Source organism: Adiantum capillus-veneris, chromosome 1, assembly GCF_014529385.1.
Source record: "Adiantum capillus-veneris isolate H3 chromosome 1, ASM1452938v2, whole genome shotgun sequence".
Taxonomy (NCBI): Eukaryota; Viridiplantae; Streptophyta; class Polypodiopsida; order Polypodiales; family Pteridaceae; genus Adiantum; species Adiantum capillus-veneris.
The window spans coordinates 175,838,097-175,910,185 of record NC_140931.1 but is presented as its reverse complement, the minus strand read 5'-3'; positions in this window follow the sequence as shown (position 1 = coordinate 175,910,185).

The following is a 72,089-nucleotide window of genomic DNA, read 5'->3' as shown; positions in this document are numbered from 1 at the left end:
AGGCTTACTCTCCAGTTGCATTGAGTGCATTCGAGTCTTTTCGAGCTATTTCTAGCCGTAGACCTAAAATTCTGCAACTTCCAATAACAACTCACACTTGATTTTTTTAGAGAGAGCGATGTTCTGAAATCCACCTCGGATTCTACTTACCCTACTCCTAGATTCTCATGCAATGGGGTTGTGGAAAGTATCCACAAACACTCGTTTTCTTGTGTTTTTTATGTTTTTCAGAGCCTTGATCTTAAGACTTGTCTTGTCTACCAATCATTCTCCAAATCCTAATCTAAATCTACAGTCCTACAATCCTAAAGGTGCTCAGTAAGTACGATTACTTCCAAGCTACCTCTACACAGCAAAAGACAACAATCTTAAGCTATGCGGTTTCTAAAAGAAAGTTTTGAACTCTATGTGAACCTAGAGGAAGTTAAAGGACAACTACACAAGTTTAGGTCTCTTCGATCCCCGGCAGCGGTGCCAAATGTCGGGCGGATGTCTTACCTCACCATCCTATCTTATTGCAGTATTAGCGAGAACCACGATTAATTTGTCAAACCATGGGATGAATCTGACTCGACTAATGCATAGAGGCTACAAGAGGTTGTCAATCTCTCGGAAAACAACTAACAACTCGCATCTAAATCAAGCTACACTCAAGTGACTGAAATCACCAGAAGCCAATCACTCACATCGGCAAAAAATTCACATCCGTTACAACATCAAATGACATCCAAACGTAACAAAACTTCTAGGAAAAGTTTATAAGACCTAAGCACACATGCCTATGGTCTCAAACCCCACTTTAGGTCAAGTTCCAAAATCCTGATTATTAACATCAATGGATTTTTGACTTAGTCGTTGTCGACTCAAAATGCATTTAAATGCTTAGCAATGATGCCTCAATACCCCGCCTATGTTTAGTTTTTGATTTAAAAGTGTAAATTCTTAGTTATGATAAAATTAGGCCACGGGTCAGCGACGCCAAAAGCTACAAAATACTGTGAATGGCTTACGTCAATGCGTTACCTGCGGTTGCAATGCAACAAACACAATCGAAATGTGACAACCGGAGAGGGATTAGGAAGCACGAGAAGGAGAGAAGTGAGCGCCCTTAGCTCATGCTATATATTTCTTATCCAAAAACTTATAAAAAACTTACAAAAATTGGCTTTTATACCTTAGCCAAGGTTTTTGGGTGGTCAAAACTAATAATCTGGAGTTCTACCAAAGCTGGGTGATGACTGGCTGATACAATCTGGAAGCTTGTAGCCCTAGTTCATTAATTACAAAGTTTATCCGAGAAAATAGGAGTTACAATATTCCCGATTTATCAAAATAATAAATGTTTTACAAAGAGAACTCCGAAAAATGGTGTTTGTGTTAGTTTGCTGCTAACACAATAGACTATGTGTTACTAACTCACTACATGAGAAAGTAATGTACGAATCTCATGCTCCTCCTTACGCGGGGCATAGAGGGATTCAGTCTACCCTAAAAGGGATTGAAACATATTTCTTTTAGCCTACCATGAAAGAAAACATACAAGAGTATGTTTCTAAATGTGTGGTATGCCAGAAGAAAAAGTTTGATAGAGGGAAGCAACCTGGTCTTCTTCAACCTTTACCAATCCCTAATTCACCAAGGGAGAGCATATCCATGGATTTTATCTTTGGATTGCCTAAGTCTATCCATGGTAATACGGGAATATGGACGATAGTAGACAGGTTCAACAAACAGGCTCATTTTATATCTCTCAAAAATACTATCAAAGCCCATCAAATGGCAACCCTCTTCATATCACAAATCTTCAAGTACCGTGGCTTGCCAATGTCCATAGTGTTGGATAGAGATCCTAGAATGACCAGTAATTTTTGGAAGGGTCTCTTTGAGAATTTAGGGACAAGGCTAAACTTCTCTGCATCCTATCATCCTCAAATTGATGGCCAAAGTGAAATAGCTAACCTAACAATTCTTGATCTACTAAAATCCTATGTAACAGAAGTAGATCAAAGGTCCCAATGGGAGAAGTACTTACCCTTAATGGAGTATGCCTACAATAATATTGTACATACCTTCATGGGAAAAGCATATTTTGAGGTAATTGAGGGAAGATCAAAAAGTCCCCTGCTACTTAAGGTACACGGGAAGATCCTCATTGCAGATGAGTATAGTCAAGACCTACGAGAATCTTTCCAAAAGATTAAGGATGCTCTCTCTATCTCACAACAAAGGCAAAAGGCTGTTGTTGATAAGCACATAAGATGCCAAGCCTTTAAAGAAAATGATTGGGTCTTGCTTAAATTTCCCAAGGCTCAATTAAGGAACACGATGGGCAAGAAATCTACGGGACACCAAAAGTGCTATGCTAAGTTAGCAAAAGGGTACTATGGTCCCTTCTAGATTCTTAGGCCAACCAATGAGATGGCCTTTCAACTCAAGTTGCCCAGTCAAAATGCTTTTCATGTGAGCCTACTAAATCCTTACAAAGGAGAGCCACCTCAAGAACCAACTATTGAAGACCCACCAGAGATCGAGGACCAAGAAGAGGTGTTGCAGCTCGAGTCCATTCTCCGACATGAAGACAAGTTATTAAAAGGCTGTAAGACTATCCAACGGTATCTTATTAAGTTTAAAAATTATCCTTTTGAAGATGCTAGATGGATGCAAGGTATACAATTAAAGGATAACCTAAACCTTGTCAATGCTTACAATGCTTCCCTAGAGAAAGAAAATGTACAAATTTTTAAAATGACCAAAGTTTTTGTCTTATAAGACTCTCGTTTTCTTTATTGTGCACAAATGTTAAGTAGTATGCATGCTTAGAATCAAGTTTGTGGAGATGACATCTTCCAAACACCAAGTAGATCTTGTCACTCTACTATGGAAGATTGATAGGACTAATGCCCATACATGCTTGCAGCAGCCTTAGTCTCTCAAGCACCAAATGGATTAGTCATCCATTCTCGAACGATGTCATAGGGTAAGATACGGATCCTCTACTGGCTAGAAAAAGGACTAATGAATAGGCTTTATCTTATCTACCCCATAGTTGAGGACGACTATGATTTCAAGAGAAAAGTAATGTCATAATAACTAATATCTAATTCTCCTAAATGATTTTCTCATGTTAAACTGATCATTTAATAAGGGGAAGTACCAGGGGAGAAAAAGCTATAATATAGCTGGCAGACCAGTCACAATAGGGATCCAAAGGAGGTAAAATAGGGATCCAAAAGGGGATCCATCTACAAAAGATCAATGTGCACCAATGAGCTTCAAAGACCCTAAGGTTCAGCCCATTAAGACTTCCAAAATGCTAAGGTACCAATTTTCAATGTAAAGTCCAATGGTCAAACCTTAGGGATATTGGATGCTTTGTAAGTGTACAAACAATCTTCCTAGATCCTACATAGGAGGGGGCGAGCCCTTTTAGTAGAGAATGAGAGAGAAACACACAAACACACACACACACACACACACACACACACTCTCACAGGCTCCATTCACACAAAGGGAATAGGGGACTAATGTCAGCTCCCTAGCCCAGTTGCCCCCAAGGTGCACTCAAATCGTATTGGATGGCCATAGAGGTGGACCAATGATAATTAGTCTAGAGTAAATCTAGTTTTATTCATTGAAAAACACTTAATAAAAGAACCAATAAGAATTAAGCTCTCTAGAAAACTATCCAAGGGGTCCAATGAGCAATTAGCAGCCCAATGGCTTGCCTGATTCCTATTGGCCAGAAGACAAAGGGTTCCAATGAGAGTTTAGTTGCATTCTTTAATTACCTAAAGCTCCTACAAAAGGGGAAAGGGGGACACATGTCACAAGGCTATCACTTATGCTTCTCAGTTATGATTGGCCAAGCTTTGCAGGGTCCAATGGGGTGCAAACAAGAGTAAATTGCAAGAGGGGTCGACCAATGAGAGAGAGGGGGCTGATTTTGGCAATGCATTATCACACACATACACACACAATCTCATGTGTGAAGCAAGAATACTCTCTCTTCTCCTTCTCAAGCTTTAATGGAAAGTTCATCATCTACTCCAAGCTTGTGAGAAGGGAGTCCTACACCAACAACTCTTGGCTTTGTGATGCAAATCCAACCAAGAGCCAAGCTTCGATGCATGCTCATCCCCTCTACTAAGCTAATTACTAAGCTATGCTAAGATTTTATGAGTGATTATCTGAGGAGATATACTTATTTCTTGTAAGACTACTCCTGCTTCCTCTCAATCTACTCTCATACCCTGCTAGCTCTCACCATCTTTGAAGGTGTGTGAGGTCTTGGGTCTAAGACCATGAGGGAATTGATGTTGTGTTTTATAAGTGTGTGCATGTTGCTTGAATCTTCCATCTTCATTGCACCATCAAGTTATTGAAGGAACACAAAGTACTGTATTGTAAAATGTCTCCCTTGATGGGGGAAACCTATAATACAAAGCCTTTTGGAGGGGGGACTGGCTCCATGTAAATCCGATCATCAACTGTTGTCAATAGCTTAATTTCTCACTCTTTTGAAGTATTATTCATGCTTATCTAACTAGGTGTTATGCTTTTTGTTTCTCTCTCCATCCAAGCACTCTTTCTATGCTCATTAGGAATCTATTCTAATGAAATGCTCACTATGTCTATGCTATTTTCCACTACACACAAGTTACTAGGCCATTAAATGTTACAACTTCTCAAAGAAAGGGTGGTAACAACAATGCAGCCACTTCTTATGGTTCTTTTGCAAATGGAAAATCACTTGTTTCTAATGCTTCTACTAGCAGCAGTCCGTCTAGAAATTTTGGTGATAAGGGAAAAAAGAAGATGCGTTTCCATTATTGTAAAGCTAATGATCACTTGATCAAGGAGTGTCCTAAGTTGAAGGCCAAAGAGGCTAAGAAGAAAGAGGGTGGTTCCACTACAAATGCAGCCATTGTTGAGTCTTCTGTGAAAGGAGATTGTGATGCAGAATGGGCTTTTAGTGCAGAGTGCACTTACACTCCTGTTGTCCATGGTGCATGCATGTCAGTTGCTAAAAATTCACGTGTGTGGTATTTTGATGGTGGTGCTACAAAGCACATTACCTCACATCGTGAATTGTTCACATCTCTCAAGTTTGTCCCTCATGGGAATCCAGTCACTTGTGCCAACAATGCCTCTTATCTGGTTCAAGGAGTTGAAAAGATTGTGCTTAATACTACAAATGGAAGTCCTTTCACACTTGTTGATGCACTTTATGTACCCGGGATCAAGAAGAATCTTTTGCTTGTATCTGCACTTGCTAGTTTTGGTCTTGTAGTCAAATTTGTGGATGACAGATGTATAGTATATGATCTCAGTTTTGGTGAGATGAAATTGTTACATCTAGCATTTTATGTTGGGGGTTGTATAAGCTCGCTTTTTATGATAGGTGTGGGTATAATTTTGCAAATTCAATTGCAGATTCAAGGGATATTTCAGATGCAAAAGTTTGGCATGCACGTTTTGGTCATCTGAATTTTGCCAGTTTGCTGCATTTGCAGAAATCTAATATGGTTGCTTCTTTTCCGCCTCTTGAATAACTTGTCAAACATGTTTGTGAAGGCTTTATTTTGGGTAAGATGCACTGTTCAAAGTTTCCAAAGGATGGTTCACTTAGGGCCACATGCAGGTTGCAGCTTGTGCATAGTGATGTTTGTGGGTCCATGCAGACGCCGTACTTGGGCAATTACCTCTACTTCAAGACTTTCATTGATGATTACTCCAGGCATGCATGGGTATTTCTACTTAAAGTGAAGTCCGAAGTTTTTATGTGCTTCAAACAATTTCTGGGGCTGAAAATGTCTCGAAATGTACTATGGACACCCTCCGTTCTGATCGAGGGGGGGAGTGTATGTCTCATGAATTCAATGCATTTCTGGCTAGTCGTGGGATAAAACACCAATGTATAGTGCCTTATACACCTCATCAAAATGGTGTTGCTGAGAGGAAAACAGGTCACTTACAAAAATGGCACAATGTATGATCAAAAGTCAATGTAGTCTATTACTCCATATGAGCATGGCATGATAGAATCCTTGTATTGAGCACATGTGTGTTTTGGTTGTTTGGCATATGCTTTGGTGCCATAAACACAACACAAAAAATTGGATGATAAGGCTGTCAAATGTATTTTTGTTAGTTATAGTGCTGAAAGAAAAGGTCATTAGGAAAGTTTTGAACTCATTTTTGGGCCTTTTAAGAGTGCCACATCATCAAAGTTGTACAAAAGAAAGCAACCCGGTAGACCCCTCTAAATATTTCTCAAAACCCCATGATATGACCTATCATTGGAAAGATTTTAAAAAATGGATTCTAAAGAGATAAGGTCCGAAAAGTTTGGATGAATTCTATGAAAGTTATGCCATTTTTTTTCAATCAACCAATTTTTGTTACCGTTACGGTAATCTAAAATCACCTTCTTCTAGATCTATATGAAGGCAATGTCCGATACATGCATGCTATATATCAATAGATAGCATTTGAAGAGTAGATTCTAAATATCCAACCTCCGACAAGTTTGGATCTTATTTACAAAAAAATTACCGATCCCCACTTTTTGAAAGCTATGCCACATCAACAATTCTTACAAGGCCCAAAAATGAGCTCAAAATTTTCCTAATGTTATAGGTTGTATCATACACAAATAAAGCGTATTTTGGTTCCACGGGATGTAGTGTTTGTGGAAGATTTTGTTCAGCCCTTGCTGTCATGTACTAGAGATAGTAATGTAAGCTGACTGGACATTTATGACACTTTGTTGCCTCTTTCAGTGGTGGAAGTTTGAATGTAAATTCCAAGGAAAATGTACAGCCTATGGGGGTTTCCAAAAATGTTACAAATCAGCCTATTACTGATGCAGATGTACATGATGTACTTGACGAGGAAAGGGCTAAAAATGAGCAGGCTAGAGGTATTCCAAAATGGTTGGTGCATACATTGCATGACAGTAAATTGGATGCACCTTTGTATAGTTGTACTCGTTCAGGCTCTTTTCATGCATCTTATGCATCAGATTGTTATGTTATTGCTGTGTCTATCTTAAATGATATTGAGGAACCTCTGTCTTTTGAGGAAGCCAAAAATTTAGAAAAATGGATGGCTGCCATGCAATTACAATATGATGCACTTATAGAAAATGACACATGGACTTTATGTGATTTTCCTCCTGGCAAAAAGGCCATTGGTACAAAATGGGTTTACAAGTTGAAACGCAAGACAGATGGTGAGATCGATCGCCATAAGGCTTGACTTGTTGTTGCAAAGGGTTATGCACAGCCAAAAGGCATAGATTATGAAGAAACTTTTTCTCCCACTTGTGGTATGACTACTGTGCGTTTTCTATGTGCATTGGAAGATCATTTTGTTTGAGATGTACATCAATCAGACATTGTTATTGCTTTCTTGAATGGTGACATATTTGAGGAAGTTTATGTAACGCAGCCTCGCGGTTTTGTCAAAAAAGGACAAGAGGACAAAGTGTGTTGATGTAAGAAGGTTTTGTATGGGTTGAATCAATCTCCTCGTGATTGCTATGAGAAAGCTGACACTCATTTGGTTAAACAAGGCACTTGTAGCAGTCCAACAAAAAGCACATTGTATGTAAAGCGTGAGGGTGATTTACTTCTCATTGTGGTTCTTTATGTAGATGATTTGCTGATCACTGGACAAATGAAAGACATATTGCTGAATTTAAGGTTGATTTGAATGTTGCTTTCAAGATGAAAGATTTGGGGTTGTTGCATCATTACTTGGGTATATAGTTTAAGCATTGTGATGGTGGTATTGCCTCGTGTCAGAAAAGTTACATAGAGACATTGCTATGTAAGTTTGGACTTGAGGATTGCAAACCTATTGCCACTCCCATGGAAACAAGTTTGAAATTGATTCTTCATGATGCTGGTGATCCTACAGATGTCAGTCTTTACCAAACTGTTGTTGGATGCCTCATTTATGTATGCAACACAAGGACGAATATTCAGTTTGCAGTCTCACATGTCAAAAAATTTATGCATAGCCAAGGGTCTAAGCATTGGTAGGCTATCAAGAGGATTTTGCGCTACCTTAGTGGCACTTTACATATTGGCTTGTTTTATCCCAAGGGGGGATCATTACCACCAGAGTTACATGCTTTTTTAGACTCAGAGTGGGCTGGTTGTTTTGACACGCGAGTGTCCACAAATGGCTTTTGTTTCATGCTTGGCAGTTCATGTATATCATGGTTGAGCAAGAAGCAACCTACTGTGGCCACTTCTAGTTGTGAGGCTGAGTACAGGGTAGCCTTTGCAGCTACGGTTGAGTGTGTTTGGCTCAGACACCTTATGGATGATTTGGGTGTTGGACAGGACATTGCCAACACTATCTACATTGACAGTTAGAGCACATTGGCAGTTGCGAGGAACCCAATTTTTCATGCTCACACAAAGCACATTGAGGTGCATTACCACTATGTCAGGGAGAGGCTCTCAACAGGAGATAGCAACTTGGCTTATGTGCCAACACATGACAACCTTACAGATCTTTTCACAAAGGCATTGTCTTTTGAGAAGATCGAAGCTTTCCATAAATCTTTGGGCTTACTCCACTTTGTGGACTGATCAATGTCCTTAGGGCATGGCACTTACCTTTATTCATGTGCCAGCTCTCATTCACCGCATCACTCTAGTGAGGGATTTGTTACCATATACATGTGGTAGTGATGTGTGCAAACACACTAGGACAACCGCCGGGGCATTTTTTCCATCTTTAGGAAGTTTTTTCCCGGTGCATTGTATATATGCCCATCACTCTAGGACTATCCATCTTCTCATTGCACACTAAGTAATAGATTCTCTATTGTGTGCCTTGAGCTTCCCTCATCTTCTCCAAGATGTGTGTGTTATGGAATTGACATTTTACTATTTATTGCAGCTGACAGGTGGAAAAGGCTTGACCGAGATAGGCTATTGCAAAAGGATATTATATGTACATGTTATTATTCAAGTGCTCTTTTATGAGCTTTGGCCATTTATGACCGGCCGGCCAGTTTGTACTCACATTTGACCATTCAAGAAATCTATAAAACAAATACGTGCAAGAGGGAAATGGTCACTCTTGCACGGGGGGAGATTGCACCCAGTGTGTGTGTACTTCTTCTCTCCTCTTCCCTCTTCTCTCTCGCCGTGCCGGCGTAGAACTCCGCTCTAGGAGGTGCGCCTGCACGTGCTCTCTTGTTCTATCACGCTCTCTTTCTCTCTCTGCTCGTGTACAACTTGGATTATGCGTTGTGTGATTTGAGGTATGCAGATTTTTTCGTTTCATGGATTGTAGTATATTGTTTTTGCTATTTTGTAGGGCCCGCGATGCTCTCGTTTGTAGAAGTGGTATCAGATCCTTGGATACACTCCAATCAACCTCACACCGAGAAGTTTACATACGCAAAGATAAGTGTATTCTATGCATCATTATCATTTACAATTAGCTTGACTAATTGTGATTAATTCGCAAGTAACCATATTAAAACACTCTCAATTATGATTATGATATTGGTAATCACGAACTTTGTGACTAACATGAAGACGAGAAGCCTTGTTGGGCATGGCAACAAGGAGACATGCGACATGACGAGTAGACACGCAATCCGTAGGATACTACGCATGCAAAACTAAGTAAAGATTTGAAGTTTAATTACATAGCAAGTTTATGAGATCTTTTAACCCCAATGGGATGTTATGGAATAGGGTCATCAAGTTTTATCCATCTTAATATATAAATTGAGAGTTATAATCATACTTCCAGCAAAGCAGGCTATGCACAGAGGAAAATCTTTCCATGCTCTTACTATATATGGAATTGATTATGGAAATTAAATGAAGATGCTCAATAAATTATGGGGGGATCCTAATTAACACAAAGCCTCAAATGAAAATGAGTATTGGGGGTGATGCCCATGTCGAAGGACAACAGTTGTGTCGCACAAGCGATTATCAGATTGGTGAAGATGCGAGTAGTTACACAGGTGGTAAGACGATAAGAGGGGGCATAGTGGAGCTGGTTCATAAAAAGAGAACAAAAATGTGTTAAAGTTGAGGATAGCAGCAGCAGCGGCAGTGGCAACGGCAGTAATAGCAACGTTAGGAGAACACGGGCCATCCGATGGTATTTTATTTTTTTGGGAACACCAATAACCAGCACAGTAAACAAAAAAACTACTCAAAATGCACCGGTGGTCGTAGTTCACTTTCCTTGAATCATCACCAACCAAGCTATTTTGGCCAAGCCGTTTGGCGGCCTCCTCAAGCTGGCTCACATGCTCCATCACTAAAGCTAAGAGCAACTGTCAAAGTTTTTCTTTCCCGATCTCGTCACTCCTCATAGCTACCTGCATGCTTCCATGCCGTGATCACCTCCCAGCCTTCTACTTAGTGCCACGTAGGGTGATGCATTTTTTATGTTGGCAGGCACTTGCAGATGATGAGTGATATTATATAATCATGCAATATAGATGCTAGTAGAAGTTGCATTCTCCGCCTTCTACTGCACTAGACCACCTTTCCATGTCATGCAAGCAGACCCTGTGTGTGTGTGTGTGTGTGTGTGTGTGTGTGTGTGTGTGTGTGTGTGTGTGTGTGTGTGTGTGTGTGTGTGTGTGTGTGTGTGTAGTTCGATCACTTTCTAACAACCCTTTGTCTCAAACACCAGTGGTGCCGATCTTTTTGAAGCTACCCGCATCGAACCCCAGCCCTTCAATTGTCAACCATTGAAAACCGACCCCCAGCAGCTCATGCAACTTCACAGCCCCTTCTTTGCAACTCGTCACTCTTGGTGTGCAACTCTCGGCCTTCCCTTTTCCCTCCTTCTGCAAGTCTGGCTCTCCCTTTGGCCTCCACCGCATCCCCCTTCTATATCGCTCTCTCTTTGTCTCTCTCTCTCTCTCTCTCTCTCTCTCTCTCTCTCTCTCTCTCTCTCTCTCTCTCTCTCTCTCTCTCTCTCTCTCTCTCTCTCTCTCTCTCTCTCTCTCTCTCTCTCTCTCTCTCTCTCTCTCTCTCTCTCTCTCTCTCTCTCTCTCTCTCTCTCTCTCTCCTCCTTTCCCAGTCCAGCTACCTGCGCCAGAGTCGGTCACTAGCTACCTATTGCAGACAGCTTAGCTTCAACTTCAAGAGGAGCTGATGCCACATACGATCAACCAGACAACTGGACCCCTCCAAATCAGCCACCATCGAGCTGGCATGACGACATTTCCATAAGATACACATGATCAACTACACTGTTGATCTGAAAGAAATTGTCCATTTTCCATTGAGCTGTTGTGATTGGATATTCCCTTCAGTGTTGGACTCGATAGCTGCAGGTTGAACCAGTCGAGGCCTTTATCAAGCATCTACAACCCATCCCTTGCTCGAGCTTGCACTGACCTCCAACTGTAGGCTGTGGAATTCTTGCTCGTAAGGCATAATGACGGAATGCCCAGTAGAGATCTCGGTAGCATGGAGGTCCAAGGACACTGCTGGAGTAGAGTCTGCAGGAGTGCATAACACCGAACGACGGCTTCCAGAGGCAGTGCCCACTGCAATATTTATGCTGCTAATGACGGGTTTCTTTCTCTTTTTCTTTTTTTTCTCTACTTCATTTTAAAAGGTACGGAATTGGATTAGATTCACACGAACTGCCTCATATTTTGGCCTTTTGAGGATGTTTAATATAACATTTCATTTCATTTCTCTTTCCCCCCCCACTACGACTCCCTGCAGAGATGGACATTGACGAACCTCTTCTGTGATCGGTGTAATAATTTCTCGTACAACGCCCTTTGTCAGGTGTCCGCGCGCATTGATGATGATGATATTGTTTTCCATCACACGATTTTAGGATTTTAGTTTAAATATCTCCATCTTTCGTTTTTACTTAATTCTATTTTTGTACCCATTGGTTTAGATCCACAACGATTGTATTGGTTTGGTCTCATGGCCTTTTAAAGAAGATTAATATAACATTTCATTTCATTTTCTCCCTCTTCCTGCTATCCCCGTACCACTACTGCAAAAAGGGACATTGAAGATGCTCTTTAGTGACTAATGTACTACTTTTTGCGACAACGCCCATTGTCGATCATTATTAGTCATTGTGTGATGATGACCCTTTTAGTCTAATGTTTTCAAGCTCTTCGTTTTTACATCTTTTGCTCTACTTCATTTTAGTTTTGCACCCATTTATTGGATTAGATCCACCGGGATTCTGTCCAATTGCTCTCATTATTCTAAATGTCTAGTCTCTACTCTCACACAATCAAACATCTCCCCCTGTGAATGTCTCTCCTCGTGTTGGCCCACTCTAGCATAAAAAACCTGAGGACTCTCATAACTCTAATGAGTGGTCTCACTCACTAAATAGACAATGCAAGTGGCTTCATATCTCATAGTATACTGGACGATGCCATACTGTGATATAGACTTATCTTGGTACCTGTATCCTGGCCTTTGCTCGTATCCCTGTCCCTTTACACACCCCCCCCCCCCCCCCCCCCCCACCCTTAGTTACATTGCCAATACACCCCATCAACAACTACAATCTGGCTAGATAATAATATATCCGCAAATCTAACTAAAGCACAGTGAGGAACATTAATGAATGATACAAATTTGCGATGGGTAACAACACAAATTTACGCAGCATGTGTTTCGAACACAATGGATTATATCACACTATTTGCAGAGACTTTATTTTACTGAAGATTTTTATGGTATTCTGTTGGTACGTGGCACAATATTTTAAACACCTTTGCGATTCCTAGCAATGCTATTAGCATTTTATATTTAGATGATTAATGCTAGCATGCGTTAGTACAAAATGTTCTATGCTCATACTCACACTGCCAGCTTGCTCGGTAACCACTTTTTGCAACTTCATCTAAATACAACCCGGCTCTATTGCATGCTCTTTCTCAGATTCCTTGTATTGATCAACATTGTCAAATATATTGCATTCTTAATTAGGGACTTAAAATTTGTTAGACTTCTCAAACTGTGAAGATTTTCTGGGTTTTCTCCTTTCGAATAGCTCATTGTTACATTTTACTAGTTGTTGTACATTAGCGCTGCTCCACACCATTATGTTTTAGTTCATTTACCACAATTTTAAGGAAATAAATGTATCTATCTTACTTGACCGTAATCAAATGATTTTTATCATGATCTTCATTTGTTTTTGTTACATTTCTCTAACTCATCTAAGGATTCACAAAAACCTATCCAAACCATAATGCGAGGACATCAGATAAGTGATCTCTTTACTTTGCAAACTCATTTTTTTCAGCTACAGTAATCATATCCTAACCATATTTTATCCGATTTTATGATACCCCCCCCTACCCTGTTATTATTTCCTGCTTGACTATACTAACTCTGTCATACAAGCTTGTGCCAAACTCCTGGCTGTGTTTACTAATACCATTCCCAAAAACAACACAAATTTCTCAACATGCATACTCAAGTAGCCACTCTGGATCCTACTGGTATGTACCTCGAATATGTCAATCATCTTTTCTATGCATTGTATTTAAGAGTTTCTACTCAAACACTGCGAAGATTGTATTCAAGGGAATTTTTGTTGAGATGATTTGTCAATAAGCTATGTAGCTACTCAGGCAAGCTAAGGTGCTTTGGGATAGTGAACAACAATTTGTAAGTGCTTTGATATACTACATTGTGATGTCAACAACATAGTAAATATTTTTTCCTTTATGTCTTGCCTAGTCCATTGGTCACGCACACACAGATTCGCCAATCTAGGCACTGTGTAGATACTCATCTTGGTGTAGATCTGCCAAATTAGGCAGCACATTAATAACCTTTAGATCTATGATTTTTAAACAATATCCAACTGAGGACGGTTGCTTTACAACGGAGAGGTATGTTATGGAATTCACATTTTACTATTTATTACAGCTGATAGGTGGAAAAGGCTTGACCGAGCTAAGCTATTGCAAAAGGATATTATATGTACATGTTATTATTCAAGTGCTCTTTTATGAGCTTTGGCCATTTATGACTGGCCGGCCAGTTTGTACTCACATTTGACCATTCTAGAAATCTATAAAACAAATACGTGCAAGAGGAAAATGGTCACTCTTGCACGAGGGGAGATTGCACCCAGTGTCTGTGTACTTCTTCTCTCATCTTCCCTCTTCTCTCTCGCCATGCCGACGTAGCACTCCGCTCTAGGAGGTGCGCCTGCACATGCTCTCTTGTTCTATCACGCTCTCTTTCTCTCTCTGCTCGTGTACAACTTGGATTATGCGTTGTGTGATTCAAGGTATGCAGATTTGTTTGTTTCATGGCTTGTAGTATATTTTTTTTGCTATTTTGCAGGGCCCGCGACGCTCCTGTTTGTAGCAGTGTGTGCTTTCCTGCAATCCTAATTCCAAACCAGAAATTTAGAATGTACTTGCGTAAAGAATGGTATTGGGGAAGTATCTTGAAGCAATGCTTAAGGACCAAAGGGAAAATGATTGATGAATTGTCGGAGGGCTTTGAGCATGGTTTCATCATCGACTAAGGGAGCACATTGATAAAGCTTATATGGAGTGTTGGAGTAAGCTCAAAAGAGTCGGATGAAAAATTCTAGAGCTTATGGAATCTTTGAGGAGAGTATTATTCAGGTAATACAATTGATATCTTTATGGTTGATATTTTGTTTTGCACTTAGAGTTTGTATAATAAATAAGTCACTTGATATTATTTAAGCTCAACACAAAAGAGTCGGATGAAAAATTCTAGAGCTTATGGAATCTTTGAGGAGAGTATTATTCAGGTAATACAATTGTATCTTTATGGTTGATATTTTGTTTTGCACTTAGAGTTTGTATAATAAATAAGTCACTTGATAAAGGAGCTCAAAGAAAGTTAAATGCATTTTATGTAGATGGTTAATTGAACTTTATGATCAAACTTTGTTGGAGAAGTTGCCAGTCGTTGTTGAAAGTTGGAGGGACCTCTCTTCTGAGGAGTGTATGTATCCGCTATGGATGAGATATCATGGTTTTCTTGCTTGGGAAAATGATTATTGCCCTTGGTGGCTAGATTACACTCAAGGCACCTACCCACATGACAAAGGGAACTTATATAAATGTCATTTTTTGGCATTTATAAAAAGTACAAACTTGTTAAAGTGCTCATATTATTTAGACTATGTTTGTGAGAGAAACATATTCTTGTTTTAGAGCACATTCTTGTTGAAAGAAATGAAGAGGTTTTTGAGGAGATTAGCTCGGCTTCTAAGAAAACCACCTCTTTAAAAAGAGTAAACACTAGTACAATCTCATCTATAAAGAAACAACTGGAATTTGTTAAATCGAAGAAGCTCAATAAGTCCCCCAAAAAGAACAAAATAGGTGTTCAAGGTTCCATAGGTAAACTTGCTTTGTAAAGATATCTAGCTGTCACTTTCTGTCTACTCAACAAGTCTTGATGAAATATTTTATTTTCAGATTATGCAGTGCCTTCCAAGATTATGATGTGACCGTTATTGGCAACATGATAGATGTTAATAAAATTTCTCTCGATGATGAGAAATGGTAAATACATGTGACAAGAAAGATGGACTATGTGTAGTGTGTGTTGTGAATGTTTGAAATACATGTGTTTGATCGTATGCAGGATCTTGTATTTTCTACATTTAGCCAATGTTGATGGTTGGAAAAGAGCAATGAAGTGGCCTCTCTTTTGTTTGCGGATTTTCCAATAGATTTTAAAGTTGAAAATTTTTCGGAGAACAAGGTACGCATTCTTCAAAACCTCAATGGGCACCTCTAGTCTATGACAATTTTGGAACTTTAAATAGCTTAACAATGCGTAATATGTAGTTCCCTCCAGGGAATCAATTCTCTCAAAAATTGAGTAAGAAAGTGGCCATAATAGCTTCTAAGTATGTGGCTGACAATGGGTAGTACATCACCTTAAGCTCCACTAATCACTTTGGCATTGTGTATGGCAATTCCATTGAGATGGGATTCAAAATGATGCACACCATCCTTATTTTGATCCTCGGTGGTTATGTGCAAAAGACCATTGATTTTGAGAGATTAAGTAAAGATATTTGCTGATTGAAAAAGCATGCTCGTAGTTTTCTTCAATTAGATCACATTCTAATTTGTAACTTGTAGGTGGAAACACTATTGTTAGGATTATTTTATCATAAGGGTCAATGTCCTATCTACAATCAACGAGATGGAGAGAGCGTGGACAACAATTCTTTCGATGCCAAGTCCGGAATACTGGTGGAGCGTGCTGATGGAGAGTACATTGGAGGACGTGCTCTTAGAGGTGTTGCCAAGCATAGCTTTTGGTAAGAAGTGATGATTCCTACTATGTCTTGTTAGACTATGTTACATAAAGTAAAGATGTGCATGTTTCTTTTCTTTTTTTCAACTGGCTCGCGTGGGCATTTACTGCGGAACACACCTACATTGTTGATATCTTTTCTGAATGTGGTGTCTTGGGCTATATTTGTGCTGAGTTGTGTAGACATTGCCTTTGTACAGATAGTGATCCACAAGTCTTTTATCAGCATCTTTCACGCTTCAAGGCTCCATGTGTAAGTCCTATTCCAATAGTTGATGCAGATGGCGAAGAGGAGATCGATTCGCAACAATATGAGCCCGGATCACATTGTCCTTCATTGACAACTACATTGCTATTGTCTATGGTGTTTTCTAGTCTATGATATGTATAGGACCACGTATGACTATGGTGTTTGGGTGCCACTTTTTTGTTTGATTGAAGACATGTTGTTGGTGTTGATCGTCTTTATCAATGTAGTCATGATTTCATGTTTATTATGCTAGACAGAAGTTAGGCGAGAGCTTTGGATTTACCAAAGTAATATACCAACACATATTTTTTTGCGTATGTAATTTCTTCCTTCCGTGAGCATTGGGCTGTTGCCTGGAGGCAAGTATGGAATGGGGATTTGTTTTGTTTGCATTTTCATGCCGTTATGCTGCCAAAATTTTGATAGCTTGTCAATAAAATCATGCTTTTTGGTGTCAATCATGATTGGAAACGTAATCATGGTTTCATGTATACAAAGCTAAATGAAAGTTAGGCAAGCTTTGGATTGGTGTGCACAATGATATACCAACACATATTTTTTGCGTATGTATTTTCTTCTTCCCGTGAGCATTGGGCTGCTGCATGGAAGCAAGTAAGGTTTTATTTGCTTTAAAAAGTCGTTGCATACCCTATAGTCATTGTGATAAGAAGAGGGGAAATAAAGAAATCTCTCTTGATTGGCACAATAGAGTCACTTGTGTTGCATATGCTGATTGACTCTATATCATTTATATAGGCTGAAGCAGCATGGTCTCAAAAAGCATCTCATAGTGCAATGAGTGGTGCAGGGTCTCACAGCCATGTGTTAGTGCCATGAGGGGTCCCAAATCTCAAAAAGCATCTACTAGTGCAATGAGTGACCACCACTAATTGCTTTAGTGGAGTGTGCAAGAATATATCCTTCATTTATGCATTATGAATATTATGCCCCTATCATTGCACAAATGACAATTTGACTATTGTGCAAATGACTTTCTCTCTCGACTGCCGCTTCCACTTTGGCATTCTCTCTCTCTCTCTCTCTCTCTCTCTCTCTCTCTCTCTCTCTCTCTCTCTCTCTCTCTCTCTCTCTCTCTCTCTCTCTCTCTATTTCTCTCGTTGTTGTCGGTACTCTCACACCTCTATCCTATCTCTATTGCACACGTATGTTTTTCTCTCTCCGTCTAATCCTTCTTCTCTCTCCTTCTCTCAATACTTATTTCACCGAGCTCCATGCTTATATAAACTCAAAAAAGCATCACCTTTAGCCAAAAAACACGAGTTGATTAACTCGCAAATAAACTTAACCCGTAATTTGTTTGCGACAAATTCAATTTGAGCTTGTGTCTGCTCAAGATAAGGTGGTATCCATCAGAAAAACAATGCTAAGTGAGAGAATATTCTTAGAGCTCTCTCTCCCTCTCTCTCTCTCTCTCTCTCTCTCTCTCTCTAAAATGAGAAACAATATCACTATCATTGGCAAAAACTCCATTAAAAACCTGGCCTTAAGTGTATTTTTAAGGTCCAAAACCAAAAATTCCAGGCTAGTTTTGAGGGTGGCATTGAAAGAAACTGACTAAATTTGGAGAATTTTAGTGTAAAACTTGATAAAATTCCAAAAACAAAAGTTAAGATATTCAATGTTTTTTTTTCCCATTTATTTTTATAGAAGGTTTTGGTGAACACTCCCTCGCTTGCTTTATATTAAAATGTAAATAGCTAAGAATATTCTCTCCCCCCTAATTTTGGCCCTACCTTGGTTGTCTCTCCTTTGCTTGCGTGCGCAACAGCAACTGGCCTCTTTAGTTTGCAGCAACTCTTTGTAGCCACCTATTTTCCTCCTTTAGAACATCAGACTCTATGCCCTGTGCCTATTGCCACACGGAGTGCAGGGACTGCAGAATGTCAACAGAGAAAGAGAGAGAGAGAGAGAGAGAGAGAGAGAGAGAGAGAGAGAGAGAGAGAGAGAGAGAGAGAGAGAGAGAGAGCTGCATGCAGTTCCTTTCACTCTGCGATCTTCATAAAAGCCTCCCTCCCCACGTTGCTCATGTTCTTCTCCATATCCTCCTTGCCTTACGCATCCGCCCTCGCCATCCTCCATGTCAAAGACCACCAAGACGCTGAATCTGCCCCCAAACCTCGACTCTACTATAGTTTTTGGAGCATTGTAGGCTCCCATGCTAGATATGGTAACTTCTCTACCTTGAAATATTGACCCCATCAATTCAACTCATCCATCCAAAAAACAAAGGCATGAGACTCCGAGACTAGCCACGAGAGAGATGGGGTTGAGGACGAGATTGGAGGGCCCCCCACCCTCATCCGATCTCTCTCTCTCTCTCTCTCTCTCTCTCTCTCTCTCTCTCTCTCTCTCTCTCTCTCTCTCTCTCTCCCCCCCTTGTGATAGAGTACAAAATCGTGTGACACACATCAGCATAGATATGTTGATCCTACAGCATGCACGATCTCCGCCTCCTCAACCTCTTCCCTTCCAGGCTTCCCTTGCCCATATATGATACTCTCTCTCTCTCTCTCTCTCTCTCTCTCTCTCTAGAAAAAGTCCACATTGGCATAGGCTCTTTCAGATACTTTTTTTAGAGAAATTGAGAGAGAGAAAGTACAGAGAAAGAGAGGGGGAGGGGTTGAAAAAGAACCTAATCCCACTTGCAAATATTGAGGTTTACCTCTAAATTTTAAATTTTGAATTGACAAAACCTACAAAATCTAGAGAAATTCAGCATAATTTGGTGTAAAAACCTTCAAATTTAGTTAGTTTACCACTAACATTCTCATAGGTTCGTTTGCAAGTTTTCACAACAAAGTTTTTTTTGAGCACTAGTCCCTAGCCGTATGTGGAAGAGTTCGCGTCTCTTTCAAAGAGCTTTTTTGAAGGGTTCTGTTTATACTATATAGTTGTTGAAAATGACGATGTTTGAACTTGAGGACCTTCTTGCCTCATATATTGTGATTTTCCTTGCCCAAATCCTTCAAAATCAAATTTGTCAATGAATAGGGACCCTGAGATTTACCTTTCCTAGCCAACACGGTTGTCTCAACATGGCACAATGTTGTTGGTTGTAGCTCAACCAACCTCCTAGTTACACCTTGGAGGGGGTTATCTTGTGAGGTGCTAAGGACCGAGGCATGGGCCACATCATTCTGCATGAGGAAAGATGCAATGCTAGACTACCATCCATTTGAATTTCTACGGGGCATTGATGGACATACAACTCCCAAATAGTAGATAGAGTACAAACAAAAATGGAGGGCTAAGCCACAATAGGAAAATCATTTCAAAGGACCAAAATGAAAATCATACACCATGGCTCTAAGAAGTGTATTCAGCATAGGGGCATCACATGTTGGGTGAGTAATTTGGGTCGAGGCATGACGGACTATTTAGCAGGCTAGGAACCTCGAGCAATCTAGGAACTTTGAGTTGTGCTCATATAAACATGGAACATTAAAGAGAATAGTTTTACACTAAATTTATTTAAAGTTTTTAGGTTTATTCACCTTCTACTTTGAATTTTGAAGGTAAATATCAAAACTTGTAGGTGGAATTACACTTAACCTAGGTTTCTATCGATATGGGTAGGTGAAAGAGAACTAGCATGTGGACAAAATTGTCGTAAGAAAATTGTTCATAGCTTCATCAACCTTGCGTACTCTTCTATCAAATCACTCTTTATAATTCCCCACTATTACCACCTCCCTTGAGATGCTTGTTGCCACCACCTTTCGCAACACCACTAACTCCCTCCCCCCCCCGATAGAAGGTTACCTATGATGGCGTGATCCAAACTTTAATATATACCATGATGTGGATTTTCTCAAAAGAAGAGCCTCATTGCAATAACAGAATTATTTTCAAGTTTCCATCGTTTTCTCTAGAGTAACTTAAAATGCATAGTATGTTATCGTACATCAACCCACAATAGCTTGAGGTAGAGCAAGATAGAGGAGAAGAAGAAGAAGAAGAAGAAGAAGTGAAGAGATGCAACTCCCAGACTCTTGTTATTCATGAGATTTGTTTGATTGGCAACAACCTTACTCTTCTAGTGTAAGTCTCGTGGTCCTACATGTAGGGAGGTAGGAATAGGAGATTTATATCCATTGGAATCATGGTGCCACTGTCCCAACAAGGATCAATGGTGGTAGAAATGAGCTTCCAATATTTGAGGGCAACTAGTTCCAATAAGAGGAATATCAGCATGCCTTAGGGTTCAATTGTTCTAGCCTATCAAAGGAAACATTTTACCAAACCTTTGTTCAAGGGGTTTTTTTTGTCAAAAATTTGTGGTCGATTTACCATTAAAATTTTGTTTTAGTTTTTGGTTGTGCTTGAAGTCACCTAAAAAATCCGGTTTGGTTTTTGTTTTGTATAGTGTGCCTTGGCGAGTCTTGCTTGTTTTAGGGATTTCTCGAAAAATCTCACTCGAAATTTGAGATTCCTCAATTTCAAGATGAACCCAATATTAGGTCATACTATAGAAATAACATTTATAATGCCTTTTTATCTAAATCATAAGCCAAAGTCATAACATTAAGTGATCATCTCATCCAATCCCTCCAATAGCTATATTGAGTTCCATTAGTATCAAACAGTCTAGTAGACACTTATGAATCACTAGTATTAATGTAAATGAGAGCTCCCATGTTTAAACCTAGTAGCCATAAAAGCTGGCCCTAATGTCCAGAGAAACCAATAAAAAATACCACGTAATTAAAAAGCTCCTATGAAAACTCCCATAGTGATAGAAGCTGGCATTATTTTTCATTTTATATCCAACTCAAATGCAATGCAAAAAATTAAACTGGGTGGACAGGAAATGTATCCACACTATATTATAATGTATTAGGCAAAATGACTTCTGCTCATGTTAGTGTTTTCTACATATGTTCAAGTTGGGAACTAGTTTATGCTAGGTTTCTTATGCAATATTACGGTAATCTAGTAGTCGGAAGGTTTTAATTAATTTTGCTTCTCAATTTGCAATCTTAAATAGGTTAAATTTTAACCATATTTACAAAAAGACAAGAAGTAAAATACATGCAAAATTTAAAGCATCTAGAGTCTTTCATCCATCAAGAATAGTAAGGCAACGGCTCAATATCAAAGATGGAGTTTATTTGAATCTAAAATGATACCACAAAATTTTTTCAGTTTATTTTGTTTTAGCAAACCCGCTAGAAATGAGTTTAATTACCAAAAGAAGCACAACCTACAAATTGATAGGGACCATTTGGTAAGGAGCAAAAATTGATCAACCAGTCCCAAGGTTATATAAAGAGTTAGAATTATCATAACCAAGTTGAGAAAATCATTAAGTAAAATACCCAACAAACTGGACCAAAATTATTTGGATAGCATTAAGTAGGGTTTCCAATAGTATGCTTCATCCTAGCAATGAAACATTCTTTAAAACGTAAGCGAAATAACATTGTAATCCACAGGTTAAGAATACGTTTTTTTTTGCAAAATCAGTAATGGTTTCAATCTTTTTCAAAACCAAAAAGGACCCATAGTTCAGCCTCAGCGTGTATGCAAAATTGCTACCATTATATGTTAAGCTATTGAGAGAGACAACATTGATAAGACTTTTAAATATAAAAATTTACAAATACATCCATATCAATCAACAATACGGTCTAATTATAGTACCAACATGTGGAGCATCATTGTTCTCAATGATTTCCATGTTTGTAAATTGCAAGTCGACAAGTAGGCAATGACCCTAAATAAAAAAAATGAGAGAGAAAACGAGATTCAAGGCTAAGTGAGGGGAAATCACCCCACCTTTCTTTAAATAGCACCACATAGCACCCATCACCATCCACACCACTCAAAGCTTTTAACTAGGGACCCAAAAGAAATAGGTAGATCCAGAAGCTAGAAAGTGAAGCATTGTACTCTAGACAGGTTATTGCTACAAGGGAGCCACAGAGAGAGATATCGAGCAAGCATAGTCCGCACTAAGGCTAGAGAAAGAGAGAGAGGGGTATTTTTTAAAACTTTTTAGAGCAAGTCAACAACACAGCAAAAATACGAATGGCAAACCCCTCTATTGGAGGCGTTTAGAAATAAATGCCATGCCAAGTGGTTTTTAATAATGTGCACTGCGTAGAATTAGGTAGGAGAAGGGCCACACCTTAGAGAACATAGGGAGGGGGACAAGGTCAATAAAAAGTGTAATCCACTATACCCCAACAAGGGTGAGATCCCACCTCAACAAGTGTACATGAACAAGTAGGTATAGTGGATATTTTATGCTAGAAGAGAAAGGATTTATAAGTCACATGTTAAGGTATCTAGAGAGTATAAGAAGGAGGTCTAAAAAGATGTATCCAAGATAGCTTAAGGGGAGTATCATCTACTTTGGGGGAGAGAGGGAGAGGGAGAGAGAGAGAGAGAGAGAGAGATGATTAGGGGATATTCTCTACCAAGATCTCTTCCAAGTGAAGAAGTTTTCCAAATGTTTTAGTGCGCAGGGATGGATAGTTACCTGACTAATCAGGTCCACCAGTCCATGATTGACAACCTTAGTCAATCCCCACTTACCACCTCGCACTCACACATGATTCATTTATCTTACTATCACATTGTTTTAAACATTTAAAATAATGGTTTCTTTTAACGTTCCATCACAATAATTCCTTGAAGACAGCATTGAAAGCATTCTTTTAGAAAATAGACATCTTTAAACTTAAGACAGGGTACTGTCAATCAAAACATTATCCATAATAACCATGACCAGTACTCTTCTTGTCTCAAGACCACCTAAGGGTGAAAAAACGGCACCCATTCCTTATTCACAATCCGGAGTGGATAAACCCCCACCCAAGGTTCCGGGTGCCCATACGCCAAACCAGTTGCCCATACAACCGGGCGGCTCCCCTAGGATAAAAAAACGGTATTTTAACTTATGTAGAAACATCAAGACATGACACGGAGTAGAAACTCAACGTTCATGGGGGTAACCGACTTATCCGTGGCTAGAAATCCAATCATTATCATCAATTTATACTAAGGAGTCGGAGGTGTCTTGAGACAAGCTATCTTAAGGATGATCAATCATATCTTTCCTAATTCAACCAGTTTTAACCCAAACAATTCTTTCCTACATTATAAACAAATGCACGTTGGAAGTTACCTTCCGTTTTCAGCAAGTTTATCCTTCCTAATCTTCTGTATGCGATGCTAACTTAAAAATGAACTTTAAAATATTTTAAGTGAACAAAATAGAAATCCATCTGGGACTGCTCGGCCATCTGCTGCTGCTGGGCTGGAGCTTGCAAACTTTCCTCAATTGGCCTATGGCTACGCCCAGCCTTATGGTCATTAGTGGCTTTGTTTCTCTTGTTGCTAACACCCTCTTCCTCAGTAAGAGGATTTCCCCTGGTTCTCTTTGGAGCCATGTCGGCAGCCTTATAAAAAGACTTAATCCATTAGAAGTTTAATTGAAATATCTTCTTTTTCCTTGTTTACCCAAAAATAAGGATTTTTGGAGTAAGTAGGTATCTTTAATAGTCACTTTGATGAGATATTCCTCCTGTAACTTATTCATGCTATAAGTAATTTCCCATAATTACCATTTAATTTGGGAAGTCCTTTAACTAGGTTTCTCCTTAGTCTATCTTCCATTTTAACTTTAGTAAATTATAAATTTCTATCTACTAATGGGTTACTCTCCCTAAATTGTAATTGAATATGTTCTATCTTTAGTAATTTTCATAAATTTGATTAATAACCTTCTCCTCCTATACTTATGGTCTAAATTAGGTAAAATTTTACTGATAGTAATTTATTATACCATCCATTTATGCTGAGGTAATTTTTCCACCCTTCAATAGTGATTTTGGACCTCAAGTATTTATTTGGTGATTAGATAAATTCATTTTCTAATTTCCCTTGTCCATTTTATACAAGAATTGGTTGTTTTTATTAAAGACACATACCTAAACTATTTTTCTAAGGTTGGGATATTTATAATGTATTCCTCAAAGCGTGTTCTTCCTCTGACATTGATATCAAAGGTTTTTGGGTTAATTTACTATATTTTCCCCTAAAAATAATGTAATTTTATTGGGTAATTTCTCCTATTTTATTTGTCTTAAAAACAGGGTAATTCAGCTCAAGTAATTAGGTAGATTACTCCTTTGAGCTTGTCCTAATTATCACTATCTAATTAACCTCTGATAAATAACTCAATCCAATTTGAATCTATTAGCTAAATTCCCCTATTTAAATTGTCCAAAAAAACAGAGTATTTCTGCAAAAGTAATTAGCTAGATTACCCATTTAAGCTTTTCCTAATTATCATGGGTTACCTAACATCTAATTAACCTTTGATGAATAACTCAATTCAATTTGAATCTATTTGCTAGTTTTCCCTATTTAAATTGTCCAAAAAACAGAGTATTTCTGCTAAAGTAATTAGCTAGATTACTCATTTGAGCTCTTCCTAATTATCATAGGTTTCCTAGAATTTATTTAACCTCTGATAAATAACTCAATTCAATTTGAATCTATTTGCTAATTTCATCTATTTAAATTGTCCAAAAAGCAGAGTATTTCTTCTAAAGTAATTAGCTAGATTAATTATCTAAGCTTCTCCTAGTTATCACAGGCTCCTTAACACCTGATAAACCATTAATAAATAACTCAAAGCATTTGAAATCAGTTTACTAATTTCCCCTATTTAATTAGTCCTAAAAATAGAGTACTTCTGCTAAAATAATTATCTAGATTAATTATGTGAGCTTCACCTAACTATCACGGGTTCTTTAACACCTAATTAACCATTGGAAAATAACTCAAAGCATTTGAAATCATTTTACTAATTTCCCCTATTTAATTAGTCCTAAAAACAGAGTATTTTTGCTAAAGTAATTAGCAAAATTAATTATGTGAGTTTTTTCTAATAGTCAAGGGTTTCTTAACACCCAATTAACCACTTATAAATAACTCACAGTATTTAAAATTATTTTACTAATTTCTCCTATTTAATTAGTCCTAAAAATAGAGTATTTCTACTAAAGTAATTATCTTATTTAATTATATGAGTTTCCCTTAATTATCACTGGTTCCTTAACACCTAATTTACTACTGATAAATAACTCACAGCATTTGAAATCAATTTACTAATTTACCCTATTTAATTAGTCCTAAAAATAGAGTATTTCTGCTAAAATAATTAGCTAAATTATATATCAGAGTTTCCCTTAATTATCACAGGTTTTTTAACATCTAATTAACCACTAATAAATAACTCAAATCATTTGAAATTAGTTTACTAATTTCCCCTATTTAATTAGTCCTAAAAACAGAGTAATTCTACTAAAGTAATTAGCTAAATTAATTATCTAAGTAATTATCACAAGTTTCTTAATAGTTAATTAACCACTAATAAATAACTCACAGCATTTGAAATCAGTTTACTAATTTTTCCTATTTAATTAGTCTAAAAAATAGAGTATTTCTACTAAAGTAATTAGCTAAATTAATTATCTAAGTTTTCCTAAATTATCACGGGTTTCTTAACACCTAATTAACCATTAATAAATAACTCAGAGCATTGGAAATCATTTTACTAATTTTCCTTATTTAATTAGTCCTAAAAATAGAGTATTTTTGCTAAAGTAATTAGCTAGATTGATTATATGAGCTTCTCCTAGTTATCATAGGTTTCTTAACACCTAATTAACCATTGATAAATAATTCAAAGCATTTGGGATCAATTGGATTATTTTCCCCTTTAATTTTCTCAAAAAAACAGTGTAATTATGCCTAATTAATTAGGAGAATTACTCAAAAAATTATAGGATAATTTTCCTAGCTTAATGACTATCTAATGCAGCTCTGATAATTACCTCAACTTAATCTAAGCTTAATAAATATATTTACCATTAATTCATGGTTAATTTGGCTAATTTCAGCTTTAATATGATAGAATAATTAATTAGCTTAACATTACTAAGATTAATTACAACAATCAGCAAGAAATAATTAATTAAGAGAGGGTTTATGAGTATACATAGGCCTAATCTTTGATTTATTAACAAAATAGCTTAATCTAACCTTGCTAATTAAGAAGGATTAGACTAATTACCGTTTAAGTTAATCAACTAGAGCATAATCTCTAGTGATTTTTGCGTAGCATTCTCTCTAGATGAGAAAGAGAGTGTCAAGGCTCCGAGTCTATCGAATTTGTGAAGCAAGGGGTCCTATTTATAGTTTTCTGGCACTCACAAGCTCTCACAGGCTGTAAAAGGCAGTTGCTTGCAGTTCAAGCAGTCCCCAGCAAGTCAAAAAACGCCCCCCTGCTGCTAATGAGTCCCTGGCATGTCAGTGATGACCCTCCCATTACCTGTCAGTTTTTAAAATGTCAATTCTGCTATATTTTGACCTATTTTTGCTTAATTGGTAAAATATCTTGTAAATATCTAGGAGGCCTTTAATAAAGTCTATGCTTAAATGATTACTTCAATCCTTCAATTTTTCTTAATAATTTAATTTACATTGAATCTTCCGGAAGGACTAGCTGGGTCAGTTTTTGTCCGAATTTAAATCTGAAAATGTCTAGCCCGGGGTTTGCTGTGCTTAAGATTCCAAAAATACCAATATTTGCCATGGTCAAGCAATTCTACATTTCTTTTTCAATAATAATATCAGTTTGATTAAGCTTTATACAATCTTTAAGGTTTCAGAAACTAGAAACCTTACAGCAATAAAAACATAAAACATTAAATTCCTTTGAAATCCACAAGCATTTTGCAAAATCAAGTTCAAAACCTTCATCTTTTGATGATTATTTTGCAAAATTTGGTCCAAATAATATGAGACTGGCATTATTGAAATCTCAAAATCAACATCGTCCATATGGAAAATCTGGTTTGCAAGCTCAAAAATCAAGAAATCTGAACATTTCAGGTTGAGCTTGAAACACTTCAATATTCGGAGCATCTGTAGCTTTAACCTCAGTAACCATCATCACATACTTCAAAAAGATCCCACAATCAATGTTAACCACCAATTTGCAGCAAATAATCTTTCAAATATATGAAGTTTCAGTTCAAAATGAGTTATGAATGGTTGCATATGAAAAAACACCTTACAAACCATCAAACGTTGCTTCTTCAACACCTCCAGTACCTATTGAATAAGATTAGAATCAACTATGGAAGAAAAACAAGCTTTCTTTAAACTTCATGACTCACTCTAGGCAAAAAATAGCCTTATTGATCTTTAGAGTGCTTAACACTGTTCTATGAAAAATCCACTATAGGTAAGTACTTTTCTCAATTAGTTTGTTGTTTACTTACATATGCTCGTAGCATATCTTCTATGATTTGATTAACACTTTCAGTTTGACCATCCTCAACAGTTTGACCATCCAGTTGAGGATGCTTAGTTGTGCTCATGCTTACTTTAGTGTCCAACCTTTTAAAGACAAATCTCTAAAAATGGCTATTAAACTTCATGTCTCTATTAGACACAATATCTGTTGGTAAACCATATGATCAATAGAGATTTTCTACAATTAATCTAGTGCGCTCAGGAGTTTTAACATCATATTTGGTTGGAATAATCCTAGCCATTTTAATTTTTACTAGACCCTTCTTCTAACATTTATAACCAATTGAACTAGGAGTTCAAGCATTGGTAAGTTCTACTCACTCTTGCATCCAACTTCAAATCCCTTTTATAAGTCAGCAAATTCTCCTCTTCTTTAAGTAAATTGCTTTTTTTCAGTGAAACATCATATATCAAATCTCTCTATGGAATATGATATGATGGATGTAATTTTCTTTATAATAGCATTATGAAACTCTTAGTGAATTCAAGAAAATAGAATCTTGATTTGATTTTTATTATAAATCATACATAATTGAATAAAGCAAAAGAAAAAATATAAAGTTGTATGACTTTGATCTAACTCTTGCACATGCATCAAAACATATGTGATACACATAAAGAGTAAATATGGAGATCAATCAATTCATCTACTTCTTTCAATATAAAAATCAAATCGAAGACAATATAGATTTAATATGATCAACTTCTGATCTAATTTCGTTTACACAAATGAGATTGCTTATGATGCATGAAAAGCGAATCGAAGATTCATGGAACAAGAAACTCAATATGCATCAATATGTAAATTTGATTGAATACCATGTAATTCAATATAATCAAATATTGATCTAATTTCTTTTACACAAACCAAATTGCATATGATGTATGAAAATCAAACCAAAGATTAATAACAAGAAGCTTAACACAAATGGATTTGGGAATATAAAAGCTTTTACCTTTTGATGGTTGTAATTGAAAATATTACCAATTCATTGTAAGTTAATTTTGATAAAGAATTTGACAAATCTATCATGACTAGTAGCTCTCGAATGTCTCAAAATCTGAAGAACGATTCTTCAAACACTGGAATCAAAGTTTTGAGGAGAAAGTTATGAAAAATTTAAGTTTTATTGAATTGCATTTTTGCTACATGTGCACTGCAGAAGCCCCGAGAGGAAAAAAATATGCTATTTTTGTGAAGAAAAACAACCACACTTTGATACCAAGACAAAGGAAAAGAAGAACGAAGAGACAATACACAAAGACTGGAACCCCAAAGTGTGTAGTATACTCACACTACATGTATATATATAGAGAGGACCTAGGGCACATATAGCTCAACAACAACTGGTTCTAGATTTCTAATCTAATTGAAAGTTTGATTATTGTAAGCGGGCTTACTTATAAAAAAAGAAAAATTAAGCCCTTAAGTCTTAGGTCATACTCCAAAAAAATTAAATATTTTTTTGAATTCTAGACGGTAAATCTTACATGGAAACCTAGTTTTGTTCGAACACTGTCTCTGTCCATTGGTCTTGCTTGGTTGGCCTTTAGTATCAAGTAGTTATTCCACAACAATATCTCAAGAGAAAAGCATACATAAACATGTGAGAAAGTTTTTATGTCTATTTGTAGTAGGTGGTCAACATGAAAAAATTATAAGAGGTTTAAAAACATAATCACCATTTTCCAACCACTATCAGGTGAAGAGAGAGAGAGAGAGAGAGAGAGAGAGAGAGAGAGAGAGAGAGAGAGAGAGAGAGAGAGATGTGTTGCATCCTTTATTTTCATCAACTTCAACTCCATTATTAATCAAAGTCCAAAGATGTCCATTTTTTCATATCCTTGAAACCTACATTAGTTGAGACTCAAAATCAATGTAATGTGGATCTAAAATGTCTCCTTTGCAAAGGTCTCTCTAGTTAGTTGCATTTGTATTCACACGGTTTATGTGGAAGATATGATGACTTGAATACATAGTCATATAGGCCAAGAGAAAGGGTTTCAATATTGAAATTATCACCACCATGGTATTTATCCCTCAATTTTTATTGAATTCATCACCAAAATAAGAGTATTCACAATAGCAACACAAAATACTCATTCATGTGAGGGGTTTTGATCATCTTTATCATGTACTCCACAACCCTCTTCATGCCTTAACCTCAATTTGAAGCAATATTGATTCAAAAAGTAGGATCATATATGGTGTTTGTGTCTTATCTTGAAGAAATTCTGTAAGAAAACACTCTTGGACATTCTAAAACTCTTTCCAAGTAGACTTGGGGATGCTCTCCACCCAATCTTCCATTCCATTAACCAGAAATGGTGCCATCGATGTATCAAAAAAGTACTTCTTGAGAACCCAACATTTGACACCCTTTGTATTAGACATGTTGTCAAATGCATAGTACACTCTTTATAGACTCTTTCCTAGCTTCCAAATGACATATAGCACATTCATGCTACTTGTAATTGAATGGAACCTCAAGGTCAAGGTTCTTAAAGATCTCAACAACTCCAAGTCTCTTATTGTTATAGACAATGCATGGATTCTCCTTATGGTTGACTTTTACAAGCATAATCTTTGCTTTGGATTCACACACAATCATCCCACTATGCGAGAGAGAGAGAGAGAGAGAGAGAGAGAGAGAGAGAGAGAGAGAGAGAGAGAGAGAGAGAGAGAGAGAGAAAGAGATTATTTTTGTCCTTGATTTATGAGTGTAGCTGTGAAAGAAGCTACATCTGATTTAGAATCCCTGGAGCAATTTTGATCTCAAGTTGTTGGATGCTTTTGAACATTTTTACAATTTGCCCCAAGAGATGCTTGATCTCTACATGCATGACTCCATTTGTTTGTCAGCATGATTGGGTCAAATTGCATGAAAGAAAATAAGGATTCTAGCTTTCTAAAATAGTGTCTCACAAGCTCTAAATGAAGTCCTCAAACTTTGACACAAGTGGATTAAATTCTTTCCGTACATCATAGTAATCCTCTATAACATGATATATTCAGAGTACAAGAGCATCAATAATGACATACCGATGAGCATGTGATAGCTTTGTCTCTACCATGGCTAGAATTTTGAAAAGAAGCTTAGAGAAGAAAATCTAAACGTTAATGCATGAAAATATCATAATAACTACAAGTGAATAGCAAAACATAACTACTTTTTGTGGGTATAGCCTGATATCTCATCAATTTAAAAACGTAGAAGAGTAGGAGAGAGGGTTCAATCTTGTTTCAATCTAGCAATGGAGTGAACTATGTTTCACAACCCCTCTAGCACATGCACTCTACATGTCATTGTCACTTAAAGTTCCCATACTTGCACTCAAAATAACCAAAAATCATATAATATATGCATCAATGTAGCCCTTAGTAGTATATCAAACATTTCTGAAAAAAAGTATAGAAAATGGGAGAGTAAATAGATATAGTAGGATCTTTCAATATATCTAATAAAGAGGTCACTAGTTTCAAGCCACAAGTACACAATGGGTGGTACTCTCCTAAACTACCACATATAACATATATAATATGTATGTGTATATATACATGTTTATCACATGTAAAAATGTTATTTTTTGTCATATATATGTACCTATGCATATATTACACACAGATAGACACATTAGGAAAATTTTGAACTCATTTTTGGGCCTTTTAAGAGTGCCACATCATCAAAGTTGTACAAAAGAAAGCAACCCGGTAGACCCCTCTAAATATTGCTTAGAACCCCATGATATGACCTATCATTGGAAAGTTCTTGCAAAATGGATTCTAAAGAGCCAAGGTCCGAAAATTTTGGATGAATTCTATGAAAATTATGCCATCTTTTTTCAATCAGCCAGGTTTTGTTACCGTTACGGTAATCTAAAATCACCTTTTTCTAAATCTACATGAAGGTAATGTCCGATACATGCATGCTATATATCAATAGATAGCATTTGAAGAGTAGATTCTAAATATTCAACCTCCGACAAGTTTGGATCTTATTTGCAAAAAATTTACCGATCCCCACTTTTTGAAAGCTATGCCATATCAACAATTCTTACAAGGCCCATTTTTGAATCCAAACTTTTCCTAATGTATGCACAATATATTTATAGGGCTTGTGAAATAATGTCCCTAATACAAAGTTGTACACACACACACACACACACACACACACACACACACATGCGCACACATACATATATACATACATAATCACAAATGATGATGTATCCATCATCCCACCTTACACATAAGATGCATGTTGAGAGAGAGAGAGAGAGAGAGAGAGAGAGAGAGAGAGAGAGAGAGAGAGAGAGAGAGGCTATATATGCATGGTGAGAGCATAGTTTCCAAAAGATCTTGGAGATACATTTGTGAAAGTTTGTGTTTCTTAAACTCGTGTTGCTTTGAAGACCAAAAACTTTGTTTTAGTGGTATCCATCTATTCTATTGAAAATTCCAAGTTTTAATCTACCATGAATTCTCTATCATATAATATGCTCATAATATGCCCTCTAATGAATCATGATCAAACAAATGGTGTGTATTAAGTAAAGAGTGTTATTTTATTCTATTGAGCAGTAGGCATGCTCTCTCTCGTCTCTCTAGTTAGTTCTTCTTTGTCCTCTCTAGCCTACTCTAGGCTTAAATTGAAGACATTAGCCATTATGGATACTCTCTCCCTCTCTTTCGCTCTGACTCTCATCTAGGGATAGACCCCTCCCCCCCACCCTGTGGTTTGCGTGCATTGTTAGGGTTAGTTGCCTCACTACACACTCATTGCTTGTGGTCCTTTGATTTCCTTTGTGGTGTTTAAGTACCCTTCAGACCAAGTTTATCTCGTCATTATTGTTATACATATCCATTCTTGAGATCAAAACTGCTCCAAGGATTCTAAATTGGATGCATCTTGTTTCACGGCTATATTCAAAGCTCAAGGACAAAAAAAATTCTCTCTCTCTCTCTCTCTCTCTCTCTCTCTCTCTCTCTCACACACACACACACACACACACAGGGGGATGATTGTATCAGAATCTAAAGCAAAGGTTATGCTTGTGAAAGCCAACCATAAGGAGAAACCATGCATTGTCTACATAAATAAGAGACTTGGAGGTGTTGAGAGCTTTAAGTACCTCGGCCTTGAGGTTCCATTCAATCACAAGTAGCATGAAAAAGAATCCAAGATAATCAGAATTGGGAAGTCTTTCACTCGTAGCATAAATGATTGCATCTCAAGATATTGTGGTGCCACATGTCTTCAAGATGCAAGCATAAATGATTGCATCTCAAGAGATTGTGGTGTCATGTGCCTTCAAAATGAAAGTGTAGGTAATTGCATATGGAGAGATTCCTTCACTTTGCATCGTCTAAAAGCAGCCTAGAACATTCCAAGAGTTGACATTTCACATAGGAAGCTTATCAAGCATTTTATGCACTTTCTGAAGTGCACCACACTTGGAATACATGTCAACAAGGGCCATGCCACACACTACATTTTCTTCCAATTAAGATCATTGTAAATCCTTTTGCCAATATCAACATCTTTCATAGTTCCACATGCCTTCAAGATGCAAGCATAGGTGATTGCAACTTGAGAGATGTCCCTCGGTTTGCATCTACTGAAAATATCTTCCTATCCCTGTTTCTATTGGGCATATCAAAAAATCAGTGCACTCGAAGAGTTCACATCCAGGATAGGAAGCTCCTCAAACACTTTTGTGCTTTGTGAAGTGCACCACACCTGGCATACATGTTGACAAAGGTTGTGTCAAGCACTATATTTTTTTGAACAACCCATAAGTATTGCCACATGTAACATTTAATGGCCTAAAAAATTGTGTGTAGCGGAAATTAGCATGAACATAGTGGCCATTTCATTAGAATAGATTCCAATGAGAATTACAAGAGTGCTTGGGTGGAGAGAGCAACAAAGAGCATAACACCTGGTTAGATAGCATGAACAATACTTTCAAAAGAGAGAGAAATGAAGCTATTGACAACAATTGAGGACCGGATTTGCATATGGTTTCTCCCATCAAGAGAGACATTGTACAATACAATTCTTTGTGTTCCTTCAAGACTAGCTAGTGCAATGAAGATGAAAGCTTCATGCACTAAGCAAAACACTTAGCAAACACAACATCAATTATCCCCGGCCTCAGACCCAAGACCTCACACACCTTCGAAGATGGTGAGAGCTAGCAGGGTATGAGAGTAGATTGAGAGGAAGAAGGAGTATCTTATGAGAAAGATGTACATCTCCTCACATAATCACTCATATTAGCATAGCTTAGCTTAGTAATTAGCATGCTAGAGGAGATTAGCATGCATTGAAGCTTGGCTCTTGGTTGGATTTACATCCACATGCCAAGAGTGTGTCGATGTAGGCTTCTATCTCACAAGCTTGGAGTAGGTGATGAGCTCTCCATTAAAGCTTGGGAACAGATAGTCTTCTTTACTTCTCCCATAGACTGTGTGAGAGTGTGTGTGTGTGTGTGTGAGAGTGTGTGTGTGATAATGCCTTGCAAAAATCATCCCCCTCTCTCTCTTGGGCGAGCCCTCTTGCTATTTTCTCTTGCTCTACCCTCATTGGACCTCCCTAGGTCAAGCCAATGACTATTAAGCAGCATAAGTGATAGCCTTCTTACATGTGTCCCCCTTTCCCCTTTTGTGAGAGCTTTAGGTAATTTAATAATTCAACTAAACTCTCATTGGATCCCTTTGCCTCCTGGCCAATAGGAATGAGGCAAGCCATTGGGTTGTTGAATGCTCATTGGACCCCTTGGGAGACTGTCCAATAGTCTTCTAGAGGACTTAATTCTCATTGGTTCTTTTATTAAGTGTTTTTAAATTAATTAAACTAGATTTACTCTAGCCTAATTCTCATTGGTCCACCTCCAAGGCCATCCAATAGGAATTGGGTACACCTTGTAGGCATCTGGCCTAGGGAGCAGACATGTGTCCCTCATTCCCTTTGCGTAAAGGGAGTTTGTGTGTGTGTGTGGCTTTCTCTCTCATCCCCTACATGCAAGGCTCGCCCCCTCCCAAGTAGGGATTGCAAAGACTTTTTTGTACACACACAAAGCATCCAATTCCCTTAAGGTTGACCTTTGGAAACAACCTTTGAATTTTGGAACCTTAGCATTTTGGAAGTCTTAATGGGCTGAACCTTAGGGTCTTTTTAGCCCATTTTTTCACATGGCTCTTTTGTAGATGGCCCCCCCTTTGGATCCCTATTTTCCCTTCTTTGGATCCGTACTGTGGCCGGTCTGCTAGCTTAACCAATATTCTAGCTTTTTCTCCCCTGGCACTTCCCCATATTAAATGATTAGTTTAACATGAGAAAATCATTTAGGAGAATTAGATATTGATTATTATGACATTACCTCTCTCTTGAAATCATAGTCGTCCTCGAGTATGGTGTAGAGAAGATAAAGCATGTTCCTGAGTCGTTTTCTTAGTGGGTAGAGGATCCCTATGTTACCCTACGACATCATTCCACAATGGATGACTAGTCTATTTGGCGCTTGAGAGCCTGAGGCTGCCGCAAGCATGTCTGCACATTAGTCCTATCAATCTTCCATAGTAGAGTGACAAGCTCTACTTGGTGTTTGGGAGACGTCGTCTCCGCAAACTTGATCTAAGCATGCATACTACTTCATTTTTGTGCACAATAAAGAAAAGAGAGTCTTATAAGACAAAAAAAACTTTGTTCATTTTTAACATTTTGTACATTTTCTTACTCTTGGGAAGCATTGTAAGCATTGACAAGGTTTAGGTTATCCTTTAATTGTATGCCTTGCATCCATCTAGCATCTTCAAAAGGATAATTCTTAAACTTAATAAGATATCGTCGGATAGTCTTACCACCTCTTAGTACCTTGTCTTCATGTCAGAGAATGGACTCGAGCTGCAGCACCTCCTCTTGGTCCTCGGTCTCCGGTGGGTCTTCAATAGTTGGTTCTTGAGGTGGCTCTCCTTTGTAAGGCTTTAATAGGCTCACATGGAAAGCATTGTGTATGAGCCAATGATTGGGAAACTTGAGTTGATAGGCCATATCATTGATTGGATTAAGAATCTGGAAGGGACCATAGTACCTTTTTGCTAGTTTAGCATAGTTCTTTTGGTGTCCCGTAGGATTCTTGCCCGTCGTGTGCCTTAATCGAGCCTTGGGAAACTTTAATAAGACCCAATCATTTTCTTTAAAGGTTTGGGCTCTCCCAGTGGGATCTTTGATCTACTATACAATGGTAGATCATTCCTCTTCTGTACAATGTTATTGTAAGCATACTCCACTAAGGGTAAGTACTTCTCCCATTGGGATCTTTGATCTACTTCCGTTACATAGGCTTTTAGTAGATCGAGAATTGTTAGGTTAGCTATTTCACTTTGGCCATCCGTTTGTGGATGATAGGCCAAAGAGAAGTTTAGACTTGTCCCTAAATTCTCATAGAGACCCTTCCAGAAATTACTGGTCATTCTAGGATCTCTATCCGACACTATGGACATTGGCAAGCCATGGTACTTGAAAATTTGTGAAATGAAGAGGGTTGCCATTTGATGGGCTTTGATAGTCTTTTTGACAGGTATAAAATGAGCTTGTTTACTGAACCTATCTACTATCGTCCATATTCCCATATTCCCATGGATAGACTTGGGCAATCCAAAGATAAAATCCATGGATATGCTCTCCCATGGTGAATTAAGGATTGGCAAGGGTTGAAGCAATCCAAGTTTCTTCCCTCTATAAAATTTTGTCTTTTGGCATACCACACATTTAGAAACATACTCTTGTATGTTCACTTTCATGGTAGGCCAATAGAAATATGTTTCAATTCCCTTTAAGGTAGAGTGAATCCCTCTATGCCCCGCATAAGGTGGAACATGTGATTCATACATTACTTTTCACGTAGTGAGTTAGTAACACATAGTCTATTGCCGTAGAGAAGATAACCATCTTGTAAAGTAAATGGTTCTTCTTTATTCCCTAATGCAAGGGCTGAAATCACATCTCTAAAATTGGGATCAATAGCATACTCATCTATCATTGAAGATAGATCATTGTGAGTTGCTATGGAAACCGCATTCACTCTCGGTAGTCTTGAGAGTGCATCAGCTACTTGATTATGCTTGCCAGCAATGTGAGCAATATGGAAATGAAATTGCAAAAGTAAATTTTCCCACCTCATTTGTTTGTCGGAGAGCTTGGTCTGCGTCATGAAGTACTTAAGACTTTGGTGATCCGTTCGTAGAATGAAAGGAGTCCCCAATAAATAGTGCTTCCATGAGTCTAAGGCGTGTAGAACTGCAAGGAGTTCCTTTTCATATATGCCTAGAGCTTGCTCAACAGGGTCGAGCCTTTGACTCTCATAGCCTATGGCGTGCCCTTCTTGGAGAAAAACAGCTCCAAGGCAATCACCACAAGCATCACATTGGACCTCAAATGGTTTTGAGAGATCCGATAGTGTAAGCATGGGTTGAGAGATAAGCTTTTCTTTAAGCTTTTCGAAAGAATTGTTCTCCTTAGCATTCCATGTATACCTAACGCTTTTCTTTGTTAGGTCATGTAATGGTCCCGCAATTTGTGAGAACTTTTCTATGAAGCGTCTATAGTAGGCACACATACCTACAAAGCTTCTTAGTTCATGAAGATTCCTTGGTTTAGGCCATTCTTTTATTACCTCTAACTTGGATGGATATATTTAAATGCCATATTGAGAGATAATGTGACCTAAATACTGAATCTCTTGCAAGAAAAATTCACTTTTCTTTCGATTAACATAAAGTTTATTCTCTCTTAAAACTTGAAATATTACCTGGAGGTGTTGCTTGTGTTCGTCTAATGAATTAGAGTAGATTATAATATCATCAAAGAACACTCCAGTGAAGGTTCGTCGATGAGGTCTGAACAGCTTCTCCATCAAGCGGTTGAATGTGGCTGGTGCATTGGTCAAGCCAAAAGGCATGACAATGTATTCGTAAAGACCAAATGTGGTGCGAAATGCGGTCTTTACAGTGTCTTGATCAACTATCCTTATTTAATGATAGCCACTTTTTAGGTCAATCCTACTGAAGTAGGTCAATCCTTGTAGCTTATCAAATAGGTCTTCTACCCGTGGAACGGGAAACCTATTCTTGATAGTGATCCTATTTATTTCTCTATAGTCGACACACATACGATATGTGCCATCTTTCTTTTGCACTAATAGCACAGGTGAGCAAACTGGAGATGATCTAGGCCTAACCATGCCCTTCTCAACTAACTCATGCACTTGCCGCATAATCTCCTCTTGTTGAGCTTGAGAAACTCTATAAGGAGGTTTGTTAGGCGGTGAAATTCCTGGAAGAAGTTCAATTGCATGGTCATCATTACCTCGTTTAGGAGGTAGCTCACAAGGGATGTCGTCAATAAAAACATCTTGAAACCCCTTGAGAAAATTGGATAGCTCTAATTCCTTTTGGTTGCTTTTATTTTCTTTTGCTAAAGCATTAGGTTCATTTTGAAAATCTTTAACAAAAATCATGTACACGGAAATAGAGCTCTTTATTGACTTGTTGAAAGCTGGTGTATGTACAATGGGGATAGTGTTACCCATTTCCTTAGCATCTATATACATGTCTTTTTCCCTGAACTTAAACGAGATTCTCCTTTTAGGAAATTTAACATTGGTAGCCAGGCGGTCAAACCATGGTGCCCCTAGGATTACATCCTCATGATTGAGAGGAGAGATAAAGAAGTCCTCTTTGTCCACATAGCCTTGGACATGAAGCCTCAATTTCCCGATTAAGGGAGTGACTGAAGCTTCTTGCCCCTTGAAGGTACTGTCTGCGGGTAGGACATCTCCCATCTCGTAGGCTTGTATGCCTAGCTTGGTGGCCAACTCTATAGATATAAAATTGTAAGTAGAACCAGGGTCAAAAATAATAAAAGCATCATGTTCTCTTACCTTTCCCCAAGCATGGCATAGAGGAGATCCTTTGTGGTGAGTTTGGTGAGTCTCCTCCTCTTGGATTTCAACCAAGGAAGCTCTAGGAGGATCTTGGCGGTTGTTCTTTTGGGGACAAGCGTGGTACGCATGCCCTTGTTCGCCGCACTTGAAACACCGGTTATCCTTGAGATAACGCTCAAGCTCTTCAGGAGAGAATTTTTTTTTACCTTTGTAAACTCCCTTCTCTTTAGCTTTGTTGGAGTTGCCCTTAGGAGACTTTTGGACATTTTCCTTCCCCTTAGGCTCATTGGAACCCTTGTTTTCCGTGCGCTTATTATTTCTTTTAGCCCCCGTTTGGAAATTGATTCGAGAGGCCACCATAGTATGGTGTATTACCGCCGATATGGTACGTGGCCTTTGGGAGTTGAAATACTCCGCCATTTCTTCGGTTTAGCCCGCACAAAATTGTTGCTTTTGCTCTCCAAAATCCAACTTTTTGAAGACAATGGATTTGAGTTGTAGGTCCCAAAACTTGTCTACATATTTGTGGATGGATTCATAGGGAGAGAGCTTTAAGCTTCGCTATTCGGTGAGTACTTTGTATTTGGCATCGGTGGCCAAAAACTGCTTCATAATGGAAGCTCTTAAAGCTTTCCATGTTCGTGGAGCTTCACCGTTGGCTCGTAGGCTAGACCACCATTGCCTGGTGGACTTTTGAAAGTGCATAGCTACATGGCGTAGCTTAGAGGACTCCGTGAAGCCCTCATCTCCAAACGCCGCATCGAACTGTTGGATAAAGGCCAAGACTTTGTCCGTAGCACCAAAGGTACCATCATAGGTAAGGAAAGAGATGCTCTTCCCCCCCTCTTTGAATTTATTTAGCTTGGACGACCTCTTCCATGCGGCATAGGATTTCCTATGGCCTCTTCTTTTTGATGGTTCAAAGATTGCACCATCACTTTCTTCAGAAGGTGAAGAATTTGAAGAAGGTGGAGAAGAGGGTGCCTCTTTCTCTCCTTTTTCTTGTCTTGATCTTCGTCGTTTTCACCATCACTTTCATAAAAGGAAGAGGATGAATAAGATGGAGAAAAGTAAATTCTTGAGCCCTTCATATGGATTCTCTTCTTCTTCCCGAATCGGAGAGAGACCTCTTTTGGGAGTCTCACAAGGAGGCTTCCTAGGTGTTCTCTCGTCATGGTGATGAGCTTGGAGAATCCCGTGAGCACGGAGCTGCCGTTGCACTTCACTTTGGAGAGATGGATTGCCCATGGCTTGTTGAAGCCTAGAAACAAGATAGTTAACAAGCATCGGAGCATCATTAGTAGCTTGCTCATTAGCAAAATCAAAGTTATCAACATTAATTTCACTCTCTTTACTATTGTCAGCCATTCTAACAACTTTTAGGTGTAAACTTTTTAGGTGTACTTTGGCACTTCAAGCCCTAGTTGGTACTCCTCTTTACCCCTTTAGAAAAAGCACTCAAGCTATTGTACCCGTGGCTCGAATACCATTAATTGCAAGGAATCGAAGAGAGGGTCTTTCAACACCAAAACAGCACTGGCTCCTGTCAAGCTTCTAATAGCTCAATAGTGGTTAAGCCGTAGGCAAGCCCCGTAGGACTCCACTAATAAGACCATAGCTCTCGACGGTGATGCCCCATTAACTGCACGAAGGCAGGCGCACTGCAAGGCTGAAAAAATCCCTATTCTACTTACTCACAGGCAATTAATAATACCAACCATTTATAGCTAGCTTGAGGACCTCCCTTCTTGAGCAAGAAAAGAGAAACCTTGTGCTCTGATACCAATGTAACATTTAATGACCTAAAAACTTGTGTGTAGCGGAAATTAGCATGAACATAGTGGGCATTTCATTAGAATAGATTCCTAATGAGAAATACAAGAGTGCTTGGGTGGAGAGAGCAACAAAGAGCATAACACCTAGTTAGATAGCATGAACAATACTTTCAAAAGAGAGAGAAATGAAGCTATTGACAACAGTTGAGGACCGGATTTGCATGGAGCCGGTCCCCCCTCCAAAAGGCTTTGTATTATGGTTTCTCCCATCAAGAGAGACATTGTAAAATACAATTCTTTGTGTTCCTTCAAGACTAGCTAGTGCAATGAAGATGAAAGCTTCATGCACTAAGCAAAACACTTAGCAAACACGACATCAATTATCCCCGGTCTCAGACCCAAGACCTCACACACCTTCGAAGATGGTGAGAGCTAGCAGGGTATGAGAGTAGATTGAGAGGAAGAAGGAGTATCTTACAAGCAAGATGAACATCTCCTCACATAATCAATCATATTAGCATAGCTTAGCTTAGTAATTAGCATGGTAGAGGAGATGAGCATGCAATGCAGCTTGGCTCTTGGTTGGATTTGCATCCACATGCCGAGATTGTGTCGATGTAGGCTTCTATCTCACAAGCTTGGAGTAGGTGATGAGATCAGCTTGGGAAGAGATAGTCTTCTTCACTTATCCCATAGACTATGTGAGTGTGTGTGTGTGTGTGATAATGCCTTGCAAAAATCATCCCCCTCTCTCTCTTGGGCGAGCCCTCTTGCTATTTGCTCTTGCTCTACCCTCATTGGACCTCCCTAGGTCAAGCCAATGACTATTAAGCAGCATAAGTGATAGCCTTCTTACATGTGTCCCCCTTTCCCCTTTTGTGAGAGCTTTAGGTAATTTAATAATTCAACTAAACTCTCATTGGATCCCTTTGCCTCCTGGCCAATAGGAATCAGGCAAGCCATTGGGCTGTTGAATGCTCATTGGACCCCTTGGGAGACTGTCCAATAGTCTTCTAGAGGACTTAATTCTCATTGGTTCTTTTATTAAGTGTTTTTAAATTAATTAAACTAGATTTACTCTAGCCTAATTCTCATTGGTCCACCTCCAAGGCCATCCAATAGGAATTGGGTACACCTTGTAGGCATCTGGCCTAGGGAGCTGACATGTGTCCCTCATTCCCTTTGTGTAAAGGGAGCTTGTGTGTGTGTGTGTGGCTTTCTCTCTCATCCCCTACATGCAAGGCTCGCCCCCTCCCAAGTAGGGATTGCAAAGACTTTTTTGTACACACACAAAGCATCCAATTCCCATAAGGTTGACCTTTGAACACAACCTTTGAATTTTGGAACCTTAGCATTTTGGAAGTCTTAATGGGCTGAACCTTCGGGTCTTTTTAGTCTATTGTTGCACATGGCTCTTTTGCAGATGGCCCCCCCTTTGGATCCCTATTGTGGCCGGTCTGCTAGCTTAACCAATATTCTAGCTTTTTCTCCCTTGGCACTTCCTCATATTAAATGATCATTTTAACATGAGAAAATCATTTAGGAGAATTAGATATTGATTATTATGACACCACATGCCTTCAAGATGCAAGCATAGGTGATTGCAACTAGAGAGATTCCCCCAGTTCGCATCTGTTGAAGATAGCCCAAAGCTTCCTGGCCTTGCCCTTGTTGGGCATATCTTGAGATCCGTGCACTCCAAGAGACAACATCATGGACACGTGAAGAACTTATGTGCTTTCTTAAGTAGACCACCATTGGCATACATGTTGACCAAGGCAATGCCAAGCACCTTGTGTTGTGAATTATTCTGCCCATATCATTGTCTTGTGTAGTGCCACATGCCTTCAAGATTCAAGCATATTCAATTGCATCTCCTCACTTTGCATCCTCTGAAAATAGCAAATAGCCAATATCTTCTTGGCCCTACTCTTAGTGGGAATATCCTGCAATCAAACCACTCCAATAGAAGGCATCTCAGAGAGCACTTTTTTTTCTTTATGAAGTAGACAACATGGCAAACATGTCGACCAAGGCATTTCCAAGCACGATATTTTCGTTCTCTTTGCTGGTCTCCACTTGACCATTGTTTCTCACGGTTTCCCACACGTCCTTATTGCCTTTGCTCTTGACTTTAGAATAGATAAGCTAAATGTAATGTCAAAGATACTCTTATCACTCTTTAAACATTTTTTAAGATGAAAGATGTCCAATATAGCAAGAAATATCACAAATTTATAAGAAGCTATGGGTAACCTAATATCACATGAAAAAGACATATCTTCAAGATTAAAAGTCTTTATTGGGCTTCCTGACGAAAAGACTACAACATCTCGGGAGTAGAGATGAAAACAAGTCTATCGTTACCATTTAAAAAAAAACAAAAAAGAGAAAACCTTTTAGTTTGAGATAAAAATTTACAGCATAGAAGCTCAGTAACCGTTAAAATGAAAAAAAAAAAGAACACAAAAATTCACCTACATAGAATCTTTCCAAGATGCTTTATCATCTCCATTCAACTCACAATTTAAAATCAATGCTAATGGGTAGGATTTGACCTCAACACGTAAGAGAACAAAGGCTCAACCTTAACCACTAGGCTACAAGCCTACGGTACCCTTGGAGATGCCTTTAAACACTTAAAAAAAAACAATTAACAACAACCCCACCCCCTAAAACTAATTAATGGTTTCTCAAAAAGGCATTTTGGGGACCATTCAACTAGCATCTCCATTCAACTCACAATTTAAAACCAATCCTAATGGCTAGGATTTGACCTCAACACGTAGAGAGTATAAAGTTGAAGCTTAACCACCAAGCTATTAGCCTATGCTTCCCTCAGGGGTTCCCTTAAGAACTTAAAAAAAACACCCACCCCCAAAACACCAAAACCAAACTAAATAATGGATTCACTCAAAAAGGTTGTTTTGCGCACCTAATCACCTTTGTAAAGTGGCACAATGTAAATCCTTTTTTTAATGTTGAAGGTTAGGGTAAAATCTAAAGACTCTTCTTGAGATTTAGTCTGAACACCAAGATTAGATCTTGTCTTTCACGTTCAAGACATCCATAAGAAAAGTGTTTCCAGAAAACAACCATAAAAAAACAATTGGTTTTCCTACCACATTCGTTTTGGCAGCTTCAACTTGATAATTTTTTTTTTAAGAGGAAGAGAATGTACTTGAAGATCTTCAACTTGAAATAATGGAACATGCATACCTTGTGTTCATTCGCCATTGAAATTGTCTTGTGATATAGTCAAAACAATTACTTTACGAGTTCAAAAAAGACATGCCTTGTTGTGACACGATTTCACAACCTTGACCTTTAAAATCCTCCTACAAAAAGGAAAAATATACAAAGAGCCGCTCCAATTTTAGCATTAAAGAAGATAAAATGGCCATGATTATAGTCACATCTATACACTACAATAAAAAAAGGTTGCTTTTGGAAATGCCTTGGTTGACATGTCTGCCAAATGTCATCTGCTTCAAAAAGCACAAAAAGTGCTTGGGGAGATGCCTCTCTTAGGTTCCCTATGTTGGAGTGTTTTGATTGTTGATTATGTCCAACAAGGGACTGCGGGCTAGGAAGGCTTGGGATGTTTTCAGAGGATGCGAAGTGAGGACTCCCTCCATATGCAATAAAATATGCTTGAATATTGTAGGCATGTGGCACTACGCAAGACATTGACATGGGCAAAAGAATTCATGAAACGTGGTGCTTGGCATTGCCTTGGTCAACATGTCTACCAATTGTGGTCTACTTTAGAAATCACAAAAGTGCTTGAGGAGCTTTCTGTCATCACTGATGCTTGGCAATGCCTTGGTCGACATTTTTACTAGATGTCATCTGCTTCAGAAAGAACAAAAAGGGCTTGAGGAGATTTCCTCTCTGATTGCACGATATGCCTGAAAGGGAACAAGCCAAGAAGCTCTAGGTTGTTTTTAGAGGATGTGATATGATGACATTCTCCATATGCAATTAAATATGATTTATTTTTGAAGGCATGTGGCACTACGCAAAATACTAATATGGGCAAAAGAATTCATGAAATGTGATGCTTGGCATTGCCTTGGTCAACATCTACCAATTGTGGTCTATTTCAGAAAGCACAAAAGTGCTTAAGGAGGTTCCTGTCCGTGATGCCATCTCTTCAAGTGTACTAATTTCCAAATATGTTCATCACGGTGGCACGGCCATGAAGCTTTGGGCTGTTTTTAGAAAATGCGGAATCTCTCTAGCTGCAATCACCTATGCTTGCATCTTGAAGGCGTGTGGAAATACATATGAACCATTAAAAAAAAACGTAGTTCTTGAAACTACCGCGATCAACATGTATGCAAGGTGTGGTGCACTTTAGAAAGAACGAGAAGTGCTTGAGGAGCTTCATGTCCGAAATGTCAACTCTTGGATTGGACTGATTTCTAGATATGCCGAACAAGGTTAGGGCCAAGAAGCTTTGAGGTGTTTTTAGCAGATACAAACCAGGCGACATCTGTTACAATCACCTATTCTGCATCTTGAAGGTATGTGAAACTACGCAAGATGCTAATATGAGCAAAAGAATTCACAATAATATTGATAGTCAGAATCGTTGGAAAAAAATGTAGTGCTTGGAACTACCTTGGTCAACATGTAAGCCAAGTGTGGTGCAGTTCAAAAAGCACAAAAAGTGCTTGAGGAGATTTTTATCTAGAATGTCGACTCTTGGAATGTACTGATTGTAGGGTATGCTGAATAGGGGTAGGGTGAGGAAGCTCTAGGCTATTTTCAGTGGATGCAAAGCGAGGACATCTCTCAAGATAAAGCCACCTTTTCTTTCCTCTTGAAGGCATGTCACACTACGCAAGATCTTGATATGGGCAAAAAAATCATGATCATATTGTTAGTCAAGGCTATCATTGGGGTGGACAAGACAGAGAGCAGGTACGTTGGGAGGCTTGTGTATTTGTGGTTGAGTATATGTGTGGCAAATGATAAGGCCAAAGTGATATCAGTGAGGAGAAGTGGAGGCACGTAGATAGATGTGGGAGGGTAGTCAATCAAAGACAGGTCATCCTGTGCATCTATTGTCTAAACCGCTCCCATCAGATATTAAGCTCAACTATCATTTCCTCTCTTGTACGGCCCACATAATGCTTACCATATGTCTAGTTTATGTGCTTGCTTACTTTTCCCTCATAGTTACACACATCCCCAACTATATTTTCAGCCCATGTTGGTTGTATTCCATGCCATACGTGCCCTTTTTTTTACTGTCAATTATGATGCTTTACCTTATTTTTTGCTCCCCCACTGATTTATTATGCTCTATTCTACACAAATATTGACCAACATACTCTCAACCAGCTTCCTTGTGCATCCTTCTCCAGTTTATTACTTCCCCTGAACATAAGCTATATCTGCTTTAGCTACTTTTGCAAACAAAGGGCTCAATGCTCCTTTTCATACTCTTTGCACTGTGTACTTTTCCATTCCGTCACTCCTTTTCTTCCTGCTCTCTTTTGTCCCTGACGATAATACCGTGCACATTCATAGCCCATCTTGGGACTCCCACTTTTGCTTCACTTCGGGCCTCATCATGTCCCTCACTGACATTCCCACAGTCATGTCTTGGCTACCATAGTGGCCAACGTCTTCTATAACAAAACTCATCTCTTCATGGCATGTTGATTGCGCTTACTCAATTTTCTAGTTAACCAACTGCCCTTTCTCTTCTGGTTCCTCTGCCTTCTTGGATTTTACTCATCCCTTTTCACCACACTTCATTTTTCAGCAGCTAGCTGATCTTTCTTCCTCATTCCCTATTCTCCCTTTATGTTCTTGCAAGTTTATCTATTTGGCAAACAAGGTGCTGATATTTCTGTCCCATTCCATATTCTCGCTTCGTTTTCTTGCAAGTTTATTAGCTTTGGAAAACAAGGTATTCTTTGTGCCAATCAAAGGTAGGAACGTAGGTCCTTTCATCTTGAATGGTGTTGGTTTCTTTCTCACCATAAGTCTTCTCATCCTTTTGTTTCTCATGTGCATGTTGATCTTAGTCACACCCTCTTTTGATTCGAGCTCCATGAAGCATAGCTTGTGTATATCAACATCTTATATTGCTGAAGCGCCTCACTTTCACTTGGAATCTACAAAACAAGGTTTTATGTCTGTTTCTATTCAAGGTTTAAACATAGATGGAAAGGTTGACTTTTGTGGAGGTCGAATTGCAACAATCTACCATGTTTAGCCACCTTTTATGTTTTCTCAATTAAGCAATGTAGAAAACAACATAATTTCCAACTCATTGAGGTCATTCAGAAAGATTATATTGTTGGGCATGTTAGTTCATAGACAGAGCCCCTATTTTTAGATTGGATTTCTTTTGCATGGATATTAGCAATGCAATACATAAGTTTGTCATGAACAATGTGCATAATGTCATGTGTGAAGAAAATTATACAAATTTTTTCCTGCGAGAAGATAAGAGCGCATCACATTCATATATTTTTCTAAAGACACTAATGTGTGCTTACATTTTCATATGTGTGCAAGAGTATGGTACCATAGTGAGCATCCATTTTCCTATCTGCTATTCAATCTAGACAGGCAAAAAGGATGTTGAGGCCAATCTAGGTCAAGAGAGATGTTGTATGTGTCAGATTTCATGGAGACATTGCTCTTTTCCTTATAGCTTTGACTTATGTTGACAATTTTATATGCATGCATTAATATGGTAACATATATAAATGCAACTCTTTCTCTTCTATTTTTGAATCTTCTTTTAGGTTCAAGCTAGCTATTATACGTGAGACATTTCCACATGTAATGGGAACCCTCACTTTTGAAGTTCTTTATACGTTGAAATAAGCTAATTTATATAAGCCTGTATCAAGGAGTATGTCCCCCAAACTTGATTTCTAAAGTGCCATGTAGGTTGAAACAACTAGACCATGCTCTCATTGTTACATATTGAACGGAGGTGATTGCATCCTAGTTGACTAGTTCTTTCTTTGGTGTGAAAATTTTCAACACCAAAGGGAAGTTATGTTGACAAAGGGAAGTTACGAGTGATAGGAAAGCTAAGATTTGAGCCGCCGTTTTATTTTTTGACCAAACATTTTTCAAATTTTTTTCTGCACAATAGTTGATAGTTATGGCATGGCAATTCTAACTCTTACATATTGAAATTTTTGTAGAAGTAGAATCATGTCTCTTGTAAATCACGATAACAAAAAATTATATGAATTGTGAGTTTAGGTCAATCTGCAATGTGAAAAGTCATGCTTGTGGAGAAGGATCTTCTCTTCACCCGAGTTCTACTCTTTTCTACGGGCGCACCCCTTGGCGGCCTTGCACTCACACTAAGGTTGTTTTTTCCCACCTCACGTCGATTGGCCGGCCGCTAAGTGCACGGTCTGCTCTCAATGAGTGAAAAGAGACACAAGGGGAGGCTAGACAAGCCCTTCTTTCTTGGGATTCCTGTCACTCTTCAACAATACACGATTAGGAATCGCCATGCCCAAGTAAACTTGGGATTGTGCGATCTCAACAAGCAAAAAAAATTCTTGTGGTTATTTCCTTGAGTAATGCAGCTCTGATACCAATGTTAGGTGCAACGGAATGAATGTTGTATTTTCTCAAGATTAGTGATCTTTACTGCTCAAGGTTCCTTTTAGTTCTTAGGGAAAGAGAGAGCTTTCTGTCTTATAAAGAGTGCGGTGATCACAAACAAAGTGAGTGGATCTAGTGCGTGCAAATGAATGAAACTGAGAGAAGGAGAGAGAAAGTTACGACACCGAGAGGTTGTAAAAACCCTCCTCCGAAGGCCCCACTCTCGTCGGCGAGAGTGGTCTATTCTTTGATTGCACAAAGGTGTACAATGCGTATGCAATGGACTATGCAACTTGGTCTATGCCGATGACGACGACGATGACGATGACGACTGAAATCTGAGATCTTCTAATCGCTATATTATTCTCTAAATCAAAGGTCATGTTGATATCTGAATCCATGGCAACACCGTGAAGTGTTAGAGAGAGAAAGAAGAATACTTGATTCAAAAAACAATCATGTAGCCGTAGTATGCACGGCATTAGATAAAAAGTAGATAAACTTAAGACTACAATTGTCATTTAAGCTTGATGCTGACCTAAAGTGTATTACATGCTCGGGTGGTTCACTATGTGTAAAACTACCATATCACGTGCGTTCAAGACATGTTTGTAAAACCCTTATCTGTGATTTTTTTTAAATAATATAATTTATCATTTTCTTTTAGAATCTCTAAGTTCTTTTCAAATTTGAAAAAATAATGTCCTTCTATATATATTTTTTTGTAAGTTTCAAGAACTTTAAATACCCTTTTGTTGAACTAACGTGATAGGCTACATTTTTATTAGGTGACCTGCCTTACATGTTATTATCCAACAATCATATACAACGGACATCTATCACTAATAAAAATAACCAAACAGTGGATGATCTTCTATTATTGTTGCAGTTGTCGTTGTAATCGAAAGAAAAAAATCTCTTACTTGTCACCATCCAAGAAACACAAACCTGTCAGAACTAGCATTACGACTCCCTCCCCTTCTTATTGGTGTCAAATTACAACAAAAACTAACACTATAACATAAATCATTTAAAGAATGAGCCATTTATTTACAATAATGTTTACATCATTTAATTCTAGAAAAAAACGGACAACGTCTCCTTTGTAATTTGAATCACTTTTCAAAAGTCCGGTCCAATGCCATTTCAGCTTGATTGAATAAATGTTTGATGTAGATTTCCATTATTCAGGTATTTCTATTGTTGTGATCCATTTTGAAGATATACAATCAGACAAACCTCCATTAATCCTATGAGGAGAAAAATCCAGTTGTTACCTGCATCCATACAAAATCATTCGGAAAGAACTGGCTATGGTTGTGCATATTACAGGTGTCAAAGCTAGGCCCAGTTGTTATACATGCCACACCTGTAGAATTAGCTTACAGCTTACCCCATGGACTATGGTGCGACCTAATCTTGTCCACAAAGGGCCGGGACATTTTTTGGTAGGCCGTCAGCCTACTGTTGCAGATTCTCTCAAATTGCAGAAATTGCAAAAGTGCGTCAAGCATCATTACCCTTTCAGCCTTAATCCTTTGACAGAAAAGGCATTGTTTGATGTAGCGAAGTATATCTCCTTTCATTCCTGACCAAAAATAGCTTTTCCTTATGGAATTAAGGGTCTTTGCATAGCCAGGATGGCCGACGACTAGAGTGTTGTGTCCTTCATAAAGGATTAACTCCTTTAATGTTGGATTCTTAGGAATGTAAAGCTGGTACTTAGAATAGAAAAGCCCATCTTCAAGTGAATAATCCTTGATTCTGTCCTTCTCTTTCTCTTTTAGGTCCTTTTGGTTGATAACCTATAGGAGTTTTTGATAATCTTCATCTTCTAGGGAGGCTTCCTTAACCTTGTTTAGGATTGGATTGTCAACTCTGGAAATGGCCCCAAGAAAAAACTTGCGGCTAAGGGCATCAGCAACCACATTCTCCTTTCTTGGTTTATACTTTAGTTCAAAATCATATTCTTGTAAGAGTTCTATCCATCTACGCTGCCTCATGTTGAGTGTTGCTTGTGAAAAAATCCACTTTAGACTTTGATGATCAATGATTAATTGAAACTTTCCTCCTAGAAGATAGTGCCTCTAAAGCTTAAGAGCATGGATGACAACTAGGAGTTCCAAATCATGAGTTGGATAATTCAACTCGTGGATTCTTAATTTTTGAGAAGTAAAGGCGACTGGTCTGCCTTCTTGGTTTACGACTCCTCCTATAGCAAGGCCACTGGCATCGATTACTACTTCAAACTCTTGGGTGAAGTCAGGGAGTTTGAGTACAGGGGATGATGTGAGATTTTGTTTTAGTTTGAGAAAAGAATCATCCTGTTCCTTTTCCCATGTAAGTTTGGCTGTCTTTTTAAGTAGCTGCATCAAGGGTGTGGCGATGACTGCATAATCTTTGACAAAGATTCTATACCATCCTGTAATGCCCAAGAATCCTCGAATCTCACTGACCGTCTTGGGTTGTGGCCAATCTATTATGTCCTTAATCTTTGTGGGGTCTACAGAGATTCCTTCAGGGTTTGTTATAAATCCAAGATAGCTAACTTCGGGCGTAAAGAACACACATTTGCTCATCTTGGCATACAACTGATGTTGGCGTAGAAGATGAAGTACTTTACGTACATGGCCTTCATGTTCTTTTTCATCTTTGGAATATACCAAGATATCGTCGAAAAATACCAACACAAAATCATCCAGATATTCTCTGAATATATCTTGCATGAGACGGTTAAAAGTAGTCGGAGCATTCGTACGACCGAAAGGCATCACGATGAACTCATAATGCCCATATCGGGTGTTGAATGTAGTTTTATAAATATCTACTTCCTTAATCCGGATTTGATGTTAACCTGATCTGAGATCAATTTTTGTTAGTACCTTGGCTCCATGTAACCTATCAAGTCGATGCGAGGAATAGAATACTTATTCTTTACTGATACCTGGTTAAGTCCCCTATAATTGATGCAGAGACGTAAAGATCCATCCTTCTTCTTTTGGAATAGAACTGGCGCTCCCCACGCTGAAATGCGTGGTCTTATGAATTCTTGTTCAATAAGTTGACGAAACTATTTTTTGAATTCAATAGATTCAGGGAGGGACATTTTGTAGGGTCTTTTTGAAATTGGTTCACTACCTGGAAAGGTTTCTATTTCATGTTCTATGTCCCTTGGGGGAGGTAAATTTGACAGATCTTTTGGAAATATATCCGAAAATTCCTTAAGCCATTCTGGAGTTGTGTTGACCTTTGAATTGTAACAGGCCTTCCTACCATTCAAGGGGGTTACGAATCCATTATGGTGGTAGTGGACACACTGACTAAAGTGTCTCATTTGATGCCTGTGAAAACAACTTACACTGCATTAGACATAAGTCGTTTATTTATCAAAGAGATCTTTAGATTACACGGGCTTCCAAAGAGAATAGTCAGTGAGACAGGGATGCAAATTTTACTTCAAAATTTTGGAAAGATTTATTTGAATCCTTAGGTACCCAGCTATGTTTCAGTACAGCATATCACCCTCAGATGGACGGTCAGACGGAAAGAGTGAATCAAGTTATTGAAGACATCCTTAGAGCTTACTGTAGTAGAGAACCCCAAAAATGGATACAATTTCTTCCTCTGGTGGAATTCTCCTATAATTCCTCATTCCATAAAAGCATTGGGATGTCACCATTTAATGTACTTTATGGGCATGAATGTATATCACCCCTAAACTTTTCTGACCCCACTACAAGAGCGGAAGCTTCAAAACAAATGTTGGATGAGATGGATGCCCAAACCAAAGTGATACGACAGGACATTCAAGTAGCTAAGGACCGCCAAAAACAGTTTGATCGGTTTTTCAAACAAGGGGATAAAGTATTACCTAGGGTACGGCCAAAGAGAAGCAATTTATCCTTGGGAAAATTCAAAAAACTAAGCCCCAGATATTGTGGACCTTATGAAGTGATAAAAGTAATCAACGATCAAGCTTACAAATTAAAGCTAACTGAACATCTCAAGGTCCATAATGTATTCCATACCAGTCTTCTAAAACCCTATATTCCAAACCCCAATCACACTCTAGACGACGAACAAATTGTGATGCAAAAGCAAAGAATTCTTGAACTCCAACCAGATTGTATTGTCGATACTAGGGAAAGAAGTCTGCAAAATAGAGTAATCAGAGAACATTTAGTAAAATGGAAGGACTACCCCACTCAAGACGCCACATGGGAGGATGAAGTATCACTTCTCAAAGATTTCCCCAATTTTCGTTGAGATGAGGACATCTCAATTCCTTAAGTTGGGGTGATTGTAAGGTGTTGGACGGGAAGTCTCACACACTCATGAAGTGCATGCAAACACTACCTAGATCAATATAATGTCAATCGAGGACACAGATGACACGATAGGCACACGGAGGAAATCTCTTTAGCTTGTCAAGCTGAGACCATCCTACACATACAACACTCTGGAAGGCCAACTAAACCACAATCCAGATCCTCACTGCTCTCAACTACACCACCTAGCCACATACACACATACGGAAGGTAACTCACCTAATCGTTCCAGATTCATCCGAAACTTAAGGAACACCATCCCCTCACTAGGATACACCAGTCCCTAAGCTTCTACACTCAAAACCCTCACTCTAAACCCGTCTGCGGAAAACGCGTAGGATGATAGAGCAGAATTTTGAAAGTGCCCGAAACTGAAATTTATGAGTACCTATGCGTAGCTTATGTCGCCACGATTCTATAGGCTACTAGCACGCAGAAAACAGACATCGTTTGATACACTTACGGCCATAAATAGCTCGTAGATGCGTCGGCGTGTGCGCTTCGTCTCGCGTGGAATGCTTGGCGTTGTCGCGTAGCTCTCCTCGAGCCTACAACAATGGTGCAGTCGGATCTCCAATGTGTTGAGCGAGCAGGGCGTAGCGAGAGGATGAAGCTCACACTCACTCTCTTTCTCTCTCATACACAGTAGACGGCAGCGCTCAAGTTTGATTATGATAAAAGTCTTCTTTACAAAATGACCTAGGTACCTTGTATACTAAGGCTACCTTAGGTTTAACCAAAACTGGGGTTGAAAGGGTCAAATGGCTTTGTATTTACAATCTGGAAGTGCCATTGCACCCCGGCTTCTGAAACTAGAATAACTACTCATTACAAATGACATTTATAGCCATAATCCGCAGCATTTCATAACTCGCAAAAGATACGACTTTGGTATGAAACTTGAGTTATGTTGTGTTGTTGACCCAGCGGTCAACATTCCCCCCTTCCGCGTTCATGTCGTCCTCGACATGACCTGATTGTCGATGGCGATGTGGTCTTTGCTGTCGTTTTGTTGTTGGAAAGAAAGTATAGACTATAGCCTTTGCATTAGGTTTTCTTGTTCGTCCAATTCGATGTACATAGTCTTCACATGATTTAGGAAAATCATAATTGATGACGAACTTTATGTCTTTCACATCCACACTCCGAGCTGCAGCATCTGTTTCTGTCATTATAAGTCTACTGCCATATCTAAATTCAAAAAGAATCCAATGTCGTTTAACTTGACTCTTATCATCATGGATAGAGAAAGCTCCATCCATCATTTGCTCCAGCAAATCTGTCAATTCGGAGTATTTGTGATTCTCAGAAACAACTTCTACAATCTGTAGAATTGAGTGATTGGCTTTCTGATCTTGTTAGCCAATGACAACTTTGTAAGGATTTTGTCTTGTGATTACTCTTATGTCTGCTCTTTGTCATTGAGGACTTCTTGGTTCTTGAGTTATGTTGTGTTGTTGACCCAGCGGTCAACATTTTGCTGTTGTTTTGGCTTCATCTGTTGCACTTCTTGTAACTTTGTCGAACCACAACAAGAACTATGATCCATTAGAGCGGACATTTATCATCGTAACCATTTATCTTTTGAGATCCTCTGATTACTTTTATGTCTGATCTTCTTCATCGGGGACTTCTTTGTTCCTGTGCAATCATGTTGTGAGTGTTGTTTGCAGCTTTGTCATTGTAGGCCATTCTTCGACTCGCCATTGAGGAGAAATATGCTATGATCTGAAATTGGTGCTAAAACTTGGATGACCAAAGGGAAAAAACCTGGTGGGAAAAAAATGCCTTTGGTATACGCTCTTCTTGGAGTTGAGCAGTTGAACGTGAAGTACATGTTCATGAAAGGTGAGTGCTTGGGTGAAACACGGAAAGAGTGCCTGATGTAAGCGCCAATTATGGGACACTCTATATGCATATGAGAAATTTGTCATCAAAATCATGCAATATTAAAGAAGGAGATGATGGGCGTTCGAGGAATAAATGTAGCACATGTGACATCAAAAGATGTCTCAATAGCTTCCACCTTTCCAAGAAGGGTTGTTGATGTTGAAGATTCTCCACTCGTATCTCACTGTGCTCAGTACGTGAGTGTCTTTTGGACTTTCTTCTTCACTTCACCAGACTTAAGTACTTAGACTTCGACTCTTTTGCTCACCTATACTAGCATGAGCGACACAATGTAAATATGCTCAACTCTTCCAGCTTGAGCAGTACCTAGAATAGCTAAGACGCTTAGAATACAGAGAATATTACTTGAAGCTTTGGGACTAACACCTCACTCATTTTGTGGTTTAGCTACTCGACTCTGACTTGTATGACTTGTCGACTGCATGTTGACAAGTTCTTTGGCTGTTGTAGTGGCTGCTGAGACATACTTCTTGAAGTTTCATCATTTTCCTGTACCTTCTTCTCTTTGTAGTGCTCATGCCTCTCGTCAGTCTTTTCTTCATGTGGATTATGGATTTTATTTTTTCTTAATAATAAACAAAGAAAATCTTAAAACAACTCAACAAAAGAAAAATCATTCAAATAGAAATCTAAATGCTATGTACACTATACACATGTCCCTAGGGGCTTATATATGGATTTTGTCCCCATACTCCTCTGTAACACTACTATGAGGGCATATACTCTAAATTTCGTCAAAAAATTATCACAATAAAACGCAAAAATTCAATGCATCTCACAAAACATTGCCCTCTAATAGTCATAATGTTAGGTCCGCATTCAGAATGCTTCCCCCCTTCCTATTTGGAGTCATCCTTTACGACAGGGTATCGCAAAGGGTATGTGTTGTGCTTAGGCAATTAAAAGTTGTGCCTATGCACGCCTTGTAATGTAGCCCTATTATGCATACACAGTCAATGCATGGAAAAGATTTATGTTGTGCAAGATGTGGGTATAAGCAATTTGCTTATTGGCATTTGTTGGCGAGGCTTCCTATTCTAAGCAATGTAATGGTCTTTGAAGCTCCTTTATCGTTTCTTGATTGAAGCGACTTGCTCTCTTTTAACTGTACTATAATTGTAAGAATTCAAGCGGCGATGCACTGACAGCAGTTTTGTTGTTCTTCTTTGGGACCCATTTCTTTGCGATTATTGGTTGTTTTGTTGCTGGCTCTCGTTTGGGAACCCATACTTGCCCGTGCTTTGTTTGTGTTTGAAGAGACTTCTTTGGGATCTACCTTTTTGTTGTGTGAGTCGACAGCGGTGTTTGCTTCAGCCCTTGAACGCTTGGTTGGGGACCAGATTTAGGTTTTGAACGTTGATACTGTGGTTGTTTTGGAATCCAAATGAATTCCTGACTTTTTTGTGCTTGAATCAACTTCTTTGGAGCCCAAACCTGAGTTGTGAAAGCTTGCGACTTTGTGATATTCTTACCCGTTCGTGCACGCTTTCCTTGTTTTTGTTTTGGTGTTGGATCTTGTGATTTGTCATTAGAGAACTTTGTCTTCTTGATCCATATCTATTTTTGGCCGATCTGGCATTTTGGTATCCAGATTTGTCGAGCTTTTTGGCTTTGACTTGTTGTCCTGTTCTTTTGACCTGTCATGGTTGTTGTTGAAGGGGTTGGTGGTAGTGATGGCCTGAGTTGATGATAAGGGATGTCGTAAGATTCATCACTATCGCTACTATCCTCAGCAAGGTTGACTTCTTGTACTTTCCCTTGATTTTTTGGCTCGTAGTGGAAAGTTATTGTCTGTTTGCTCTTGGGTGGTATTTTCTTGGAGGACTTTTCTAGCCCATTGATTAGAGCATTGTTAGCTCGTTGCTCTGGTCGTATTCCTCCTAGCTGAGTCTTTGCCTCCTTATTAGGAGCCATGTATGAGGATGCTTGTGGTGGCTGTGTCTTCACTGAGGACTTAGGAATCCACTTTTGATGCACTTTATTCGTGTAGCGATGACATTGATTCCCGGGTCGTTGATCTTCTTGAAGCTCGAAGTGTTCTACAGAGTCATAGAACTCGTCGTCTTCTTCATCTTTGATTCTCCACATTTCTTTGTTTGCTCCTTATTTCGAGAGCTTGTTGATGTCTGGTTCTCTTTGTTTTCCTAGATTACACTCACTGCAAAATAATGAACGACATCATAGCCATTTTCATCACAAAACTTTGTTGTGGGAGCATCCTCCACGGCGCACACGTCCAGAGTAGACAAAATGTGTTCCCATCCAAAAGGCTCTAACTATTCTTCAGGAAATGGTTCTGGGATATAGTCCTTATCCTCTATAACCTACTCTAGGATACATTCCTCACGTTTCAAGCTACCACATTGTGAAGCTCCACACATCCACAGTTCTTTAGGCTTACCTACCCAAGCTAGAAGTTCTGATCCTGCTACTGTGGCGGAATCAAACTCCTCAACCGGTGTTCTCGTCACATCCCTATAGCTATGGTCCCTCAAGTTTATCTTTGTCACGGTTTTCATATGTCTCAGGTATATATGGTCATAACTCCAATCTTGGACCATTTTCAATTGTCGCATGAATGGTCTTCCCAGAATGATGTCATAGTTGTTCTTCTTGCCAAAGTCAACAACAGCAAAAGTGTGTTCATATTCAATGCCACAAGAAGTAACAAGTACTTTTTCTAGCAGTCCTATGGGCTTTTCCTTGTGTCCGTCTGCAAGTTGCAGGGTCATTCGTGTGGATATCAAGGCAGGTTTTCCCCATTTTTTCCAAACCTCTATGGTTGTAATGGCCACACCAGCTCCACTGTCAAGGATTGCCATGGTTTTTACACCATTGAATTCCATAGGAAGGGTGGTGTTTCCATCTTCTCCCTCGTAATACTCGCCTACCTTGTTTAATGGCACTGGCCTAGTATTTAGTTGAGGCATTTCAAGCTCTTTGATGCCTTCATCGATTTGAGTCATTGGGGTTTTTACACCAAATTTCTCTAGACATTTACCCACATTAGCCCACATATTTGGCCTTATTCTGAGCAACTCGGCTAACATTATTGTACAGGTGACCGGGGTAGATAGAATATCTACTAGCCCCTTTGAATCGATGGACTTGTTGGGAGACAGTCTCTTTGATGGGACTGCAACCACATCTGACTTGGTCTCGTACTCTCCCATATAGGATGGTAGTGTTCTTAGCGAATAGGGTTGACTATCCATAGATTGTACAGATCCTTTGTCTCCCCAATATGATCGCACGTCTAGATTCATTTGAGATCCAGTCTCAAATTCCTCTATTGGTGGTAGAAACACTCCTCGTTCATCACCAGTCTTGTCTACTCGTCTTCTTATGTCATCGGCTTCATTGGCCTCTCTGACTTGTTTCCACAATTCGTCAAAACCATCTATCTCTTTACAATCCTCGGGTATAGCTTGGTGAAATCCCTCGGAAGAGTTATCCGTGGTATTCAATACTATCCCTGGTTCTATTGCTGGGTCTTTGAGGTTTGTTGTGTGCTCATGACTAGAATCTGGCTCTTTTAGTTCCTGGTTTGGTGGGATTACTTGTGTAGGCATGACGCGGATCACATCCTCAGGTTTTGCAACAAGTGGTTCTAGTAAAGATTGGGCTGTTTGAATCATTTTCCTGCACATTTCCAACCTTTGCTTTTCTAATTCCGCATAGGGATATGTCATCCACCTCTGTTCTTGGGTTTGGTTGTTTTTGAGCCTCCCATCATAGGCTTTCAAGAGGGCATCTAATGTCTCATTAACCTTCTCTACCAACACCGATCCTCCTGAACTAGCACTTCTCGGTTTCTCATCCGTGGATGGTTCTTCTAGAGGTTTAACCATCTGTGTAAGAGAAGGTGCCTCCTTTTCCTCATGTTGTTTTATCTTCTCCTCAGCTTCGGTAAGCTTCTCAACTAGGAATTTTTGCTCTCGTTTCCTACGTGCTTTCATCCTAGTCTTTCTAGCTTTCCAACTATTTCGTTTGCTCTTGGTTTTCTCACTAGCTGCGTCTGTCTTTGGTCCATCATCTGTCTTTGGACTCGTGTCACCTTCCATGTTCTTTGTCTCTGGATTCTCATCGGCTTCCTTTTGAGCTTCCGCTCTCGTAACCACTTTAACTGGTACGACATTTTCATTTTTTGAGCTACTAGGTAGCTGAACAATCCCCGATACATTTGTCGTGATTTTCCTGAGTTGGTTTGGTTTTTTTGGGCAATCGGGGATCAAGTGAGTGATGCCACACTCAAGACAATAGGCAATTACTTCAGTGATCTCCGTATGAGGACATTGTTTCACCAAGTGGTTGTCACGACTTTTGTGACAATCTGTCTCTGGTTGAGGAGATTCTTTCAGCATTTCCTCTTGGCTATAAGCAAGCTTTGACCTAGATAAGCCGCTATTTGCAATGAATCACAATGTCCTTTCGTCCATTTCATACCTTCTTTCTTTCGACTAAAACCCAGGAGGTGGAGGTTGTACCGGCCTCACTACTCCATGTGTTTCTCTCACATTTTGTTGCTCCGAAGGGTAGTACTGACTTTGGTTGCTATACCACATTATAGTTGGTACTGGCATTGGTTTATTTGATGCTTCCATCATTGGCATGTCTCTCATGTGTACCGTCATTCTAGCACTTGGAAGCGGAGGTTGTTGTCCTAAGACAAGCTGTGGCCTTAAAACTCCTACCGGTCTTGGCGCATTCCCCGTAATGTATCTAGGTGGAGTAGGTGCTTCTGGAACAAGTTGTACATACCTCTCCCTAGCATTATCCATGCTATAATAGCACTCTTCCCCCGTATGGTTCGTCCATTTTCTCTCAATTTCACACCACTTCGGCTCTCCCGAATCAGACCTTACAAGAGGAATCAACATCTCGACTGTCATAAAATCTAATATCTAACTAACCCAAATGATTTTCTCATATTAAATTGATCACTTAATGTGGGAGAATAAACGGGAACAAGTGTTAAGATATAGGTATGTGCTTTTAGATCTATCTCAAACGGGGCCAATGTAAAGGGGCCCAAAAGGGAGATGGTCTATCAAAGAGCAAGGCTAACCAATGGAGCATAAGACCTTAGGGTTAGCTTCATTGAAGACCTCCAATAAATGTGTGTAAAAGTCCTTTTGACCTTAAGCAAGCTAGGGATGAGCTTGAGGTGGGAACCCGGCCCAAGCTCGAGGTGCTTGTCCTGCTTGAGGTGCTTGTCCTGCTTGAGGTGCTTGTCATGCTTGAGGTGTTTTCCATGCTTGAGGTGCTTGACTTGCTGCATGATTAAGGTACTTGAGGTGCCTTGAGAAGCTTGCCTGAGATGCTTGTGGGAACACCCCCTAGTTCAAGTGCTTTGTCATGCTTGATGAGTAAGGTGCTTGATCACCTAAAGTCAAAATCATTCCTACAAGAGGGGGGGCGAGCCCTTTTCCTAGGAGCTAGAGAGAGAACACCCACTCACACACACAAGGGAAGCCCCAACTTGAAGAGGCAGCAAGGACACATGTCAGGACCCTACCCATGTTACCTTCATGTGTTGCTTGAAGCCTATTGGCTAAGCTTCAAAGGGGTCCAATGATAAATTACATGAATTATCTAATTGTTTTAGCATTTATCAAGTCCTCTCTCTCTCAAAGGGGAAAGGGGGACACTTGTCCCAAGGCTACCCATGTTGCTTGTAATGGCTCCTGCTTGTGATTGGCTAGGCCTGGAGGGGTCCAATGAGCTTCAGGCATGAGCTACAAGGGGGGGTCGACCCAAGCAAGCTAGGGGGGTGCCTAGGGGGTATACTCACCCACACACACTCACAATCACTCTCATTGTGTGCTATGCAAAGTGCAAGAGCTCCCTCTCCAAGCAAGTAGAGGTTGAGAGCCTACACCAATACTCTTGGCTATGGAGTGCAAATCCAACCAAGATCCATGCTTCAATGCTTAAGCTTGCCATCTCCTTCTTCTTCATTACTATGCTATTATGTATGCTAGCAACAAGAGTATGATAAGTGAGGAACTAATTCTTTCTCCTACGAAATGTTTCTTCTTCCTCTTCCCTACCCTCATTCCCTGCTAGCTCTCTCCACCTTCGAAGGTGTTTGAGGTCTTGGGACTGAGGCTTGGGATAGTTAAAGCTTTCTTCAAGTTTATGTTATGTTTGTGGTGCATGAAGCCTTCCATCTTCATGGCATCACCTAGGTCACAAGGAACACAAAGACTGTATTGTAACAAGTCTCTCTTTATGGGAGAAATCATAATACAAATGCCTATTGGAGGGGGGACCGGCTCCACATAAATCCGGTCCTCCATTGTTGTCATGTTCTCTAAACTCTCTCTCTTGCAAAAGTATTGTCTATGCCAAGTTAACTAATTGCTATGATTATGTTGCTATCTTCAATTATGTCTACCCGCTATGCTCACAAAATCATTTCTTGAAAGTACTCTCATTAAATTCCGCTATTCTCAAATTGAATAGGCAAATTCCATTACATTGGTATCAGAGCATTTGGTTTCTCTTTTCTTGCTTAAGAAGAGAGGTCCTTAAGTAGCCTATAAATGGTTGATGTTGTTAATTATAATAGAGTAAGTGGAACTGGGATCTAATACCGGTTTTGTTAAGCCCACTATGTGGGGGATGGTGCACACCTCGGGAGCTTTGGAATTAATAATGGAGTCTTTTTAGACTTGCCTGCGGCGTTACCATTATTGAGCCATAAGAAGTCCGAAAGGAGCTAGCCCTTGGCAACTCTGCTATGTTAGACCTACTCCTCTACTCTCTATAATTAACCACTTTGAGCCGTGGGTGTAGATACTTAAGAGCCGATTTTCAAAGGCTAAGAGGAGTGGCAACTAAGGTTTTGAATTGCCAAAGCATACACTAAGTACATACATAAAATTTTGTTAACATGGCTGACAATAATCAAGAGAGTAGAATGAACATTGATAGCTTTGATTTTGCACATGAAGGTGCTAATGATGATGCTCCCATGTTTGTGAATTATCTTGTGACTAGGTTGCAACAAGCTATGGGCAACCCTACCTTGCAAGCCGAAGTTACTCAAAAACTTCGTGCTTATGGAATTTCCCTTCCTCTCCAAGAGGAGAGAGAGCTTAGGAGGCCTCTTGAAGAGACCCCCAAAAGAAGACTCTCTCCCATTCGAGAGGAGGAATCCAAAGAGAAAGAAAGCAATGAAATTCTAAGTTCTTCTGAAGATGTGGCTCCACGAAGAAGGCGGTCTAGACGATCGCCTACTCCTCCCAAGAGGAAAAGAGCAACCCATAGTCCTTCTCCTCATCACTCTCAAAGGCAAGAGAGGAAACAAAGGAAGAAAAGGGCTAGGAAGAGGTCACCCTCTTCTCCTTCTTCTTCACCTTCCTTCTCTTCCGATGAAAGTTATGGCTATTCTCCTAGAGAATACAAGAGGGGAGGACATCGCAAATCATTTCCTGCATGGCAAAGGTCACAAAAGCTAAAGAAGTTCAAGGAGGGAGGAAAGAGTATCTCTTTTCTCACCTACGATGGCACCTTTGGTGCTACCGACAAAGTGTTGGCCTTCATCCAGCAATTTGATGCGGCCTTCGGGGACGAGGGCTTCACAGAGTCCTCCAAGCTACGCCATGTAGCTATGCACTTCCAAAAATCAGCTCGTCAATGGTGGGCTAGCCTTCGTGGCAATGGAGAAGCCCCAAAGACATGGAAAACTCTACGAGTTTCCATCATGAAGCAATTTCTTCCAAGCGATACTAAAGATAAAGTTCTTACCGAATGGCGCGGCTTGAAGCTCCTCTCTCATGAGTCTATCAACAAGTATGTAGATAAGTTTTGGGATTTACATCTCAAAGCTACTGTCTTTCAAAAGATAGACTTTGCCGAGCAAAGACAACAATTCTGTGCGGGATTACCTGAAGAGATGGCCGAATATATCAACTCTCAACGGCCCGGTACTATTACCGAAGTAATCCACCACACCATGGTTGCTTCACGCATCAATTTCCATCAAGGGGCTAGACGTAATGTCAAGCCCATGGAAAACAAAGATAAAAATGATGCAAAGGGGAAATCCAATGCTCAAAATAATTCCCAAGGCACTTCCAACAACAACAACAACAATCGGTCCAAGGAGAAGGGAGTTTACAAAGGTAAAAACAAACTCTCTCCTGAAGAGCTTGAAGCTTTTCGCAAGGACCATAAGTGTTTCAAGTGTGGGGAGCAAGGACATGGCTATCGTTCTTGCCCCAAGAAGAATACTCGCAATGAGACTCCTAGGGCTTCCACCATCGAAGCTCCAAAAGAGGATGCTCATTGCAAAGGATCATCACTCTCCTATGCTTGGGGAAAGGTAAGAGAGCATGATGCCTTCATCTTGTTTGATCCTGGCTCTACTCTCAACTTCATATCAATAGAGTTGGCCACCAAGCTGGGCATTCAAGCTTTTGAGATGGGAGATATAGTAACAGCTGATGCAACTTTCAAGGGACAACAAGCCTCCGTTACTCCCTTGATTGGGAAGTTGAGGCTTCATGTCCAAAGCTATGTCGACAAAGAAGACTTCTTCATCTCTTCCCTCCAACATCAGGATGTTATCCTAGGGGCACCATGGTTTGATCGCATGGCTGCCAACATGAAGTTCCCTGAACGGAGAATTTACTTCACCTACAGGGGAAAGAACATGTATATATGCTAGTGAGCGTGGTCGCACTATTCCACTTGTAAATCCTCTTTCTTTTGATAAATCAATGAAGAGCTCAGTTTCTGCGTACATGATTTATGTCAAAGAGTCTCTAAAAGCTAATAATGTTTCATCAAATGAAAATGATAGGAATCAAGAAGAGTTAGACTTGTCTACTTTTCTAAAAGGATTCCAAGATGTGTTCATCGATGATATCCCTATGGACCTACCTCCAAAACGAGGGGATGATGACCATCGTATTGAGCTCCTTCCAGGAAGCTCACCGCCTAACAAACCTCCTTATCGAGTCTCACAAGCTCAACAAGAGGAGATCATGAGGCAAGTACAAGAGCTAGTAGACAAAGGGATGGTGAGGCCTAGTTCCTCTCCCTTTTGTTCTCCAGTCCTTTTAGTGCAAAAGAAAGATGGTACATACCGTATGTGTGTGGACTATCGAGCACTAAACCATATCACTATCAAAAACAGATTTCCCGTACCTCGGGTAGAAGATCTGTTTGATAAGCTACAAGGCTCTACCTACTTCAGTAGGATTGACCTTAAGAGTGGCTATCATCAAATAAGGATAGTGGATGAGGATATCTTAAAGACCGCGTTTCGCACAACATTTGGTCTTTATGAATATCTAGTCATGCCTTTTGGCTTGACTAATGCACCAGCTACGTTCAATCGTTTGATGGAGAAAATTTTTAGACCATATCGAAAATTCACTGGAGTGTTCTTCGATGATATCATCATCTACTCCAAGTCTTTGGAGGAACATAAGCAACATCTCCAAGTGATTTTTCAAGCCTTGAGGGAGAACAAACTTTTTCTCAACCAAAAGAAAAGTGAATTCTTCCTTCAAGAGATTCAATATCTTAGCCATATTATCTCTCACGATGGTATTCGTATGGATCCATCAAAGTTAGAGGTAATAAAATCATGGCCTAACCCAAGGAATCTACATGAGCTAAGAAGCTTTATTGGTATGTGTGCATACTATAGACGCTTCATAGCAAAATTCTCTCAAGTAGCAGGACCACTACACGACTTAACCAAGAAGAACGTTAAGTTTGTATGGTCTGCTAAGGAGCAAAATTCTTTTCAAAAACTCAAAGAGAAGCTTACTTCCCAACCAGTCCTCGTGCTTCCGGATCTCTCAAAGCCATTTGAGGTCCAATGTGATGCTTGTGGTGATTGCCTTGGAGCAGTTTTGCTTCAAGAAGGGCATGCCATAGCATATGAGAGCCGAAGGCTCAATGGTGATGAACGAGTCTTGGGCATTTATGAGAAAGAGCTTTTAGCTGTTCTACATGCCCTAGACACATGGAAGCACTACCTATTGGGGACTCCATTTATCCTACGAACCGACCACCAAAGTCTCAAGTATTTCATGACGCAAACCAAGCTTTCCGACAAACAAATGAGGTGGGCAAATTTTCTTTCGCAATTTAATTTCCATATTGCTCACATAGCTGGTAAGCACAATCAAGTTGCCGATGCACTTTCACGACGACCAAAAGTTAATGCGGTGTCTATAGCTACTCACAATGATCTATCCTCTATGATAGATGAGTATGCTACTGACCCTGACTTTAGAGACATAATGTCAGCCCTTGCTTTGGGGAAGAAAGAGGAACCATTCACCTTGCAGGATGGTTATCTTCTCCACGGCAATAGGCTATGTGTTACCCATTCCCTTCGTGAGAAGGTTATGTATGAATCCCATGCTCCTCCATATGCAGGGCATAGAGGTATTCAACCTACTCTCCGAGGAGTAGAGACGTATTTCTATTGGCCTACCATGAAAGTGGACATACAAGAGTATGTTTCAAAATGTGTAGTATGCCAAAAGACCAAGTATGATAGAGGGAAGCAACCTGGATTACTCCAGCCATTGCCTATTCCAAATTCACCATGGGAGAGTATATCCATGGATTTCATCTTTGGATTACCCAAGTCTATCCATGGGAATACAGGAATATGGACAATAGTCGACAGGTTTAGCAAGCAAGCACATTTTATTCCTGTCAAAAAGACTATTAAGGCACATCAAATGGCAACTCTCTTCATATCTCAGATTTTCAAACACCATGGATTACCCACATCCATCGTGTCAGATAGAGATCCTAGAATGACCAGTAATTTCTGGAAAGGTCTCTTTGAAAATCTAGGAACAAGATTGAATTTCTCTTCGGCCTATCACCCACAAACGGATGGCCAAAGTGAGATAGCCAATCTTACGATACTCGATCTACTCAAGACTTATGTTACCGAAGTAGATCAACGCTCACAATGGGAAAAGTATTTACCGCTAGTAGAGTATGCCTACAATAATACTGTACATACTTCTACGGGCAAAGCACCTTTCGAGATCATAGAAGGAAGACCTAAAAGTCCCTTGCTACTGAAAGTACATGGGAAGATCTTCGCCGCCGATGAGTATAGCCGTGACCTACAAGAATCTTTTCAAAAGATTAGGGAGGCTATAGCCATCTCTCAACAAAGGCAAAAAGCTGCTGCTGATAAGCACAGAAGAGCCTTAATGTTCAAAGAAAATGATTGGGTCTTACTCAAGTTTCCTAAGGCTCGATTAAGGCAAACGACGGGCAAAAATCCTACGGGCCATCAAAAGTATTATGCTAAACTAGCAAAAAGATTCTATGGTCCTTTCCAAATCTTGAAGCCTATCAATGAGACGGCTTATCAACTCAAGTTGCCCAACCATTGGCTTATACACAATGCCTTTCATGTAAGCTTACTTAAGCCCTACAAAGGAGAGCCACCAATTGAACCAATTATTGAAGACCCTCCCGAAGTTGAAGACCAAGAAGAGGTGCTACAACCCGAAGCTATCCTTCGGCATGAAGACAAGGTACTACGACATGGTAAGATTATCCGACGGTATCTTATTAAGTTCAAAAATTATCCTTTTGAAGATGCTAAATGGATGCAAGGAGTACAACTTAAGGATAGTATGAACCTTGTCAATGCTTACAATGCTACATTAGAGTAAGCAAATGTACAAATTTCTTTTAAATAACTCATGTTTTTGTCTTATATGACTAGTCCTCTTTTTAATTGTGCACAAATTTAACTAGTATGCATGCTTAGAATCATGTTTGTGATGACGACGTCTCTCAAACACCAAGTAGAATTTGTCACTCTACTTTGGGAGAATGAAATGGACTAAAGAGCAGACATGCTTGCGGCAGCTATGTCTCCCAAGCACCAAATGGATTAGTCATCCATCTTGGAAAGATGTCGTAGGGTAAAAAGGGATCCTTTACCTGCTAAGTACGATTGACTAATGACAAAGACTTTATCTCTTCTACCTCATAGTCAAGGACGACTATGATTTCAAGAGAGAGGTAATGCCATAAAATATAATATCTAACTAACCCAAATGATTTTCTCATATTAAATTGATCACTTAATGTGGGAGAATAAACGGGAGCAAGTGTTAAGATATAGGTATGTGCTTTTAGATCTATCTCAAACGGGGCCAATGTAAAGGGGCCCAAAAGGGAGATGGTCTATCAAAGAGCAAGGCTAACCAATGGAGCATAAGACCTTAGGGTTAGCTTCATTGAAGACCTCCAATAAATGTGTGTAAAAGTCCTTTTGACCTTAAGCAAGCTAGGGCTGAGCTTGAGGTGGGAACCCGGCCCAAGCTCGAGGTGCTTGTCCTGCTTGAGGTGCTTGTCCTGCTTGAGGTGCTTGTTATGCTTGAGGTGTTTTCCATGCTTGAGGTGCTTGACTTGCTGCTTGATTAAGGTACTTGAGGTGCCTTGAGAAGCTTGCCTGAGATGCTTGTGGGAACACCCCCTAGTTCAAGTGCTTTGTCATGCTTGATGAGTAAGGTGCTTGATCACCTAAAGTCAAAATCATTCCTACAAGAGGGGGGGCGAGCCCTTTTCCTAGGAGCTAGAGAGAGAACACCCACTCACACACACAAGGGAAGCCCCAACTTGAAGAGGCAGCAAGGACACATGTCAGGCCCCTACCCATGTTACCTTCATGTGTTGCTTGAAGCCTATTGGCTAAGCTTCAAAGGGGTCCAATGATAAATTACATGAATTATCTAATTGTTTTAGCATTTATCAAGTCCTCTCTCTCTCAAAGGGGAAAGGGGGACACTTGTCCCAAGGCTACCCATGTTGCTTGTAATGGCTCCTGCTTGTGATTGGCTAGGCCTGGAGGGGTCCAATGAGCTTCAGGCATGAGCTACAAGGGGGGGTCGACCCAAGCAAGCTAGGGGGGTGCCTAGGGGGTATACTCACCCACACACACTCACAATCACTCTCATTGTGTGCTATGCAAAGTGCAAGAGCTCCCTCTCCAAGCAAGTAGAGGTTGAGATCCTACACCAATACTCTTGGCTATGGAGTGCAAATCCAACCAAGATCCATGCTTCAATGCTTAAGCTTGCCATCTCCTTCTTCTTCATTACTATGCTATTATGTATGCTAGCAACAAGAGTATGATAAGTGAGGAACTAATTCTTTCTCCTACGAAATGTTTCTTCTTCCTCTTCCCTACCCTCATTCCCTGCTAGCTCTCTCCACCTTCGAAGGTGTTTGAGGTCTTGGGACTGAGGCTTGGGATAGTTAAAGCTTTCTTCAAGTTTATGTTATGTTTGTGGTGCATGAAGCCTTCCATCTTCATGGCATCACCTAGGTCACAAGGAACACAAAGACTGTATTGTAACAAGTCTCTCTTTATGGGAGAAATCATAATACAAATGCCTATTGGAGGGGGGACCGGCTCCACATAAATCCGGTCCTCAATTGTTGTCATGTTCTCTAAACTCTCTCTCTTGCAAAAGTATTGTCTATGCCAAGTTAACTAATTGCTATGATTATGTTGCTATCTTCAATTATGTCTACCCGCTATGCTCACAAAATCATTTCTTGAAAGTACTCTCATTAAATTCCGCTATTCTCAAATTGAATAGGCAAATTCCATTACATTGGTATCAGAAGGTGTTTGAGGTCTTGGGACTGAGGCTTGGGATAGTTAAAGCTTTCTTCAATTTTATGTTATGTTTGTGGTGCATGAAGCCTTCCATCTTCATGGCATCACCTAGGTCACAAGGAACACAAAGACTGTATTGTAACAAGTCTCTCTTTATGGGAGAAATCATAATACAAATGCCTATTGGAGGGGGGACCGGCTCCACATAAATCCGGTCCTCAATTGTTGTCATGTTCTCTAAACTCTCTCTCTTGCAAAAGTATTGTCTATGCCAAGTTAACTAATTGCTATGATTATGTTGCTATCTTCAATTATGTCTACCCGCTATGCTCACAAAATCATTTCTTGAAAGTACTCTCATTAAATTCCGCTATTCTCAAATTGAATAGGCAAATTCCATTACATCGACCAAGTCGTCGGTAAGCTTTTCTTGATCAATAGGTGCCGTTGGCTTGGCAATGGACTCACTTATCTGTGAAACACTGTGCTGAGAGGACGTGTCATCTCCTTGACTCTTTAAGTCCTTTTCTTTGTATGCCTCACAGTTATCCACTAGATAAAGAGCTTCTTTGATCAACTCGTTTAGCGTCATCCTCCTTATCATATGCAGATCCTTTTGAAGGCCCGCATGTCTCATTCCGTGGATAAAGATCAGCATCAATCGTGCTTGCGTAGGTAATTCCGCTCTCGGACAGAGCTTAACATATCTCTTGAGCCGTAATGATGCTTTGCGTACTGATTCATCCTCTTTCTATTTGAATCTATGGATTTGTGAGACCGTGTTGTGAGCAACGCCTTTTGGCGACAATTCTTCAATAAACTCCTCAAACAGCTCATCTAGGGTCTCAAAATCCCATTTTTCCACCGAGTCAAACCAAGTAGCTGCACCATCTTCTAGAGTCAATCCAAATCCCGCAAACTGTGTCGCAAAATCTGAAACTTCCTCTGCTCTAATCACTCTTCTAAAAGCCGCTACGTGATCTCTCGGATCTTTATCTCCGGAGTATTTTCTGTTTACCCATTTCTGGACTTGGGATGGTCTAACTCGTCGATTGTCTACAAGTCTAACCAGAGACTCTCCCAATCCTTCTTTCGTTATCGCTCTTGAAGGGAATCCTGGTGGCTCTCTTCTTGGAACTCCTATAGGAATTCTCGCGTTTGGTGGAGGCATTTGTGGTCCTTCATTGACCAAATATCCACCTCTTTCTAGAACAGTCTGTGGATTTGTGCTTTCTACAACTCTGTATTCTCGTCCATACTTGTCGACAACTATAGATCTCCATTGATAATCGACTCCATATGTGTAGACATATAAGAGCTTGTAATCCGTTATCTCTTCTAGGTATGGATCTGAGCACCTATAAAGATTGACCTCATTGTCGTCAATGTATCTATATAGTCCTTCACTCTCATGAACAATCATCTAAAGTCTCTCAACAAGATGGGTCTTTATCAATTGCAAGTTTGGAAGATCCATTGTGGGAGGATATTCCTCTATCGTCGGGATCTCCAAGCTTGTGTAAGCTGCGTTTGAATCTAGGGTAGACATGATTTCTGGGCTTAAGAGCTTTTGCTTGGTTCAAGTAGACTTAGTTCACTGTGTTCAAGTGCTTTGGTTAGGGAAAAGTCAAAACTATGTCCAAAACCGTAACCGTTTCGTCACAATTCTCGCAAATTGTCGCTTTTAGACACCCCTAACTTGCGGATGAATTTTGAGGCCTTAAACGATGTTTTTTTCAAAGTTGAACTAAATGGTTGCTATTGCATACATTTAGTTCAAGTTTTGCTCTAAGATCTGTAGAGCCGCTCTCAGGCTACGTTTTGATATAAAAACTTTTCCGATCCGATACCTTTTGTGAAAGTTATGGCCAAAATAGTGAAATGCAGTTTAGACTGGTCAAAATGAGTCCAAATTCAATTTTGAAAGAAGATTTGGGATCTTTGTGACTCTGTGAACACTTCTGTATGGTCAAAAGGATAGTTGGAACCTAAATCTGGCATGGAGACATCCTAAATCTACGCGTAGGATGTCTATATGCTCATAATTTAACAAAATTTGGTCCAGATACTCCCCTTGAGTCCAACAACACAATGGTATGCTCAGAATTTCAATTGGACCTAAAAATGGCCTTGAGACATCCTACGCGTAGGATGTCTTTTTGCTCAGAATGACTTGAAATTTTCACCCCAGCTTCTCCTTGATGTGCTGATTACAGTGGTGTGCTCATAGGTTGGTTTGGAGTCCTAAATCAAGCTTGAGATATCCTACGTGTAGGATGTCTTTTTGCTCTGTTTCAGCTCAAACTTGCACTGTAGCTTCCCCTTGATGTGTTAAACTCACAGCTATTTTTACTTTTTGATTCTGACACCTATAGGTTGGTCAAATGATCAAGAACCTGTTCCAAAATCCTGATGTCTGTTCTGATGAATGCCCAAGTCAACTCAACTCCAAATTGGACCAAAATTGACTAGGAGGCTTGCCTAAGGCTATATGACAGCATGGTATGGTCAAAGTAGAATTTTGGTCTCAAAATCATGCAGGAGACATCCTACGCGTAGGATGTATTTTGCTCAGAATGAACCCAAATTTGAACTACAGACTCTCCTTAAGGTGCTAATCACTCTGGTATGCTCAAAATTAAGTTTGGAGTGCAAAATCACACATATGACATCCTACGCGTAGGATGTCTTTTTGGCCTGTTTGACCCCAAACTTGACCCAAAGCTTCCCCTTGATGTTAGCAACCCAGTGGTATGCTCAGATTTGAATTTGGATGTCAAAAGACCCCAAAACTAGCTATCCTTGCTTTTTCAGTCAAAAGTGCTAGAGTCTGTTCAATCTTCCTTTCACTAACCCAAATGAGATGAAATTTATCACATGCACTCAATACAACATTTAGATCATGCTCCTACAGCCATCATATGGTTTTGGTCTTGGAATAATGCCTTGGCACAATTTGGGTAGCATGTCTGGCAATTTCAGTCTATCTGGCCTTATCCTGTCAAGATATGGTCAAGTTCCCCTCTCCAGGTGAAAATAGGGTAAAACCTACCTTCTGAACACACTGGTCAACTCAGAATTTCAAAAAAATGCCCAGATCACCCTGTAGACATCCTACACGTAGGATGTTTACTGCTAATTTTTTCAGACTGAAGTGTCCTTGATGCTTCCTTATGCTCTCAGCAAGTGCAAGTATGCTTCACAATTGCAAAAACATGCAACAGTCACTCAATTTAAGCCTTTTCTAAAATTTTACGTTTTCTGACTCCGCCTTTTGGCTTTTGGTCAACAAAAATAGGGAAAAACACTCAAGTCAATATGTTACTAGGGTAAAACCTACCCTGTGAACACACTAGTGCAGTCAAAATTTTCAAATTTGGTCTCCAGAACCCCCTTGCGACATCTTACGCGTAGGATGTCTATGTTTACAGAATTGCAGGTTTTCTTCACAGAACCCTTGCATATGCTCTTTTATATACACAGCATCAGTCAGTCATACAAAAATATCCACAAAAGCTTGTTTAATGCATTTTTACCCTCAAAAGCACACTTTTCCGTGATTTCAAATGCAATCAAGCACTTTAGCAAATAATTCAGTGATGAATAGCTCTAGATTAGAATCGGATCACTTACCTAAAGCTACTCCTACAAATCATATGGGGTTTTGCATCTATGAGTAGAAAAACGCTTCACTGTCACACACGGACTAGTAAACGCTTTTATCACCTCACAAATCACTCAACCACCAACAACTACTCTAATCCACAGATCCTAACTAAACATATCTAGTCGCAGACCCTCGGCAAGACACACGCTTCTTGGCTATCCACTTGATCACGGAATATCCTCTTCTGTATCCACTTAAGAAAAATGCTTTCTTTAGCCGAAACTAAATCAAGCAACCATCACACGAGTGTTAGTAGGAAACCTACTTAGGTCCTTGTGTCCCCGGCA